The sequence below is a fragment of the Pseudorca crassidens genome, chromosome 13, assembly GCF_039906515.1.
Source record: "Pseudorca crassidens isolate mPseCra1 chromosome 13, mPseCra1.hap1, whole genome shotgun sequence".
Classification (NCBI taxonomy): Eukaryota; Metazoa; Chordata; class Mammalia; order Artiodactyla; family Delphinidae; genus Pseudorca; species Pseudorca crassidens.
The window spans coordinates 67641617-67713705 of record NC_090308.1 but is presented as its reverse complement, the minus strand read 5'-3'; the positions used below and the strand labels follow the sequence as shown (position 1 = coordinate 67713705).

Below are 72089 nucleotides of genomic sequence, written 5' to 3'. Positions count from 1 at the left end.
ACATGTATTTATATATAAAGACTCAGTGCATAATAGGTGTTCAATAAATTTTAGTTCCCTATCCTGCCTTCTAGTTTATTGACCTCTTGGGTTCTAGGTGTGTTATTCAGAAACAGGCTCTTAATCTTTCCTAACTTTAGTTTTCTGAATCTTTATACTTAGGGATTAAAACACTTATCTCACATCTTCGGGAGGATCGAATGAGATAATATAAGTCAACCAAAGACTCCTATAAAATTGTAAATTGCCACCCTCTTACTGTCATTATCAGTTTATGTTAAAGTTGTGGCCAAGTATAAGTCTCATACTCCTTCCAGTGAATGGCCATTTAGTCAAGTCTCTTCCAGCCTATATTTGTTTAACTGATTTTTTGAAACCAAATATAGTATTTTATAGCCTGTTAAATTTAGTCTTGTCTGTCTTGGGCTGGCATCTTGTCTGTCAAGTTTGCTTTGAGTCTGTGTTTGAGAGTTGTTTATTGCTTAAGCTGTTCCTGAAAGCTCTGGGGCTCCTGCTGGCAGGCATATGTTAAAGTAAAATGCCCTGAGCCCTCAGAGTTCAAGTTCTCTACCATCCCCACCTCACCTCTTCTCATCTCCTGACTTTCTTCAATTTCAGAAAGCCATAAAACTTCCCAATGTAATCTCATTTTTGATTGAATATACATAATAGAGCACTAACTGCTCCCACTTCACCAGAATTTGAAGATTTGATGGCTCTATATAAAGGGCTTGAAATTGAAAATAACCCCCCCACCAAATTGAAAATAAACTGTATATATACATATCCAGGGACAAAGCAACCAGAAAATTGTCTTTTCATTTTTCTAGCGGAGGACCAGAAAAGCATTTGTTAGTATCAGATGTCTGGATTTTTAAACACTTCACATACACACACACACAAACACACACACACACACACACACACACACACGTGTGCACAAGCACAACCTTGATCATGTACTTAACATGTCATGGGGTCTATAATGTTTGAAAATTCCTGTATGTTACAACATTTGATATAAATAGTGTTTGAGGACCTCCACATACAGACAGATCATACACATACAGACAGAACATACACACATACATACGCAGAAGCAGAACCCTATTAATGCAGTGTCTTCAGCAAAGATGAATTTATAATTCAGGGATGAACAGCAAAAGCTCCCATCACAGCTTGTCACATTTACACGGCAACAGAAACTATAATGCTTCTCTCTGACCTGGGAGTCTGGAAGCATTACAGTTTATTAGGCAAAGCTTTTACGATACCCTCATTTGCAGAGGTGTTTCTGTCAGAGCAATACCAAAATGTCCTCTGAAAGAAGAAAATGGGAATAGCTGTGAGCTTGTCAATCTTCAGTCTTTTAAATGGAGCATTTCACAATTTTGTTATCTGCTGCAGAACCTTAGAGAGGCAAGAGTCTGATGAATATCTTTCAACTCCTATTAGGATCAAACCCAGCCATGGACTGGAGAACACGGGGAGGGGGAAGGGTAAGCTGGGACGAAGTGAGAGACTGGCATGGACATATATACACTACCAAGTGTAAAACAGATAGCTAGTGGGAAGCAGCCGCGTAGCACAGGGAGATCAGCTCGGTGCTTTGTGACCACCTAGAGGGGTGGGATAGGGAGGGTGGGAGGGAGACGCAAGAGGGAGGAGATATGGGGATATATGTATATGTATAGCTGATTCACTTTGTTATAAAGCAGAAACACACCATTATAAAGCAATTATACTCCAATAAAGATGTTAAAAAATAAATTAATTAAAATAAAATCTAAGCAAAGTGTTTGAATGTAACAAGTGCTCAATAAATTGTATTATTGTTATTACTATTACCTTTGGGCTAAGTATGGTGGTCCATGTTCAGCAAAGAGTGTAAATTAGTATAAGAAACATACAGCAAAGTTAGAATGAGCAGATCAGAGTTCAACCTTGCTCACAGGTATAGATCTTATGACCCTTATAGCTGTCATCTTGCCTATTTAGACCTATTGTACTTACTTGCCCCTTCTTAGCTGACCTCCTTGGAAATGACCCTTTGCTTTCTTAGGGAGTCTAGCAGACCTTTAATTTCCCTGGTTCTCCCTGCCAGAGCTATCTAATTGTAACTATCACCTGGAATTCCACAATGTTCTATATTACATCATCATAGGATCATCAGAGATCTCTAGTCATGAGAATGTTCACATTGTATGACAGTCACTGGATTATCCTGTTTTAAGAATAAAGAATATTTCCTACCAAAAAAAAAAGAAGATCAAACTCAGCAGTCTGTACCTCGTCAACCAGCGCAATAGCTCACCTTTGAAACCGTGGAGATTAAGTAAGATGGTGACTAGATAAGGGTTATTGTGTGGGAGTTGAATATATAATGGACTCTACTGGCAATTTAAAATAATGTGGCATTACAATATGTTCCATTTTTTTCCCCCAGAAATGTAGACTGAGGTTGAGAATATAGTTGCAGAGTTGTAATTACTGCACTTAAAATTGATGTGGATATGAATGCAAATGAAAGGAAAAATGAAAGATTTTTTTTCTCCCCAGAAGAGATCCCTCTTTGCCTATCACTACATATCAGACTGGAGAAACAAGGATACCGCTTCCCCAAACTTAATGCCATACCTTATCCAGCTAGTAACACATTCATTCAAATTAAGTTTTAAAGACTTAAAACTCCAATCAGCAATGCCAGTCAAGGTGTTATTTCAATCAAAAGATTTTTTTGAAGGGCGGATTGATTAAGGAATGGGTTTATAAATGCAAATAAAGAAGTAGGGTAGTAAAGTAAAAAATAATCCCTCTGGGACTTAGAATTGATACTTTTAGGGCTAAGAACAAGGAAGATTTTTAAAGATCAAGTACTCCAAGAGTGCAAAATTCTTAAAGACCTTAACAATTAATATGGCTTTACTAGTTAATTTCCCCTTGGACCGGCCCTGTTCTCCTCCCTAAGAGAATGATTGCTTCTCCTAACTGAAGGCAAACTGATGTGGCTTTTGCGGGTGAGGAAGAGAATAAGCCAAAAGGTATCACCCCCTCCCTAAACAAGATTCCTCAACAGTCCTTGACATTTTAGCCTTTACATTTATGTTTTGAGTCATTTCATCTCACCAAAGTCTCAGTAAAAATGGATCAACCCAGAAATGCTGGCACTCACTGACCAGAAATGCTGGCACTCACTGACCAGAAATGCTGGTACTCACTGACCAGAAATGCTGGTACTCACCAGAAATGCTGGCACTCACTGACCAGAAATGCTGGTACTCACTGACCAGAAATGCTGGTACTCACCAGAAATGCTGGCACTCACTGACCAGAAATGCTGGCACTCACTGACCAGAAATTCTCAGACCAGAAATTCTCAAACTTTATTATGGAGCAGCTTGGTGATGGGGACCTTGATGCTGGTACAGAACCTGGGGCTCAGCCTCAGACATTCAGACTTGGTCTGTCTGGGGCGGGTTCTGGGGTTTTGCCGTTTAAACAAGCTCTTCAGGTGAAGCTGATGCCTGGACCACAGTTTGAGAAACCCCGCCCTTGTCTACTTTAGCAGGCCACAGTCATAGCGTATTTTAGAAAGAGGAAGTAGAGAAGTGGAGAAGCAGGGAGGGGATAGGAAGGAAGAGGGAATAGGAGGCAATGTGGAGGGCCTGGCTGGAGTGGCAGGGATTGATTTAGGGCAAATAAGGAAACACTTGACAGTTTAGAAAATAGACCAATTTTTCAACCAGATTTTTAAATAAAGGCTATACAAATTTTCACCCACAGACAAAAAAGTCCACGGATTTATGAATCAGAAAATTCCATCTGCACTCATAGTGCTTCCCCACCTCTACCTACCACACACACACACACACACACACACACACACACACACACACACACGTCATTCATTGCAGTTGTTTGGCCTACTAGATTTTAATTTTCCTTGTCTGTTGGAGGGTCAACTATGTGTGAGGCTGTTTTCAAATACTGTGTCTACATAATACTTCACATCCAGCTGAAAGTGAGAAAAAAAATCAATAAAACTAGTTACTTGAAATCAGGTGGACAGCTCATCCCATATTCCTGTACCCCTGAAAGTTTACAGATTTCAGCCTTTTTTTGCCACTGATCTTTGTTTAAGGTTCATGGTAGTTAACCTTAGGCAACAAATTACCCCGATATTGACATGCCCAAGGGAGCAATTTTTCCTTCTCCTGGTCAGTGTTCCAGCTGCCTTGTGTTGATGCTCTTGATGTGGGGATGGGGGGGAGAGGCATTTCTTACCCCCGACCTCTATTCAGCAAGAGCATCTTTAATTTTACCTGCTTTATTTGAAATTATGTAATTTTAAGAAGTGAAAATCCTTCCAAATCATAGGGAATGGGAGAACTGCTTATTTTTCTTTCTAAAAAAACTATAATTACCAAAGTAAAATAGCTTTATTGTAGAAAATTCAGAGATGAACAGCAAAGAAAATAAATATCAGACACAATAGAAATAATTCCTGTTAACCTTCATGCATATTTCCTTTTAGGCTTTTTCTTTGTTTCTGTGCATGTATTACCTATAATAGTTAAAAAATCAAAATGGCATCGTACTTCACTTACAGTTTTAAAACTTTATATTGTGAGGATTTCCCTATATTGATATGTGTTCTCCTATGATTTGAAATGGCTACAATTAATTTCCCAGGCTGTTGATGAAATATAATTTATTTAACCATTTTTTTCTTCTAGCCATTTCGGTGGTATTTAGTTGATATAATTTCTCCATATTGGAAATAATGCTCCAGTGAGCAAGGTAGTGTACCTTGTGCAAATCTATGATTACTCCTTAGGGCAAATTCCTAGAAGTGAAATTTCTGGAACAAAGGTTATGCAGTATTTTAATGCTTTGGAAATGTATTGTCAAATTGCCCTCCAGAAATAATGTACTAATTTACACTCACAGCAGCAGTGGGTGAGAGTGACCATTTCCTGTACCCTTGCCACCACTGGAAATTGTTATTTTAAAACATCTTTGCCAATTTCCACTTAACATATAATGATGACAATTAATTCACTGCAAAAAGGTCTTTTTTAGACCAACTAATTGACTTCTAGCACACATTGCCCTCGATAATCAAATACAAAATGAAGTCGATTCTTGGTTTATGCACTAGACTAGTGATTGACAAACTTTTTCTTTTAGCAGACAGTAAATATTTTATACTTGTGGGCCATATAATCTCTGTCACAGCCACTCAATTGTGCCACTGTAGTGCGAAAGCAGCCACAGATAAGACAGAAATCAATGAGCGTGGCTGTGTTCCGACAAAACCTTATTTGCCAAACAGGAGGAGGGTGGGATTTGGCACGGGGGCTAGAGTTTGCTGGCCTCTGCTCTAGATATACTGAAAACTCATTACGGTTAGCAGCTACTGTCCTAGAAATTGTAGGAGAGGCTCTGGTGAGCAGAGATGATAACAGAGTATGACAGTGCGATGACAAACAATGCATAGGTGCTGAGTCAGAGAACAGGACAGAGCAGACTCTTGAAGGCCAGGTCAGTGTTCGTCAAATGAAAGCAGGAAGGTTTGGAAAGTGGGGGTGGAGAGTGGAATGAAGGGCATCCAAGGGAGCGAAAACAGTATGTGCAAAGGCCCGGAGGAATCAGAACAAATTCAAGAAACTATGTGTAGTTTCCTGCAGAAGGTGTGTAGAGCTTGGGTAGCGTATTAGAGTTCTGCAGAGAAATAGAACTGTGGGCGTGTGTGTGCATGAGATGTGGGGAGGAGGAATTTATTATGAGGAACTGTCTCACCTGATTATGGAGACTGAGAAGTCCAACTATCTGTGGTCTGGGAGCTGGAGACTCAGGAAGCCAGTGGTGTAGTTCCAGTCTGAGTCCAAAGGCCTCAGGAGTGCCAATGGTATAAGTCCCAGTCTGAGGGCAGAAGAGCAATGTCACACCTCAAGCAGTTGTGCAGGGAGAGTGAATTCTCCCTTCGTTTGCCTTTTTGTTTGAATCAGGCCCAACAGATTGGATGATGCCCACCCACAGTGGGGAGGGCAGTCTGCTTTACTCAGTCTACAGATTCAAATGGGACTCTCAAACACCCTCACAGACACACCCAGAGCTAGTATTCAACCAAGTAGCTGGGCGTCCCGTGACCCAGCCAAGTCAACATAAAATTAACCATCACAGGTAGAAAAGCAGGGAAGCTGAGCGGATCGGACTGTGAAGGGCAGTGCAGTCACACCAAGGGATTTGCACTATCTTGAAGGTGCTGAGGAACCATGGGAGGATTCTAAGCTAAGAAATGACATGATTAGAGTCTGGTTAAAAAAAATTCTTTGGTAATTGTACTCTGGTCATAGATTAGTATTAAGGGATGCTGGCTGAGTGGTATACAGAAACTCTGTACTGATTTTGCAACTTCTCTGTGAGCCTAAAATTATTTCAGCATCAAAGGTTAAAAATATCCTTCTGGCAGCAGCATGGAGGATTAAGTAGAGAAGTAGGCTAGAGGGGGGGTATGACAGTAATCCAGGATGAAGAGCATCTGAAATAAGCCAGCAGCAGTGGGCACAGAGACAAGGGGGTGATGAGAGAAATTAGGAGCAAGTAAAGGCAGGACTCAGTGACTGGCTGGATGAGTTGGACACAGAGCCATCACAGGGACCAGGCTAGCATTGAGTGACAATGTGCCTTCCGTGGTAGGAGAAAAAAGGCTGATTTTTAGGTGAATGTGGAATAAAACCGAATGTTTGTGAAGGTCCAGAGAAACTGAATGGCTTCTTTCTAGCTGGATAAGATTTTCAAGTGAATGATAAATTGGTCTCTCACCCTTTATCACAAGGAAATACACAGCATTACTACTGCTTTCAAGAGCAGAGATGGCCAGGCTGTTAATGTGCGCACCATGGATTTATGTCTGACTTGGAAAGAGTACGGGGGAGTCACTAGACCCTATAGGAATGCACTATTAGTCAGGCATGTGATGTCTCATACTACTCTGAATGCTTCTTTGAAAACAGTTGAGTTTATAGAGCAGCCTTAAGAAAGATTCATGAAGTGTGTCGTGTTATCCAGTCTCAAGTGTAGTTCTCAGTGGCTCCCAGCCTTGGGTAAAGTCCTGTAATGTTTTTTCCCTTTATCATTTCATCAAATGCAGTGACCCTAAAGATATCAGCTAGATTGAATAGAAGGTTATTCTTCCTCAGGGAAGACATCTAGAAATATGCTTTATAAAGCCATTTCTGGGGGGTTATTTTTCTTCTCCTTTAATTCATGGCTGGCCATACGATAAGATGACTGGCTGAACGTGAAATATTCAGATGTTTGTTCCATATAATATTCCAAACTGGCTCATTTTATAGGCTGCATTTATTGAATCAATCAATTATGTTGCTGTCATCCAATTATCTTGCTGTCACCCACTCTAAAAGTATCAACTTTTCAAATAACACTCCTAATTCCTTTGAAAAGTTCAATGCAGTCATAATAGCTGCGTTAGACTAAGCAGTAGATTTTGATCTTAGCAGACCAAGAGGAGGTTTAGTTGTACACTTTTGACTACTTAACTCAAGGCTTTCAAAAGGAAAACATTCAAAAGAACCCCCAGTGAGTCAGCAAAGACTTTAAAAAGATTGTGTATATTTTCTAAAGCATATTTTAGAAAATCACGTACAGGGGAAAAGTGTATAACATGTACCCACAAGAGCTAAATTTAAAAAATGTGCGTAGCAGTGAACACATGCATAGCATATGGATGTGGCTGACGGAAGAGTTCCTGGCTTCCAATCAAGACACCACTCAGAGCAGATGTACCGTCATAAATTTGAGCTACACAAGCCACATCCTCACTGGTCAGTTTCCAGTCAGTTGTCTTCGAATCCAGTATGACTGATGTACACTGGAACTCCAGTTTCCATTTTGGTTGGAGGGAAGAGAAATGACTCTATGAAAAGGCCAAAGCATACACATGCCATCCCAGACAAATAAATACTCTTTCATTCCTTACCTCTCCCAAGACATTGGCAAGTCAAGACCCTGGCAACTTTTCGTTTCAGCTTTTTTGCCTAACAGATTTTGCCCAGCAATCTGTCATCCGATTCCAATAGTAGGGCAAGGATGAACAGCAGTCCTCGGTAGTAACCTCTGCAATTTTCTAGGATTAAATTATACTTCTCAAGCAGATTAAAAATTTCTGAGTAGAATGTCAGGGTAACCCTTATCGCTCTTCCTTTCATGGCTAAAAAAAAAGGACTGCTTTTATTTATTTGCTGGAGGGGATGCTTGGACGTTCACTTGAAATCTTGACACAATTTTAACATATTTACAAAATATGTAAAAAATGTTACAATTCAATATTTTATGACTCAAATAAAATATTTAAATCACCTCTATATGGACCAATGGGTGCACTAGTTTGTTAGTGTTGACTGATTCACTAACCAAGAATCTTATGATAAAAGGTGCAGGATGTAGCTGGACCAACCAGCAACGGGCAAAATGTCCCTTCTCAACAAATCAAATAGACGGTCATTTTTGGTTCTTTGCTGGATGGGTAGGTAGAGCAGATGTTGGGAAGGAAGAGCCTGCTTTGCAAAATCCTTTTGACAATAATTCGATCGCTCTGGCGGAACTGAATCTGCTAATTTGATTCTTAGATTTCTAGGTGGTGGAACAGTACCAGATGCCTCGCAAAATATTAGCATCCCTGTTTCATGGTTCCTCATCACATCCTGTTCACTCCTCTTCGGGGAGCTTCATATTAAATTAGATGCAGCTGCTGAGTGAAAGATTTCTTTCATGTTCCTATTTAGTATGAAAACAATAGCAAAAAGAAACATTCAATTTCCTAACTTTTAGGAATTCTTCCTTTTGTTCTTTCTTTTTTTTTTTTTTTTTTGGATGGAAGGGTGGCGGTTTGCTCAGGGTGCTGTTTTAGAGACAGACCATCTGACTAAAGGGAGACAAAAATTCCCAGGGAACCTATTCACCACCTTCACCCTCCAGCAAAACTCACTAAATGCGCCTGAGGTGGTACTTCTTGCAAACAATTTGTCTCCTCTCAAAAAATTACATATAAGTATGTTATTTTCTCTAACTCTGACAATTTTGCATCACATGCTTAGTCATCTGATGCATTTTAGTGAACTGGACGTTAAGACTAACGACTTAATTTCCATTGCTCAAGGAATTAAGTTATCATTTGTGGGTTACTAGGTTTCAGAAGAAAAGAGAAGACACTTGGGAAAAAAATGGAAGTTTCATCCCTGGTCTGTATTACAGCTTCTGACATATTTTTAGATGCCAACAAGTAGTGGCAGAGTAACAGCTGTTAAAATGACCCTTATTTAACGCCCATAAAGGAATGAAGCTTTCCACAGAGAGCTTTGTGTGCACACTTGGTTGATAATCAGATCATCTGATTCCCTTTTCTCCTCTTCCCTGAGTTTTCTTTTCTTTTATCGCAGCCTGGCAAGTGGCAAAGAACTGCTGTTTTTCAGCTCACTGCAGTGGAATAATGGGCAAGAGGAACGTACCCTATCAACAGATCAAACAGACAGTCATCTTTGGTCCTTCACTGGATGGGTAGAGCAGATGTTGCAAAGGAGACCCTGCTCTCTTTGTGTCATCAAGCCTGTGCTCAGATGGCCCAGACTCTGGGATAACTTAATTTGGAGTCTGTTTCCCGAGTTATAGTTGCCTGTAGGTACAAAGTTCTCTAAAGGGCAAACCTGGAAGGTGAAGCCTGGAATAAGGTCTTTGTTTTGGGGCTTTTAAATCTCTAAGTCATTAATACTTCATTGACTACCTGTGGAATAAGAAATGTTTGGGTAGGCTGGTTCTAGCAAAAAGTATCTTTTCCCTTCAGATTGGTCTCAGTGGCGTTGCCATTTCCTGCTGACTCCGAGAGACAAGACAGAGTGCCAGACTGTCATTTAGTTTAACTCCATGGAAATGAGGCGAGGGAATCTGACCATGACTAAACCTTTGTATCCAGCAAAAGAACACAGGGCAATCAAGGCAGCCTGCTGCTGTCCTAGGAGGACGGACTGTTGCTGGGTTCGCAAGGTGTGCTAGGCAGGCAGAGAGGGAGTATACAGACACACGGAGGTGACCAAAACTCTTATAATTCATTCATTTAGGCCTTTCCTTATGCCAGCATTGAAGCACTTCCTTGAAGGAGGCTGCCCTAAAGACAGCTGTGGCTAGCTTTCATCACCAAGAAAAGGTAAACAGAAAAACTGACCCACCAGCCAGTGGACAAATGACTACAACTCTCCAGGGAGGACTAGCTCAATTGACTATTCCAGCTGCTTTCCTTTCCCAGTTTCTGTGTGGGTGTTGTCCACACACATACACACACCTTCGTCCCCATAGGTATTGCAATTCTTCTGCTAAGTTGCCCTATACAGGACTTAGAGGAAAAACACAAACTAGCGTCCAAATAAACTGAGCACTCTCGCTCTCTTTCCCCACCCGCCCCTCCCTCCCTCTAGTTAATTCTTAAATTGCCTAGTTTAAATGAACTTATTTAAAAAGGTATCAATAAATTTATTTCGAGTAATAATGGTAACACTTTTTATTTTCATTTCTAAAACAGATTCTCAAGTCCATTATAAAGGCACATTTCATATGTCAGTCTTGCAGATAGATGGTAGAATTTCCTGGGCTAACAAAAAACATTTTTGTTAGTCTTCTCACATTTACTATAGTATGAGTAACATGTGTCACAATGTGGACCAGTCATCACGTGCATGCAGCCCTGAAGGTGTAGAATATGGCTCTGGTTTCATGGGCTAGATTTGAAATTCCCAGAAATCTCCTTGCTCACAGTCCAATTTGTATCAAGCACCAATTTAATTTCTTTCAGGTCTCAGGCCTGTGGCTTCACGCTAATTTGCCAGGCTGCTGGTGTTGTATTGATCAAGTAGTTATATTCTTAAGGACTTTTCAACTAATAGCAAATTTATACTTATTAGTTAGCTCCATGGGGTAAGAATACTCAGCGTGTTGCTCAAGTTTCAGTTTAGCACTTCATTTTGCAAACTCTTTTACGGTGCTATCTTTAGAAATTACTTCTCACAACAGTCCTGGGAGATGGGCTAATGCTGTTGGCCGGCAGCTATTTAGGTTTTAGAAAGGGTCCATGATGTGTCCCGAGACAGCGTCAGCGCCAAGGTTAGAACTCGCAGTTCCTGGGGCTCAGGCAGCCAGGCCTTGTCACCCGTCGGACATATACACCCCCTTCCTTTTTTTTTTTTTTTTAACATCTTTATTGTAGTATAATTGCTTTACAATGGTGTGTTAGTTTCTGCTTTATAACAAAGTGAATCAGTTATACATATACACATGTTCCCATATCTCTTCCTTCTTGCGTCTCCCTCCCTCCCACCCTCCCTATCCCACCCCTCTAGGTGGTCACAAAGCACAGAGCTGATCTCCCTGTGCTACGGCTGCTTCTCATTAGCTATTCACTTTACGCTTAGTAGTGTATATATGTCCATGCCACTCTCTCACCTTGTCACAGCCTCCCCCTCCCCCTCCCCATATCCTCAAGTCCATGCTCTAGTAGGTCTGTATTCCCATCTTACCCCTATGTTCTTCATGACCTTTTTTTTTTTCTTAGATTACATATATATGTGTTAGCATACGGTATTTGTTTTTCTCTTTCTGACTTACTTCGCTCTGTGTGACAGACTCTAGGTCCATCCACCTCACTACAAATAACTCAATTTCATTTCTTTTTATGGCTGAGTAATATTCCATTGTATATATGTGCCACATCTTCTTTATCCATTCATCTGTTGATGGACACTTAGGTTGCTTCCATGTCCTGGCTATTGTAAATAGATGCAGAGAAAGCTCTCGACAAAATTCAACACCCATTTATGATAAAAACCCTCCAGAAAGTAGGCATAGAGGGAACTTTCCTCAACATAATAAAGGCCATATATGACAAACCCACAGCCAACATCGTCCTCAATGGTGAAAAACTGAAACCATTTTCACTAAGATCAGGAACAAGACAAGGTACCCCACTCTCACCACTCTTATTCAACATAGTTTTGGAAGTTTTAGCCACAGCAGTCAGAGAAGAAAAAGAAATAAAAGGAATCCAAATCGGAAAAGAAGAAGTAAAGCTGTCACTGTTTGCAGATGACATGATACTCTACATAGAGAATCCTAAAGATACTACCAGAAAACTACTAGAGCTAATCAATGAATTTGGTGAAGTAGCAGGAAACAAAATTAATGCACAGAAATCTCTGGCATTCTTATACACTAATGATGAAAATTCTGAAAGTGAAATCAAGAAAACACTCCCATTTACCACTGCAACAGAAAGAATAAAATATCTAGGAATAAACCTACCTAAGGAGACAAAAGACCTGTATGAAGAAAATTATAAGACACTGATGAAAGAAATTAAAGATGATACAAACAGATGGAGAGATATACCATGTTCTTGGATTGGAAGAATCAACATTGTGAAAATGACTCTACTACCCAAAGCAATCTACAGATTCAATACAATCCCTATCAAACTACCACTGGCATTTTTCACAGAACCCTTCCTTTAATTATGTTAAGTTCTGGTGCCATTGCAGAGTCACAGATTAAGATAAAATCACACTGTCTAAATGGAAATGGAGTCCAGTCCATAAAGGCAGCCTGGCATTCAGAGGCCTGAGTGGCACCTCATTGGGGTGGATGCTCCCATCCCTTCAGGGTCTCTGAGACAAATGGCTCTCCCAGAAGCTATTTCTAGTCGTCTTCTGAGTCTGGCTGTTTGAACTGCAAGATCATTTAGTTCAAACCCTTGTTTTGCAGAGAAGGAAAGTCAGGTCTGGAGAGGCTGACTCGTCCGGGCCTCAGGACAAAATCGGGTATCCTGATGCTGGCTTCAGCACTCCACCCCCTAGACACCCCGGTTTCTCAAGACTGGCTCCCAAGCCACTGTCCATGGAGTTAGAAAGTGAAGAGCGGTATCAGTCAAGGTCCATACAACATGAGTTTGGGATGTTTCCTGGTTCAGGTGAAACCCAGAGGTTGACATAGCTTGTTGGTGAGATTAAAGTAAATAAACTGGGGAGTAATGGTCTCTATTTCACCAAGTAATGCTACTTGTTGTGTAACTAGAACTAAGTCTACAAAACTCAAAATGAGATGGACACTTCAAATTGTTACTGTAGATAGCCAAGCCAAACCAATTATCCAGGCCTCCAGTGGAACTTTGTGGTCTGAATGCCAGGGATAATAATTTGTTTTCTAAGCAAATTCTGCTTTTTCGTATCGTTCATATGTAAAAATGTTGAGTGAGACGACCCAAGTTAGAAAAAATAAGCCTATGCAATATACACTTTTGAAAACATATTCTGGGAACCAGGATTTCCCACACTTCAGTCATTCACATACAGCCATCACCATTTTTGTGTGTTTCCATTAAACTGATTTTTAAAAATATAAATAAATGTATGAAAAGAGGAAACTTTATAAAATTATAAAAAATGGTAAGCCAGTATCATTTGCCATAAAAATTTTAAATAAATTTGGAGTTACAAAATTTTTTAACGTTTACCTGTGCTCCCATTAGAACCATCTCATGTATGATCAACAGTGTGTCTTAGGAAACACTGAACTACATCAGCAGTTAACAATATTTGGGAGGATGGAAAGACATGACTCAGGAGCCATTTATACTCTTTAAAACAATTTAGAACTCTTAAAGAGATCTTATTTATATGAGTTATGCCTATAAATATTTGCTATATTAGAAGTTAAAACTGAGATGTTTAAAATATATATGTATTAATTCATTAAAAAAATAATAACCCATCATGTGGTAACATAAATATCATATATATTAAGAATCATAGCATTGGGACTTCCCTGGTGGTCCAGTGGTTAAGACTCCGCCTTTCAGTGCAGGGGCCGCGGGTTGGATCCCTGGTCAGGGAACTAAGATCCCACATGCCTCAGGGTGAGGCCAAAAAATTAAAAATAAATAGATAAATAAAACTAAATTGCACATCTCAAAAGAAAAAAGAATCATGGCATTGTTTTACATTTTTGTAAATTAATGTCTTGCTTAATAGACACCTGTATCTGCAATCACTGTTGTGATACGTTGTTTTGGTTGAAGTATATGACAAATATCTGACTTTACACAGATATGTAGCTGGAAAAGAGAAGTGTATTTTAATAGTGTTTTCACATAATTGTAGATATTCTTCTTTGATACCGCACCAAAGCTCAACAAGATACAGAATCTGAAATCAAATCAATAAATTCTTACTTTAAAATCTATTGGTTTACCTTCTATCTTGAATGAATTTTTTACCCATGCATGGTTTTGAAAGCATACTTTGGTCATTTGGAAAATATTATTTCACTAAGTTATGCAGATCTTCCAAATCTTGGCACATTTCCTCATATAATACTTTAAAAATTGCATTTTAAAATATCATCTCCAGTCACATCAGGAAAATCTCTCAGCCCTGAAAAGCTGTTAAGCTCATGATGGCAGATACGAGTTTTCCAAAATTCCAGTTTTTCCCTGATAGTTCCAATTTTATTATTGGCAACAAATACTGAAAAACATAGTTTTTTTCCTCTTGAGTTGAGAGGTCTACTAGTTGATTTTCAAGAAAATGTCATGAAATACCAATGTCCCAATAACCATTGTTTGTCTGTAAGTCAAACTTCAAATCAAAGTTGGCAAGTGTGTAAGCTGGTGTTCCATGAAAATGGCCACCAGGTCAGCTCACACCTTAGCCATACAAGACAACTGTCGTACTTTAGTACGAGGCATACATACTTTATGTGTGCATATCCCATTTCATCACACAAAATATTAAAAATGCATATATTCAAGATTTAACAAAATTAATAACTCTGACTTCTTCATCCAGGACATTCTTCTGAAGGTGGCAATTGTTTTTACCATGAATGCATGAAAAATACAATGACTACAAGCAAAGTTTGGTGCCACTGCCTTGACTGGTACTAATGGGCTGATGGTTTTACCTACCATTGCTTTAATACCATCAGTGCAAAAGTCAACACTGAAAAAAAGGCAAATAATGTCTCCAGTCTTAGTATTACTATGAAAATAGTTTTGATCTCACAAATGCCCTTGAAAGAACCTTGTAAACTTCAGGATCCATGGCCACACTTTGAGATCTGCTGATCTAGAACAACTCCTAATTTGTGAAGGGTAAGGGGACGGAATCTGATATTTATTAAGTACCTTATAGACACTGTGTTATGGACTGAGTTGTGTCCCCCCAAATTCATCAGTCGAAGTCCCAACTCCCAGAATGTAACTGTATTTAGAGATAAGGTCTTTAAAAAAGTGATTAAGTTAAAATGAGGCCATTAGGTTGGGGCCCTAATCCAGTATGGCTAGTGTCCTTATAAGAAGAGAAAGAGACACTGGTTGGTGATCCACATGTGCCCAGGGGAATGACCATGTCAAGAGGCAGCAAGAGGATGGCCACCTGCAAACCAAAAAGAGAGGCCTCAGAGGAATCCAGCCCTATTAGCACCATGACCTTAGACTTCCAGCCTCCAGAACTGTGAGAGGCTTCTCTTGTTTAAGCCACCCAGTCTGTGGTATTTTGTTATGGAAGCCCTAGCAAACTAATATGCGTTGCTATTTAGTTATCATAAAATCTTTGATGTACATATTGTCATCCTCATCTTATGGAAGAGACAGCAGAAGCTCAGAAAAGATGGGTAATTTCCCAAAGCTCATGCAATTAAGAGAGAAAAGAGCCAAAATTTGAATCCAGGTGTGACCAGGAAGTCAGTGGCCACAGAGCCAGTGCATGAGTGAGCATATAGGACCCATGGTCCAGGGCTCTGTCTATGACAGAGGGCTGCCCTGTAAAAGTGAGGATGTTATTTCCTACTAATGATCCTAATAAACAAGAAACCTGAATTGTAATGAACAATTTCTACTACTAGCTCAATATAAATACTGCCCTAATTAATGAGTTTGCAAAAATTTTCTCTGCTCTATGGACGCTGTAGATTTTTAAAAAATTATTATTAAAAATAGATAGAGACTAACGTGACACAAACACAGGATCTTACTACAACTAAGAACTACAAAATCAACCAAACCCTACTTCCTCTAATAAACATGTCTGTAGGAGCTAACACCGACAACCCAAAGAAATAAATAAATGATCTAACACCTCCTCCTTGAACCTGTGGCCTCTTTCTGCCTGTTCCTGTAATGTGTTATCGATTGGTGAGTTGGAAGGGAGGCTGGTTCAGCAGCCTGCTGTCTACGGGAGGATGACTTCTTTCCCCACTTGGTGTCTCTGTTGACCCCTCAGGAGGTGTGGCTGAAAGTTCAGCATCAAATGGCTTTTAACACCTAGGTTTCATCCTGCAATCTCCCTCATGTCTAGCAGTAATGAAGCAATTGGGTGTCCTGCCATAATAAATCTGAGTCAAAGTAAAGCTGATGCTCCCTTCCTTCCCGTGAGCACAGAGTGCACTGGGGTTTAGATGAGGAGGAGGTTTTTGTGCCGTGCCCTGATCGGAGGACCGGAAGCTCCATCCTCTGGCAGAGAGCATCTCTAAGTGCTTTCCCTGTGCTTCTTTCCATTTGCATTAGAATTCTGACTGCCAAGGATTTTAAGTTTTGTCCGTGAATTTCTAATCCCTTCTTTCAAAATTCCTGCTTCAGTTAATGTCTTATTTTTGATGCATTTTGAATTAATTCGACAACGGTTAAAGGGGGAAGAAATGTGCACACCTACCAAGTACCAAGCACAGCATTAGACTCCAGGGGTCTTAGGATAAACAGGACACGGACTTTTGCTCTCAAAGAAATTTTACTGGGGTTTTTTTGTTTTTTCTTCACACACACACACACTGTATTTTATTTTTACAAGATAAATAAACTGACACCAAGCATTGTAAATGGATGACCACAACAAAAGCAACAATGATTGCAATTACCAAACACGAAACACACTCATACTATGTCATAATATTGACATTCAGTCCTTTACTGGTTTTTTTTTTAAGGTTCTTTTAATTCAGAATGCCACTGCATTGCTGTACTCTATTTTATTTATAGTATTTATGAGTATCAAATAGTATTTATTTATTTATTTATATGCTTGCTGTCCATTTCCCCAGCCAGCGTGAAGCTCCACGAAGGCATGGATCTAGTCTGCTTTGCTCACCACTGTGTTACCCGACCTGAAATAGTGCCTGACACATTGTAGACATCCATAAAGACTGAGTAATCTATAGCTAACAAGCATTGGTACAGTGTACTGAATAGGTCTGAGAACATTACATCTTTTTCCTCTAAGAATACTAGTCTAATGACTGAATTCAAAAGAATGGACAAAAGGTCACCTTGTACACTTAGATTTTCTTTTCTTTTCTTTTTTTTTTTTTGGCTGCATTGGGTCTCCATTGCTGAGTGCGGGCTTTCTCTAGTTGTGGGGGCTACTCTTTGTTGTGGTACGCGGGCTTCTCATTGCGGTGGCTTCTCTTGTTGTGGAGCATAGGCTCTAGGCACACCGGCTTCAGTAGTTGCAGCATGTGGGCTCAGCAGTTGTGGCTCGTGGGCTCTAGAGCGCAGGCTCAGTAGTTGTGGCGCATGGGCTTAGCTGCTCTGCCGCATGTGGGATCTTCCCGGACCAGGGATCGAACCCACGTCCCCTGCATTGGCAGGTGTATTCTTAACCACTGTGCCACCAGGGAAGTCCTGCACTTTGATTTCTCTTAAAAGAGATTTTGGAATATCTGTTGAAACCCATCTGAAGCTGCAATGGTTTAATGGTTGGAGTGATTTCCACAAATTCTCAGTGGAGTAAAATGCTTTCCCAAGAATCCTTCTGACTTAGTTCATTTGGGCTGCTATCACAGAATACCACAGACGGGGTGGCTTAAACAACAAACATTTATTTCTCACAGTTCTGGAGGTTTAGAAGTCCAAGATTAAGATGTCTGCAGATTCTTTGTCTGCTGAGAGCCCACTTCCTGGTTCACAGGTTCTTTTCACTGTGTCCTCACATGGTGGAAGGAGCAAAAGAGCTCTCTGGGGCCTCTCTTATAAGGGCACTAATCCCAACCATGAGGGCTCCACCCTTATGACCTAGTCACCTCCCAAAGGCCCCATCTCCCATCATCCCAAATCACATTGGGGTTTAGGTTTCAACATATAAAATTTGGAGAGACACATTCGATTGCACCCTTTGTACCACCTCCTTGAGTTGAAAAAGTAGAAAATGTTTTCTTGTGGGTTCCATACCAACTCTTTATAACCTGGTATCCAAAAACATCTGCTATGACACTCTTACCCTGAATGACACAGAATTTAAACAATTTGTCAAGTGGTTCTTGAGGAAAACCTCTGTGGAGATTATCTTTACCATTTTGAGAAATCCTACAATCAGAATTGGCTTCCACCTTGCCCATGACTTCTGTGGTAAAAATTCTGTCTCCTGAGGCACCTCCTCTTCCCTCTGAGGAAGATTCATCTCCCCATGATTTATGGTCTTGGACTAAGAAAAACATCTGTGTCGAGTGGCTTGATTCTACACTCCTGGACCTTTGATGTATAGCCTTGAACGCACACAGAACAGGCACGTGCACGTTTGTGTGCGTGTGCACGTTGTGCAGGTCAGTGGAGGAGTGGGGGCTGGCCCTTTGCAGAATTTGAATCTGCACTGTAGTTTTCCTGTGTTTGGCTGACCCAGGTGGCAAGAATACTTTGCATTCATGATGGCTTTGATTGCTGAGAATGTTACTGTTGAGTTTTATTAACTATGCCCTTTTCTTAGACTGTTATGTGTGTCAAATTTGGTGTAGTTAAGAGGCACTCATAGAAATTTTTTTAAGGTCTCTTCATAGAAGATGCTTCCATAGCATGTCATATAAAGATTTCCCCAAGTTTCAGTGTTGACAGATGGTGCTGCTCTGCAGTATAAGCAGCAATGTCCTCACGAGACTATTGATTTTTGTTTGTGAAATATAAATCCCTAAACAGTGACGGATGGGCTGGCGAGAAGTGCTTCTTTAATAATTCAATAATTTCATTAAAAGATCTGGTCCTAAGTGAAACAGGAGTGGTGACAGGCCTGACTGTGGACTGCATTTTAGTCTTGTATAAAAAACAAGACGATGGTTTCCTTTGTTCATGCTTAGCTATGTTGTTTGCTTGAAGATAAAGTCGTTCAGTATATGAATTCCAAGAAACAGCGCAAATAACATCAGTTCTTCAGTGTGTCTCAGGGCAGCCATTTTAAGCTCCATCTGCCCCAGTTCAAGGCAGTGGCTTGGTTCATTTGCTTACTAGGTAGACTTGAACATTGATCTATTTTGCCTGCTGCTCTTTAGTCTTCTTTTTTCTTAGCAGGCTCTCACTTCAATAGAGAATGGATTGTTTGTAGGGAGTAGAAGCCAAGATGATTCCAACACAGAGCTTCGTTACAGCCAAGAAAGACATATTAACCAACGTTGTCTTCCTCTAATGTGCCAGAAGCAAAGACCAACAGAAACTCTAAGAAACAAGTAAAGAACCTGTAACTAAATCATGGAAACTCCTAGAAACACAATTAACCCTAGAGTATCTTCCTGCATTTTTATATTTATTATCTAAGCAAGACAAAGTCCTACAAAATCAAATTGATTTATTTTACCTTTATTTACTTCAGAAGAGATTTAAACCATCAGCAAATTCATGTATTATGCTTATATTTACAAAGGAGTTACACACCTAATGTTTTGTACACGTTGTTATCTTATTAGGGACTCCCTACATCATCGTCAAACGGATGTAATGCCTCTTAAAGTAATACAATTAAGAGTCACAGAGTAAACACATGTACAATTTATTCTTTTTGTTAAGTCTCAGAAAAAACAATTTTGATATGTTAATGGATTCTCATGGGCAAGTAGCTATTAATTAAATAACCCATGAGACTGAGCAGTGAAATGTCAATGCAAGGACAGTCTACTAACATTGTTGAAGAATGGTAATTAGCTTACAGTCTTTAGCAGTGGCATAGATATTTGTATTTCATTTTGTAGATATCTGTGTCAGCTATACCAAATTAGTTAAATTAAATCAGCAATTATTTAGTAAATCTCTACAGTTTGCACAGTGCTGGGCTAAAAATTTGGGCTAAAACAAAAAAGTGGAAGACATGCTCTAGATTCTCAGAGAAAATACAGTGTAGTTTGGAGAGGTGAGATATAAGTAAATTTAAAATATAACTGTTGTATGTGTCAACATATCAGGAGTGTTTTAAGGCATTACATCCTCAATTATTTACTATTTTTCTCATGATCCATCATGACTTATGATCATTTGTTAAGAAATATTAGGTAGGGAAAAACAGTGCTGGGGTAGGGCCTAGGGATATGAAGGTGTAAATCCTGGCTTCTACACAGGAAACCAATGATTTAATTTGGTGGATTGATTGTTAAATGAAATCTCTGCCAAAGCAGAAAGTCCCACGAATGGGAAAGGGAGGGAGAGAGCGCTGAGGCCTAGGATGTTCTGACAAGTTTTGTGGAGGAGGAGAACTTGAAGTACAGGTAGCATATGACTACACAAAGGAGGGGGAGGTGATGGCTCAGGTGGTGACGAGGCTGGAGCCAGCATCATCCCGTGGTGTGGAGGGCGAGGCTGGAGAAGAGGTTATGTAACTGGGACCACATCACGTAGATTCTAACAGCTGAAGAATCTGGACTCAGCTGTCCTGTGGAGCATAAGAACAGGATCAGAGTAGTCTTAGGAAGACTGATCAGGTGGAAGCGCACCAGGTGGATCTATGGTAGGGAGCAGAGGCTCGAGGAGGCAAGTCTGGCTGGGAGGCCCTTATGAGGGGATAAGACACCCACATGCCTTCCCAAACCAGATCACAGACTTCATCAGGGACAGGACAGCACCTTGCTTTCGTTTGTTTGTTTTCTTGTTTGCTTTTCCTGATACATGCAGTCCATAAAGTATAATGCAATGTAATAACCCCTTGTAGGGTCATTAACTTATGAGCCATCTAAAGACAGGTGCTGTCTTTCGCCACTGAAAACTGTATTTGGCCTCCTGGAACAAGAGTGCCTCGGGCTTCCCTGGTGGTACAGTGGTTCAGAATCCGCCTGCCAATGCAGGGGACACGGGTTCGAGCCCTGGTCTGGGAAGATCCCACATGCCGCGGAGCAACTGGGCCCGTGAGCCACAACTACTGAGCCTGTGCGTCTGGAGCCTGTGCTTCGCAACAAGAGAGGCCGCGATGAAGAGTGGCCCCCCCTCGCTGCAACTAGAGAAAGCCCTTACCCAGAAACGAAGACCCAACACAGCCAAAAATAAACAAATAAAGAAAGAAAGAAAGAAAGAAAAAGAGTGCCTCGTGAATAAGGCAAGTCAGAGAAGCCTAAGGAAATTGAGCAGAGGTCACTCACTAGTGAGGCGATAAATTCTGTGACTATCAGGGCCTAGTCACAAGCAATCATTATTGAATTACCTGGTAATTACAACCCGGGGAGAACAAAATACACAGTCTAAGCACAATGCAAATGCAAATTACTAGCTTCCTGGAGAGCAGATCAAAGAAAACAGGTTTTAATTAAACTGTGACCAAGTTAATTGAAAGTTACTGCATTGTGTGATAGATAAAATTATCAACTAGAACGGTATTTATTTTGCTGCAGTATTCTGACTTCTTTATCTCCTTTTCCTTTTCAGAAAATGTACAAGTCCTTTTAACCTTTTAGTTACAGTCAGGCCAAAAAATTATGTTAGCAGAATGTATTAAACATTCATTTAATTAAAGCACAATTGGGGAAGGCTGAATTCTTTTTTCTCTAACTATATTTCGAATTCTCAAGATAAGTTTTACTGTGGCACATCTACTTTTTGTTTTCCACATTTTGTAAAATGTGATAATAATAGTAACTAATGATGGTAACAATAGTAACGATAGCTGTCATTTCTCTCCATCGTCTCAGGATCATTTTGTGCTGAGTGTTCACAACTGAGTCATAACTGTCTATGCGAAAGGATTGTTCCTAGGTTTTATTTATCTTGTTCAGCAAATAAAGAAACCTTTTAATTCAGTTGGGTTCTTGGCTGATCTGTCTCTCAGTGTGACTAATCAATGGGAACTAGGGGCCCGATTTGCATTTTCATTTAAGTCGATAGAAATGTTGAGCACAACTGTGGTTGTTTAGAAGGGGTTAAAATGGGGTCACTGACTTAAAGATTATTTCTTCTTGTTTTTGTCCCTTAACTTTATTTTCCCCAGCAGGCTTTCTGGTAACTGATTCTCCTGGTTATGAAAGCGTACAGGGAGCAGAGAGGTAGGTAGCAATTTCTCGTCAGTGGACAGTTTCCATTAGTTTTGTTATTTCTCATCAACTACTGATGTACACCCAAAGGTGATCTGAGTGAAGGTAAACGATTAGCAATTTGTTTCACTTCATGTCTAATACTTTCTCTTGTGACCAGTATCTAATAGAAGTTTAATAGACGTCTAAAGTGGGAAGAAAATGTGGGGGCTACGCCGCTTACCTCTCAGTCCTTCCCTCCAACGCCCATCTAGCATTAGACATGATGGTACCACTTCTCTCCTTCAAGGTGTCCAAGCAGGAAGATCCTGCAACAGCCTCTAGGAAATTCATTTCAAGATTAATATCCCTCCTGGCCAAGAGAAGCCATTTGGTTCATATATAATCTGGTTCCTCCTCCTTGTGTTGAAAGCCCTTAAGGACCACACATCTTCCTTCAGCAGGACTGACAGTATTCTGGCAAGATGCCATGATGGATGATACACTTGGTGACCTTCTGGGACTTTTCGCAAGGCAGAGAAAGTAGAATGAACGGATGGCAAGGAGGCACGGAATACCTCTATTTGCCACGCCTGTGGTGGGAAGAAGGCTCAGGGAGGAGATGCTGAGTGATGCTCCCCCCTCCTGCTTCCCCATCCCCACCCCCAGGGCCCCTTCCTCCGGGGAAGCAGCAGCCAGCTGACACTGAACTTGGGGCAGTGCTGGTAGCGGGGGACTGTATCCTCCACTTTGAAATCTTCACAGAAGGAGAAATCATTTAGGGAAAGAAGGAAAATCTCTCTCCTCTGTGCTTAGGAGTCTTTTCAGGACTCTGACCTCATTCTTGCCCATTGCCTGAGGTACCTCCTCTGACACAGACATGATACAAATTAGGGTACACTTCGTGTTAAATACTTGTGGGCATTTTTCTCATTTGTGTGTTTCCCAAAAAAGTTAAAAAAAAAAAAAAGAACTCACTACATTTAAAGGGATGTAGTAAGAAGCTGTGACAGGTGAGTCGGGTGCTGGCTCACCTGGAAACTGCTCAGGTGACGGGCAGTTTCTCTTCACTGTAAAGGAGCCTTGCTTACCAAAGCCACCCCCGTAACAAAGGCCACTTTCAGTTTGTGCAGAAGTGACCTGAGAATCACAGGCAGGGGAGGGCTGCAAGCAACACTCTGTAGCCAGAGCCCAGTCAGCATTTGTAACACATGTATCTGCAAGACACAGCGCCGCCGTCAAATCAACGAAACAGCATAATTTAAATCATTATAAAACTTTTAAGCTTCCATGTTTGTGCCATCCTACACTGATGTTCCTATCTGTGAGGCGCCCTAACTACAGTGTACTGTGCGTCCTATCTTCCCTTCTAGGCTGAAAGCCAGATCACGCCACTCCTCAGAACCCCCAGCCCCCGACAGGGTGTGTGGAAATGACAAGGCACTGGTTAAACAACTGAAGAAGGAATAACAGAGAAACTGCCTCTTTCCAGTAGGTTTACCTAGAAAGACTAGTTGATCCTTCTTTGTAAGAGTTTTTACTCCAGTGGTTTCTTGGAGAAAAAAAATGAAGAAAAAAAATATAGGTTTTATTGAAGACTATTTCTAATGAAAGCTATAGCAATTTTTGGACTGAGAAAGGCAAGAAGGCGGGATGAGAAATATCTCATAAGGGAAAGAACATAATGAACCTCTCTGGGGTTTCGGGGGCTTTTATACAGATTGGTTTCTGTTGGGCGCTTATGAGCCAGTGTTTGGGTGGGTTGCTGAAAGAGTCTAGAAAGAAGCTCATTTCACTGCTTAGTGTGCAGGAGATTAGGGGTGTGAGTTACAAAGTCAAACCAAGGGGAAAATGCAAATGAAAATCACGTTTCCTTGAACACATTCTATAGCCCTTCATTTTTCTGGCCGGCTTACACTTACGGCAGTTTTCTCTCTGGACCAATATGTCATTTATTTTGGTTCTACTAAGTCACACGCCACTGGAATGCGAGTGGTATTCTTACCAACTGAGAAGCATCTGCTCTCTTCTAGACAACAGCTATTCTGTTCTGTCTCTCTCCACCTCCTGCTTCTTTCAGTTTTCTCCTATATTTTCAATCGTATGCATTCTTTTCTCTGTGAATAAGAGACAGTAAACGCCTGAGGAATTATCTCTTTGGATACATTTTTTTTCTCAGGCATTGGAATTTTTTTTTAACAACTTTATTGAAGTATAATTGCTTTACATTGTTGTGTTAGTTTCTGCTGTATAACAAAGTGAATCAGCTATATGCATACGTATATCCTCATATGCCCTCCCTCTTGCATATCCCACCCACCCTCCCTATCCCACCCCTCTAGGTGGTCACAAAGCACCGAGCTGATCTCCCTGTGCTATGCAGCTGCTTCCCACTAGCTATCTATTTTACATTTGGTAGTGTATATACGTCCATGCCACTCTCTCACTTCGTCCCAGCTTACCCTTCCCCCTCCCTGTGTCCTCAAGTCCATCTCTAGTAGGTCTGCGTCTTTATTCCTGTCCTGCCCCTAGGTTCTTCATGACCACTTTTTTTTTTTTTAGATTCCATATATATGTGTTAGCATATGGTATTTGTTTTTCTCTTTCTGACTTACTTCACTCTGTATGACAGACTGTAGGTCCATTCACCTCACTACAAATAACTCAATTTCGTTTCTTTTTATGGTTGAGTAATATTTCAGGCATTGGAATTTTAAATTGTTATTTGCTCCCTTTCAGTTTTGATCTTCTATATGTAAAATCAAATGTTTATCTGTATGCCGGCAAAGGCAAATGTAGTCTTCTGGAAAGTCTCTCCATATTCCTTAGATAAACCATGAGTCACTTTTTAACTGCTGATCATTTCCTGTCATATTCCCTTTAGTTCTCAAAAAAATCAGGTAAAAAGTGGTAAATAGTTTCCAGAGAAAGTGACAGGTAACACAGGAGAAAAACAAAGCAGTTTTAATGTAAACTTACTGTCTCACCTCTGCTCTGAGAGCCCAAGGATAGACTCCTCAGCAAAATTCAAGGCATTTTCAGTTACAGCTTTGGAGGCGCAAATTCATTCCTGGGCTGCTGGTGTTTACTTGGAGTTTGTGGCTTTGACACCCACGTTCAAGTTTCGTTTCTCATTTATTTGTCCATATGTTTTAGAGGAAACTGTGCGGGACTTAAAGTAACAGGGTGTGGGTTCAAGTGCAACTCCATGGCAAGTTATAAACCTCCGTGAACTTGAGTCTCCTCATCTGTATGATGCAATTGATACCTATACTACAAAGGTGTTAGGAAGATTAGCTGAGACAGCATATGGGATACCTTGGAATCAGCTGCTGTTCAATAAATGTCAGGTGAATTTTAACCTGCGATTACTAAAGCAAAGTCCAGAAATGAGACCCTAACCAGGATAATTCATCCTCGCACATCAATTTTTTGGATTCCTTGCATAAAGAGAAAGTTTCAGGATTCAATTATCTGCATAACAATTCAATTTGGCTCTGTATCTTCTAAACAAGCTTAAAATTTAACAGGCAATCACATTCTTTCTGTAGGTAATTACTCGTAGGGAAAAAGGGGTTAAGGAACTGCTTTTCCCATTTTATCCAAAGATGTTTTTTTTAATGATGCCATTAGAAGAGACAGGATCTAAAGTAACATGTCAGCCCCACATCAGAATAAACCTGCTATTATTCCAAAATTCTCTGGGTTTATTAAGATGTTATGAATTTAATTAGCAAAATTCCATCACCTCTCACTCTATTTGTAGACACCAAAGCATAAAACCGTTGTTAAAACCATCTATTAATCGATATGCTCTTCTACTTTTTGGTAATTGAGTTTCCCAGATGAAAAGAAACAGTATATCAACTTTAGCCGTTTTCTATTCAATCAAAGCCTTTATTTTACTAGCTGGGACCATTTATGCCATTTTGTATTAAGACTGTTCATGCTTATAATGTTAATCATTAAAATAATTTTACAAATTTTGAATAGCATCCTTTAGTTTCCAGACTCTTTAAAGTCTGCATGCCCTAATAATTCTTGGAGTCATCTAAGGTCTTCTGTAATCTTATAATCGAGCATTTTAATTCTGATATATATATTTGCTATTAACTTATTAGTGACATAAAGGTGAATTATAAAAATGCCCCCCTCCCCTGCCAGCATCCATCATCCCTAACACATCACCAATCTTCCCGGCCTTCAGACAAGTTCCCCTTTGGCCTAATTTCATTACTTCATCAATTTTAGGTACCATGATCCATTGAAATTAAATCCGTTTGGTTGAAATCAATAAAATGCTATATAGCTGCTGTCAAATTTTCTTTTAAAATGGCATCTTTTATATTTAAAAAATTTAAGTGGTATATTTCATATCTTTGCTTTTTCCCATGTTTATTGTAAAGTCTCTTGAGGTCCAATATTGTAGTCTTTTGGAAACCCAGTAGAAAAAAATAATAACACTCAAATAAGGTAACTGAAAGAGTTTCAGTAAATGAACTCATAAAAAGGTGCAGGCAGCGTTGAGGGAGAAAAAAGATTTAGGAATGCATTCCAGGGCTAGCCACAGTGGGAGCCATCACCATCACAGGCAGGAGGACGCAAGGCAAGGAAACAACTACTGAAGCCTGAAGAGCGTAACTGTGACTAGGAGACAGGACTGACTGACGAGAGCTTGGTCTTTGTTGGGGACACATTCAATCCAAGGTGACCTTGCAGGGAGGGATTTGGGGGAGTATATACCACATTCTCCTCCTGCCCTTCCAACTCCTACCGGGAGTGGCCCCCGACCAAGCCCAGCTAGAGGCTAGAGGCAAGAATGCCTTTTGGTGCAGCTCATACAAGTCAGCCTCTGGGGCACAAACTGAAACACAGTGGCGGAGCATGACTCTGAAGGGGCCAAGGGGCAATACCAGATACAGGTGCTAAACACATAGGTCTCAAACACTTTTTGTTTGTGATCCTTTAAATTCTATTCATTTTAATGGAAAAAAACATTGGTGATCTACTAGATGAGAGCCACCCTAGCGGGTTCTGAGGATATAAAGATAAATAAACAGGGCTGGATGAGGGTGAGGCAAGCAAGGCACCTGGGACGCCTGCATGAACATGAGAGTGAGTGCCTCCTTAAATTTTGCACCCGAGGTGCTTCAATTGCTTCAACCTAGCCTAAGCCCTATAAATAAGACTCCATCCCTGCCTTCAGAAATTTTTCAGACTAGTCAAACATGAACAAAAAGAATTATAACACAAAAGGTTCAACTCCAAGAGCCATGCTTAAAGGATAAGTATTATGAAAGCCCAGATGCCTAAACACTAGATCTCAATTCCAGGGATCTGGTATGGCTCCTCTGAAGGCTGGGTAAGCTGGATCTTGAAGGACAAGTAAGATTGTGAGAGATTTATTTGCTCAACTTGTACTTACTGAACTTCAATTATCTGCTAAGTGCTGTTTTAGACAGTAGGGGAAAGAGCAGAGACCGAGCAGAGAAGGTCCCTGTTCTCAAGGAGCTCATGTTCTGGTGGGAGCAAAAGACAATAAAAAAGTAAACAAATAAGAGAATACTGAGAAGAGAGAGGTACTGGATGTTGGGAGGCAACTCTCCATGGGTGTTTTTCATGTTCTGCATTTCTTGTGAGCAGAAGCATATCTGCCCTCCTGTTCTGAACTGTCTTTTCAAGCAGGTGTGTATAGCAAACAGCCTCGGAAGAGAGTGCCCTCTTCTGGAGCAGAGGGGATTTGCTTACTGTCCAATACAAATGCTCAGGGTTCTTCAGTTCTAACACCACCCAGCGTGTGTGCAGCATTCACTGGGGCCCCTCCGCGATGTTCTCACTGGATGTGAGAGGCAGGGAGAAGTGACACCAACATGGAGCTCATGCCATTTGCTGCGCTGTGAGTATAGTAGTCCCCCCTTATCCGAGGTTTCACTTTCCCTGGTTTCAGCTAGCTGCAGTCAACTGCAGTCTGAAAATATTAAATGGAAAATTCCAGAAATAAAAAATTCATAAGTTTTAAGTTGCATGCCATTCTGAGTAGACTGATGAAATATCGCTCCATCAGCCTGGGACATGAATAATCCCTTTGTCCAGCGTATCTTGCCCTTTAGTTACTTAGTAGCTGTCTGGATTATCAGCACTTTTTAAATTGTTTTCGATTTCAAAAGAGGTCCTCTAATAAATTATGTTTTGCTTAGTTCCAGACTACTGCTGTTCTTTCAAGGTTAATGTCACATTCTTTTGCGTGGCTTAAAAGTGTATTTTAGCTACATTCATTTCTATTTAATGCACTCATGTTTACTAATGTCCATCTACCAAAATACTTTGGCCAGTCACATACTTGAGGCTCTGAATACTTCTTAAATTTCCTGTGGTATCAGATCCCTGGCTTGGGTGAAAAATATTCGCTCACCACAATGAGGTGACAGTCACATTAGCTATGTGTGGCAAGGGCCATCTTAGCCTACCCCAACCTCAATGTCCCTTTGCTCCTGATCCATCAGAGAAGGCAATGTGCTTAGCTATTTCCCAGCCTCCTTGCAGCCGGGTGTCGCCATGTAACCAGTCCTGGAGGATAAGTGTCACCTCCTTGTGGGAAGTAAATGAAGAAAAACAGGTAATATTTTGTTGTTGTTGTCAGCATCTTCAGGCCTGAGACAAATGCCAATGGTCACCTTACATGTATTTAAAGGTTTACTAGATGGTATGTTTTTGTTCTTCCCTTTGTCCCTTCACCCTTCTCTCTTCTCCTTTCCTTTCCCTTCCTACCTTTCCCCTCTCTCTCTCTCCTTCTTTCTCATCTTTCTTCCCCCTTTCTCCAAAAAAAGAGCTTTATATTTTAGATGTAAGCTTTTAACGGATGGTTGGACTAGAGGTAGTCAGCCGGTCTTGAGACTGGGGGGTGACGCAGCGGAGTAGTTTCATGTTCATGGAGAAGCCTCCTTCAATTTCCATTCTAGGTTCTTTTTTATATCCTCTCTGGCACTTCACTTCACTTGCTTTTAATAATCCACTCTTCTGTGGTTTTGACTTTCCATTGCCTCCTACACATCTGTTTGGATTGATATTCTGCTCTTCATCACGCAAGCATGATTTCACTTTGAAAATGATTTCCTTTTCATGGATGCTCTGGTTGTTCAGGCAAGCGTGGTCTCATGTTCTTAACATTCGCTGTTAGCTGGTCTCAGCACTACAACCGTCGTCCCTCCGGGTCTTGGGCATTCACTCATGCTCGCTCCGGACTTCCTTGTAATTGAATGCCAAAAATGTTGTATTCCTTGGATTAATCTATATCAGGGCTTGGCAAGCTACAGCTGGTGGGCCAAATCTTAGGCCTGCGAGCTAAGACTGATTTTAACCTTGTTTAAGTATTGTAAAAGCAAAAAAACAAAGAAGAAAATGTGAGAAACCGTATGTAGCCCACAGAGCCTAAGATATATATATATCCTATTTGGCTCTCCATTGAAAAAGCTTGCCTGTGTCTGACCTATATTAATCAAATAGTTTCTATGTGACACCCACCCCATCATGTGAAACAAGTCATATGTCCTTCCAAGGCTCTTTTAGGTATGATTTGACTTTAAGTATAAGCCATGTAGACTATATAAAATACACCCTAGGGAGATCCCAGGGAAGATATCAGGAGATAGATAGTGATCTCCCAAGGCAGCCAAAGCTGAGATTCAGTGAGAGATTGTGCATGATCGAACAAGACATACCAAACAATGGTTGTAAATGTGAGCCCCAAACTGAAAATAACAAGAACCAATGCCCCAAATTATATGAAGACTGAGCTTCTTCTCATCTGGCCTTCTCTACAGCGAGCTGCATGGGGAGTTGTAGCACCAAGGGCTTGTTTACCTGATGACAGGCAATAATTTGCCCAAAAAAACTCAGAGGGAGGTCAGCCAGTATTAAACAACCCTGTCCCTCATTCACACCATTCACAAGTCACACTGCTCATTATACAGCAGAAAGGAACAAGCCTTGGTTACTTGCCTTTTGTACTATGACATTTGCAATAAACCTGAACACAATACTAGTTATTTTTACATCGAAAAACTTTGACCCTATGGTCTCCCTAATCTACACATTTCAGCAGTTTTTCTCACTCCACCCACTTCACAAACTCCTTGCCTTATGCCACGTGCTCCCTCCTGTGCCTCTGTCCAGGTAGGTCTCCACCTGGACTGGCCCTCCCCTAATTCTGCCTATTGAAATTCCGTTTATCCTTCAAGCCCCGACTCAAACACCTTACTAGGAAACCTTCCCAGATCCCCTCAGTTGGAACTCCTTCCTCTGGGCCCTAGGATTCCAATGGCCCTGGGCCAATTATAAGCTTGTTTCTTGGCCTGAGACTTCCCCATCATGCAGTTAGTATAAATCCAAGTTGTACACCCAAATGCATCACAGAACTTGGGTTTTGATTTCTGGTGACTGTTTTCCAACCCAAAGCCCAAGGAGGACAGCGACCTTCATCAAGGTTTATTCAGACTAGTGGGGAGTTTTCCGGGCCCCTTTTCCCTAGAGCAGGCAGTGCTTCAGGGCTCTGACCTTCATGCCCAAGGTCCGGTTAGGTTCCCAGCCTCATGGGGCCCAGGCTGAACTTCCTGTCCATGAGTCAGCAGTGCCTAAGGCCTCCATCCCGTCCAGTCTCTTTGGGCTACTGCTAGAGCACACTATCCATTGCACGCTGCTCTGGTTTTGGCTTCTTTCTTTGGATATGCTTCCTATATTTTTAACCCTTCTTTTGTGCTGGGCTTGTATTGTGGTGTTGTCCTATGTTATCCAGCATTTCTGTTTGGGGAGCTGTAAGTGAGGACAGTGATGCACGTTGGAACCCTGCTCACGTCAGCTCATTCTGCATGCTGCCTGATGGTCACGGAGCAGTGTAAAGTTCTGTTTAATTATGGAAGCTGTCGTGATTATTCATTCCACTTAATTTGAGCAAACAGAAAGATCCTGAATACGCTTCTTATGTAATATCACTACTTCTCTAACATCTAGCTATCTAGGAGTCCCACACAATATTGTTTCTGACTTTTTCCAACTAAAGGAATAGCTCCTGCTGAGGAAAGGTTAAGTGGCCAGAGATGGCTGGGAGAAAAGGAGCAGGCCAAGAGAAATTTCAGACTAATGAAAATACGGGGGCTTCCCTGGTGGCGCAGTGGTTTAGAGTCTGCCTGCCAGTGCAGGGGACACGGGTTTGAGCCCTGGTCTGGGAAGATCCCACAGGCCGCGGAGCAACTGGGCCCATGAGCCACAATTACTGAGCCTGCGCGTCTGAAGCCTGTGCTCCGCAACAAGAGAGGCCACGATAGTGAAAGGCTCGTGCACGGGGAAGAAGAGTGGCCCCCACTTGCCACAACTAGAGAAAGCCCTCGCACAGAAACGAAGACCCAACACAGCCATAAATAAATAAACAAATAAATAATTAAAAAAAAGAAAATACAGTCAATTTTCAATTACCTGGGCAGATGGCACTTTGCCACATGCAGATAACCAAGGATTCACCTAGCAGCACAGTCAACTCTATGCCAAATAATGTTTAAATTATAATTTAGCATTCTGAGCCCAAACTTCGAGCACTTTTCATATAACTAAAGTGACCGTCACAACCAGTCAAACAAAGAATGGTTTATACTGAAAATAGTTTGCATTTTAAAGGCTGCATCTTATTTTACAGGTCAATGGACTAACTTCATGCCATTTCTATCAAGTCCACAATGGGGGAATCATATAGGACTGATGGCTAGAAGCCATATATAGCTGGACTTGATTTTATTTCTAAGTTTAGATCTATAGAAAATTAAGGCAACTTGATCAATTACTTGACAGTGCTCACTTGATAATGTTATATATATAACATATATGTATATATACATACATATACACTTAACGATTGAAAACACAAGTGTCCTCTCTGAAGTTATAGCTCCCAAAGTGAATTCTTGAATTTATTCCTATAATATGTATGACTGGGAAAACACTGAATTAAATCTTTTTTAAAAAAATTAATTTATTTTTGGCTGTGTTGGGTCTTCGTTGCTATGCGTGGGCTTTTCTCTAGTTGCGGCGAGCGGGGGCTACTCTTCATTGTGTTGCGAGGCTTCTCATTGCGGTGGAGCACGGTCTCTAGGCGCGCGGGCTTCAGTAGTTGTGGCTCTCAGGCTCTAGAGCGCAGGCTCAGTAGTTGTGGTGCACGGGCTTAGTTGCTTCACGGCATGTGGGATCTTCTCAGACCAGGGCTTGAACCCATGTCCCCTGCATTGGCAGGTGGATTCTTAACCACTGCACCACCAGGGAAGCCCGAGCCATAGAGTTTTATAGTCAGATGGGAACTCAGAGATCGTGAAACGCAGCTTCATCTTTTTCACACATGGGAAGCCAGGCTCAGGAAAGGTGAAATGACTTGCTCAGGGTCACACGGCTGGAAGCAGGGCTACAGCTGGAACCCAGGCCTCTTGTTCCCCAGCTCCTCAGAAGCACATTCACTACTGGGTTAATGTGAGGAGCTCTGTGCAACAGCACTTGAAGATGATGGGCTCTTTTGGAATAAGTATCTACATCTTGACATAATAAGCACTGCCCATGTATGTGCAGCTTTGTTACAAAAGGAAGCAGACACATAATTGGTATATTTTTTTCTTCTAGCTCTTGATTCTGAACTATCTGAATGTTTCTAAACATTCTGTAATATAAGGAATTGCAACTCATTTCTCATATTTTGTGCAGGGGGCATGTGGTACTTATGTGGTATTTATGTGGACAGGTTGGCAATTGTGATGGGAAGCTAAAGATGAATAGGACAACGAAAAAAGAAAGATATTTATTTTCCCTATGTGAACTAACAACCATAATATGGCACATATCAGAGTGTGCATTTAAGGGACAGCAGGGATCCTGGCTCCTGGTACAGTCGGCACTGCATTTTTCTAGATTGGCAGAGCCAAAGGCTCTGCATTTGACATGTTGTATTTTAGTGCCTTGCACAGTCAGTCCTCTGCTTGGGAAGCATTCACAGGACACTTGTTGGTTGACTGACTCATTCTTCACATCACAGAACTGGCCAGTAGTGAGGAGTGGCTCAAATCCTTTTTTTTTTTTTTTTGTGGCACGCAGGCCTCTCACTGTTGTGGCCTCTCCCGTTGCGGGGCACAGACTCCGGACGCGCAGGCTCAGCGGCCATGGCTCATGGGCCCAGCGGCTCCACAGCATGTGGGATCCTCCTGGACCGGGGTACGAACCCGTGTCCCCTGCATCGGCAGGCGGACTCTCAACCACTGCGCCACCAGAGAAGCCCAGTGGCTCAAATCTTTATTCCACAGTTGAGCAAATAAACAAGAGTGAGGGTATAGCTTTAGACTCAAATTGCATAGCATATTTAAGATACTTTCTGCTGTTCTGATATTGACCTAGGAGTGTTTTTAAAGCATTACTATGGCAACAATTCCTATTCAGTAGGGGAAAGCAATGCATTATCTATGCAAAGGAAGAAGCGAGAAGAGTATTTCAGACGCTGCCTCTTTACACCCTGCAGATGGGCCCTGACCTCTCAGCATTATATTTGCTGAGGACAGTGTCTGGAAAATAAAATTTGTTGATAGTAACTCACTGACTCTGGAAGATATTATCAATTCAAGCACTATGTCATAGAAAACAGAATTTCACTGATTTAAGATTTTCTACAAAATGAATACTTTCATCAGAGTTGATGTCGATCAGGTTATCATGTGAGAACACCGTGAAGAAAAAAAAAGATAATGTTTTCAGCCAGTAGCTGAAAATTACTGCATGGGATACATTACAAAGACATAGCTGTAGGTATTCATGCATTTGTTCATGTGGCATTCACTGAACAAATATTTATTGGGCATAGTCTATGAGAAAGAAAAGCGCTAAATGTCAATTTCATCAGCAAGCGTTACAAAAGTCTACTGATGCTTTTTGAACATTTACAACCAGATTTTGCTTTTATCACTGAACGAGTCAAGCCTCTGCCAACAATGATCTAACTCCACAACACTCCTTTCTTTCTTCCACAGAATTCAGGAATGGTAGGTAACCCACTTTTTATTATTTTTGTTTCAAAAATGAGAAAACTAAGGATACTAGGCTGTCTATATAGCATATATTACAGTGTAAATTGGGCAGTTTCCAAAATTTGCTTGATGTTGATGGCCAAACCTGACAGAACGCTTTGAATATGTGTCTGTGTGTATGCCTATGTGTGCACATATATGCATATGCATGCATAGGTATACACACATATATAAGTACATGAATTATCGGGATTCACTAGATAAATAAATTACTCAAATGCTATATGATTGTTTACTCAAGTATGGTTGTTGGACCAGCAGCGTAGGCATCACCTGGGAGCTTGTTAGAAATGAAGAAGCTCAGGCCCCACCCACCCTAAGCCTACCAAATCAAAGCCTGCCTTTTACTAACATCCCCAGGCGATTCCTATGCAATTAAACTTTGAGAAGCATTGCTGTAACAGATTGTAACCAGCAGCAAAGTGAGTTGAGAGTTGAGACAGTTTTATCTAAAGGAAAAAAAACCTGTTTTAATTTTCTGTATGATTTTTAAAAAGTGATAATTTTGGGGGTGGGGTGTAGAGAAGGGGGTCGGTCAGGATGTTGAATTATGTGGATAAGTACCTAAATTCTCAAATTTTTCTGCCAGTGTAGGTACTGCCATGATGACTGTTCAAGGGTGATCATTCTTAAATCCCTACTGAATTAAAAGAAGCGTAGCACTGCTAGTCATTAAAAAATCAATTATTTATTATACAAACAATGGTAGGAATTTAAAATTTAAAAAAAGGAAATCCTAAATCTCACCATGTGGCTTTTACATTTCAGTGCCTTGCCAGAATCTCTGTATTCGCATATGATGTTTACGTAGGTGTATCTGTACACTGATCCATTTATTCCAAGTTAAGGAGCGAGCATGGACAAAACTGTGGAGGTCAAAAGGAAAGAATGTAATGTTTGAAGCTTTTGTATTCCGTCGTTTTCACAGAGTGCTATGTTGAGCTAATTGTAATCACGATTATTAACAGCAATTCAAACTATAACAAAACTTCCTAATCATGATTTGTAATGGCTGCATCACATCCCATTGAGTTGATGAACAAAGATTATTCAATCATTCTCCTATTATATGGATATTCAGAGTTTTCATGTTTTGTTATTATAAATAATGTAGTAATAAACATCTTTGTACAATAATTTAATTCATTGAGTTCATTTCCATAGTGTAAATTACCAATAATAAATTATTGTATTCAAGTATATGTAATACTATAGGGTTTTGAAAACTTATGGCTATGTTGTTTTAGAAAAACTCTGTAACAATTTATTTTGAAACCCACATTGTTAGAGCATTCCAATTTCACCACATCAGGCCAGCAATAGAAATAACTATTTCCAACTTGCTAATTAGTCGGTATACAGCTCATGATTTTTCACAATGACAATAATTAAAACTACCATTAAAATTCACTTTTTCTCTCTTGTTTTCTTAGAGCAAAATCTCCCAACAGGTGTTCTGTAGCCTAACCTGTCAATGGGCTGCAGATATGTTGCTATATTGTGCTCTGTAATCTTCCGAGTAAGTCTGGAGGTAGCTAAAGCCTGGATGGTCACTTCCCACCACGAAATAGGTTGAAAAAAGTTTGGGAAGTGTACCCTTCTGCTCACTGTTTTCCCTGCTTCAGCTCTCTTTCTTGCTCTTTTTTTTCTTTTAATTAAAAAAATTAATATACTTTATTTTTTGAGCAGTTTTAGGTTTACAGAAAAACTGAGCAGAAAGGAGAGATTTCCTGTACGGTAAATGGAAACCTCCACTCTTTCCCCTGCCTCCCTTCCCCAGTTTACCCTATTATTAACATCTTGCATTAGTGTAGTACATTTGTTAAAACAATTGATGACCCAATATTGATACATTATTATGAACCAAAGTCCATAGTTTACATCAGAATTCACTCTTTGTGTTGTACATTCTGTGGGTTTTGACAAACTATGACAAAATCTACTATTACAACAACATACAGAACAGTTTCCCTCCCTAAAAATCACCTGTGCTCCACGTATTCATCTCTCCCTTCCCCAGACTTCTATCACCATTAATCTTTTTATTGTATACATAGTTTTGCCTTTTCCAGAATGTTATATAGTTGGAATCATACAGTATGTAGACTTTTCAGATTGGCTTCTTTCACAAAGCCATATACATTTAAGGATCCTCAATGTCTTTTCATGCCTTGATATCTCATTTCTCTAAAACTGCTGAATAATACTCTGTTGTATGGATGTACCACAATTTGCTTATCCATTCACCTCTTTGTTGCTTTCAAGTATTAGCAATCATGAATAATGCTGCTGTAAATATATGTGTGCACGTTTTTGTGTGGTCTTAGGTTTTCAACTCATTTTGAGTAAATATCAAGGAGCTCAACTGCTCCTTGTTTGACAATATGATAAGATACTGTATGATAATATGTTTAGTTTTAGAAATACTGCCAAATGGTCTTCTTTGCATTTCTACCAGCAATGAATGAATTTTAGGTATGTAGTGATATATCGTTGTTTAATTCACAGTTCTCTAATGATATTTACTGTTGAACAGGTTTTTTTTTTTTTTTTGCGGTACGTGGGCCTCTCACTGTTGTGGCCTCTCCTGTTGCGGAGCACAGGCTCTGGATGCGCAGGCTCAGCGGCCACGGCTCACGGGCCCAGCCGCTCTGGGTATGTGGGATCTTCCTGGACCGGGGCACGAACCCGTGTCCCCTGCATCAGCAGGCGGACTCTCAACCACTGCGCCACCAGGGAAGCCCTGAACAGGTTTTTGTATGCTTATTTGCCACCTGTATATCTTCTTTGATGAGGTATCTAGTCAAATCTTTGGCCCATTTTAAAACAGCTTGTCTTATTACTGAGTTTTAAGAGTTCTTTGTATATTTTGGATACCAGTCCTTTATCATATATGTGTTTTGCAAGTATTTTCTCCCAGCTTGTGGCTTGTCTTTTCATTCTCTTAACATGTCTTTGACAGCAGAAGTTTTTTATTTTAATGAAGTCCAACTTATCTATTTTTTCTTTTGTGGATCAGGCTTTTGGTGTTGTATCTAAGAACTTATTGCCAATCCCAAGGTCCCCTAGATTTTCTCCTATGTTATCTTCTATTAGTTTTATAGTTTGTATTTTACATTTAAATATAATTCCACTTTGAATAAAGTTGTTATTTTTGTTGTTTTTATTTTTGCATATGATGACCTGTTATTACAGCACCATTTGTTGAAAACATTATCCTTTCTCCACTGCATTGATTATGCTCCTCTGTCAAAGCTCTGTCGACTGTATTTGTTTGGGTCTATTTCTGGGCTCTCTGCTGTTCCACTGAACTACTTATCATTTTTCTTGGCAGGAGGAGGGGCAATATCACATTATCTTGATTATGTAGCTTTATATTAAATCTCAAAGTCAGGTAGTGTCCTCTGACTTGTTCTTCTCCTTTAAATATTGTGTTGGCTACTCTGATTCTTTTATCTTTCCATGTAAACATTAGACTCAGGTCGTTAATATCCACAAACTAGGATTTTTATTGGGACTGTGTTAAATTTACAATCAAGTTGGAAAGCACTGACAAATTGAAAATATTGAGTCTTCCTATTCATGTACATGGAATATCTCTCCATATATTTAGATATTCCTTGATTTCTTTCATCAGAGTTTTGCAATTTATCACATATTTTGTTAGATTTATACTTAAGCGGGTTTTTTGGTGCTAATGTATATGATATTGTGTTTTTATTTCAAATTTCAATGTTTCATAGCTAGTATGTAAGAAAGCAACTGACTTCTATATATTAACTTGTCTCTTGCAACCTTGTTATAATTGCTTATTAGTTCCAAAAGATTTTTTGTTGTTTAGTCTTTCACATTTTTTATATAGGCAATCATGTCATCTGCAAACAAAGATAGTTTTATTTCTTCTTTTCCAATCTATATACTTTTTATTTGCTTTTCTTGTTTTATTGCATTAGCTAGGATTTCCAATACAATGTTGACTAGGAGTGGTGAGAGCAGACATTCTTGCCTTCTTCTTGATCTTAGGGAGAAAGCATCTAGTTTTTCACCATTAAGTAATGTGTTAGCTGTAGAGTTTTTGTAGATGTTCTATATCAAGTTGAGAAAGTTCTCTATTCCTAAGTTTTCTCAGAGTTTTGTTTTTCTTTTTTTAATCACAAATGGGTGTTAGATTTTGTCAAATGATTTTTCTGCATCTATTGATGTGATCATGTGATTTTTTTTTTAGCCTGTTGATAAAATGGATTATACTGATTGATTTTTGAAAGCTGAAGTAGGCTTGCATACCTGGAATAAATCCCACTTGGTCACAGTGTATAATTCTTTTCATACTTTATTAGATCTGATTTACTAATACTTTGTTGAAAATTTTTACATCTATCTTTATGAGCGCTATTGGTCTATAGGTTTTCCTTTCTTGTAATGTCTCTGTCTAATTTTAGTATTAGAGCAATTGTGGTCTCACAGAATGAGTTAGGAAGTATTGTCTCTGCTTCTATTTTCTGGAAGAGATTGTAGAGAATTGGTATAATTTATTCCTTAAATGTTTGGTAGAATTCACCAATGAACTCACCTAGGCCTGGTACTTTTGGGTTTGGCAGCTTATTAATTATTATTAATTTTCTTAATAGATATAGGCCTGTTCAGATTGTCTGTTTCTCCTTGTGTAAATTTTGGCAGATTGTGTCTTTCTAGGAGTTGGTCCATTTCATCTAGGTTGTCAAATTTGCAGGCATAGAGTTGTTCATAATATTCCTTTACTATCCTTCTAATGCCCATGGGATCAGTAGTGATGCCCCCTCTTTCCTTTCTGATATTAGTTGTATCTTCTCTCCTTTTTTCTTAATTAGCCTAGCTAAAGGTATGGATTTTATCGATCTTTTCAAAGCTTTTGGTTTTGTTGATCTTCTCCACTGATGTCCTGTTTTCAATTTCATTGATTTCTGTTCTCGTTTTTATTATTTATTTCTTCTGCTTTCTTTGGGTTTAATTGTTTTCTTTTTCTAGTTCCCTAAGGTGGATGCCTAGATTACTGACTTTTTAGATCTATTTTATCTTCTAATACATACATTCAATACTGTAAAATTCCCTCTAAGCACTGCTTTTGTTATATTTCACAAAATCTTGATAAGTAGTGTTTTAATCTTCACTTAGTTCAAAATATTTCTAAGTTTCCCTTGAGATTTATTGCTTGATTCATGTGTTATTTGGAAGTGTGTTGGTCAATGTCCAAATATCTGAGTGATTTTCCAACAATATTTTACTGATTTCTAGTTTAATTTGATTGTGGTCTGAGAACATACTTTGTATGAATTCTGTTTTTAAATATCTCTTAATGTGTGGCTTATGGCTCATTATATGATGTCTTGATGAATGTTCCAGGTTAGCTTGAGAAGAATGTGTATTCTGTTGCTGTCTGATGGAACATTTTATAAATGTCAGTTAGATCCCATTGATTGATAGTGCTACTCAGGTCAACTGTATCTTTAAATTTTAAATTCTGCTTACTTGAACTCTCAGTTACTTCAAAGAAGGGTATTGAAGTCTCCCACTATAACAGTGGATTTGTCTATTTATCCTTTCATTTCCAAAAATTTTTTCCTTTTATATTTTGACACCAAGTTGTTAGGTGCATACAGGTTTTGGATGGTTATGACTTCTTGGATACAAATATATTCTAATTAGTAAGTCAAGAGTAACTGTGTAAGACTGATTCAAGATTTAACAAATCAAATATAAGATGACCTTTCATCTATAACCTCAAAATAATATTCACAATTCCATCGACTGTATACTATGGATAGTAAAACAGGAGATGTGCCACTATTTGAATCAACTGGTCCTAAATTTGGAGTGAAGACTTTCTTATGAAACACTTGGAAAGAAGGGATAATGATTCTATCATGATACACAATGCTCTGACAGGTTGCACTGATAGGGTAGCAGCTGGTGCTATTTACAAATAAAAGCATTTTTATTAAATCAACTATTAATTTAAAACTCAGGTTGTAAGTGTAAATGATTCATTTATTTTAAAGGTACTTAGAATTAGTTATCACACAGTAATTGCATGAAAGCCTGTACAACCCAGATATACTGGGGGAAAAGCCATCTTAAACTTGGAAAGCTATCTAATGTCTAGAAATGATGACTAATAGTGATGTCTATTGGATACTTCCCCCTAAATACTTGGCTCTTATAAGGAAATTATGCTACCTACTAGTCAATTAATGATAAACATTCACAGAAGAAGCTCTAGAAGAGTTGTCTGAGGTGTAGAAAATGTGGACTCAGAGGAGCTACAAAACTTGGCTCTCAAGAGAAAGTCCCAGAGATCTAACCATATCATTGCACTGTAATGTAAAGTTAGACAACACCTTATTCATAATTAATTGGAGCTTTCTGAAGGTCTGAATTTCCTAGATAGTCATTTAGAGAACAGAAGCACAGAGAACGAGTCACTAAATCCAATACTAATAAAACTCATATTGAGACTTTGGCTTACACCAAAGATAGAATAAGAGGGACCAGTTTTACCCTGCCATCTCTAGCAATTCTTCCCCCCACCCCCCGCAAAAAAAAGAAACAAATATATGAAACAACAGTTTTCAAGACACGGACAATCAGGCAATGAAGTGCAGTCATTCCTGAATGATGAAAAACAAATGAAGTGAACCTACAGTAGCCCCAGTATATTGCCTTGAGAGAGTTTCCAGTCTGTGGCACAGGGAAGGTAAAGCCAGGCAGAGCGTGATGGACTCTCTGAGTTGAGGAGATGGAGCTGACATTACATAATGATAAACAGGTCAATCCACCAAGAAGACACTACAATTCTAAATGGGTAGGCAGCAAACAAGATTTACAAAATGTGTGAAGCAAAAACTGATAGGACTGAAAGGAGAAACAGATGATCCAAAATTATAGCTGGAGACACCCACAACACCCTTTTAGCAACAGATATAACAACTAGGTAGAAAAATCAGCAAGCATATAGAAGAACTCAACAGCACCATCAACCAACAGGAAACAATTGACATTTATAGAATGTTCCACTCAACAACAGCTGAATATAGATTATTACCAAGTGCCAGTGGAACATACCAAAAGAAACCATATCCTGGGCCACAGAACAAACCTCAACAAATTTAAAAGAACTGAAATCATACACTATGTTCTCTGACCACAATGGACTTAAATTAGGACTCAATAACAGGGAGATAACAGGAAAATCTCCAAACATGTGGAAACTAAACAATATGCTATTAAATAATCCATGGGTCAAAGAGAAAACCTCAAAGGAAATAAAAAATAATTTAAACTAAATAAAAATACAATATACCAAAATTTCTGGGGCACACCTACAGCTAAGATGAATATTTATAGCACTAAATGCTTACAGTAGAAAAGAGAAAAAGTCTCAAATCAATAATTCAAGCTTGCACCTCAAGAACCTAGAAAAAGAAATGGAAAATAAACCCAAAGCAAGCAGAAGAAAAGAAATAACATATGAATAAAACTCAATGAAATTAAAGACAGAATATAGAGAAATTAATGAAACAAAAAGCTCACTCTTTGAAAAGATCAATAAAATTGATAAACCTCTAGCAAGGCTGACGAAGAAAAAAAAAAGAGAAGACACAAATTATCAATATTAAGAATAAAACAAGGGATGTCATTACAGACACTTCAGACAACAGAAAGATAAGGGGATACTACAAAGAACTCCACACCCATAAATCTGACAACGTAGACAATATGGACCAATTCCTCAAAAAGCACAAACTACTAAAACTCACCCAACATGGAACAGATCATTTGCATAGCCCTACAACTATAAAGAAAATTGATTTGTAATTTAAAAATTCCCTCAAAAGAAATATTGAGGCCCAAATGGTTTCACTAGAGAATTCTACCAAGTGTTTAAAGAATTAACACCAATTCTATACAATCTCTTCCAGAAAATAGAAGGGTAACACTTCGCAATTCATTCAGTGAGGCCAGCTTTACCCTGATACCCGCTCCCCAAAAAAGAAACAGTACAGAAAAAGAAAACTACAGACCAATATCCCTCAAGAATTTAGATTTTTAAATCCTTAACAAAATACTAGCAAATAAGATTTAGCAGCATATAAAAAAGAATTACACACTGTGATCAAGTGGGTTTATTCCAGGGATGCAAAGCTGGTTCGATATTCAAAAATCAATCAACGTAATCCATCACACAAACAGGCTATCAAGAAGAAAAATCACACATGATCATATCAACTGATGCAGAAAAAGCACTTGACAAAATTAAACATCCATTCATGACAAAACTACCAGAAAAATAGCAATAAGGAGGACTTCCTCAACTTGTTTAAAGAACATCTGCAAAAACCAATAGCTAACATTATACTTAACAGTGAAAGACTCCACGCTTTCCTCCTGAAGTTGGGAAAAAGGCAAAGATGTCTGCTCTCATCACTTTTATTCAACCTAGTACTGGAAGTTCTGGCCAGTGCAGGAAGGCAAGAAAAGGCAATAAAAGGCATTCAGATTGGAAAGGAAGAAATAAAACTGTCCTTATTTACATATGACATGACTGTCTGTGTGGAAAATTCCAAGAAAGCTGCACAAAGTCTAGAACTAATAAGTGAGTTTAGCAAGTTCATAGGATACAAGATAAACATACAAAAATCAATTATATTTCAATGAACACACAGAAACAATTTAAAATACAACACCATTTAAAATCACCAAAAAAAGAGAAAAATACTAAGGAATAAATCTAATGAAATGTGTACAACACATACAGTAAAAGCTACCAAATATATAAATAATAATTGGAAAGAATACCATGTTCATGATTGGAAAATTCACAGAGTAAAATCGTCAATTCTCCTCAAGTTGATATACAAGTTTAACATAATTCCTATCAAAATTTCTTGTAGATACAGGCAGATTATTCTAGAATTTATATGAAAAGGTAAAGGAACTAGAATAGCTATCAATTTTTTTGAATAAGAAAAAGAGTGGAAGAAAACAATCTACCCCATTTCAAGATTATGTGGCTACAATATCAAGACTCTGTAGTGTTGGCAAAGGGATAGACACATAGATCAGTGGAACAGAACAGGGAACCCAGAAATAGACCTACACAAATATGACCAACTAATCATTGACAAGGGTGCCAATGCCATTCAAAGGAGGAAGAACAGCCTTTTCAACACACTATGCTGGAATAACTAGATATCCATAGGCAAACCCTGCCCCCTCCAAAACCAAAACAAAACCAAAACTCTAAGTCTCACACCTTACACAAAAATTAACTCAAAATAGATCATAAACTTAAGTATAAAATATAAAACTGTAAAACTTTCAGAAAAAAGCATAGGACAAAATCTTCAGGATAGGGCCAGGCAAAGAGTTCTTAGACTTGACATCAACAACCTGATCAATCAAATGAAAACTGTTAAATTGGGCTTCCTTAAAATTAAAAGTTTTGCCCCATGTAAGACTTTGTTAAGAGGCTGAAAAGACAAGCTACGCACTGGGAGAAAATATTTTCAAACCACATATCTGACAGAGAACTAGTAGTTAGAACATAGAATACACCATCAAAATGGCTAAAATTTTTTTTTTAAGTGACAATACCTAATGTTGGTGAGGATGCGAAGAAACTGGATCACTCATACGTTGCTGGCAGGAACATAAAATGGTACAGTTACTCTGGAAAACAGTTTGGCAGTTTCTTTAAAAACTAAATGTGCACTTAGCATACAGCCCAGCAACTGTACTCTTGGCATTTATTCCAGAGAAGTAAAATTTATGTTAACACAAATATCTACATACAGGTGTTTGTATCAACTTCATTTGTAATAGCCAAAAACTAGAAACAACCCAGGTATCCTTCAATGGGTGAGGTTAAACAAACTGTGTTACATTCATACCATGGAATACTAAACCATAAAAAGGGGCAAACTCTTGATATACACATCATACTGAATAAAAAACGGTAATCCCAAGAGATTACATACTGAATGATTCCATTTATACAGCATTCTTGAATTGACAAAATCATAAAAATGGACAACAGATTAGTGGTTGCAAGGGGTTAAGGAGGAATTTGAGTAGCAGAGAGTGGGTGTAGCTATAATAAAAGGGCAACATGAGGAGTCTTTGAGATGAAGCAAATGTTCTGTATCTTGACTGTGTAAATGTTAAATCCTGGTTGATATTTTACTACAGTTTTGCAAACTATTGGGGAAAACTGGGTAAAGGGCACATGGGTCTTCTCTACATTACTTCTTACAATTGCATGTGAATCTACAATTGTCTCAAAATAAAGTTTTATTTAACAAAGAGCAACTATATGTTTCCTACCAAAGCCACAATTTAAATATAAAGCCACAATTAGGTTAAAAGTGAAAGGACAGAAAAAGATATACCATTCTAACATCAGTCAAAAGATAGCTATTTTTTCCACTCTATCTTGGATTAGCTATTTTACTGTAAGAAAAAGTAGATTTCAGAGAAAAGGATATTACCAGGGATGAAGATGGTTATTTCAGAAGATAAATGGGTCATTAATCATGAGGACATAAAAATCTTAAATATGTATGCCCATAATAATGGAACTTCAAAATACACAAAGCAAAATTTGATAAAGTTGCAAGGAACAATAAACAAATCCACAATTATGGTTAAAGATTTTAATACCTCTCTTTTAATAACTGATAGAGTAAGTATACATAAAATTAGCAAAGATATAGCTGACTTGACATATATGATCAATCAACTTGACCTAACTGACATTTATAGAACAAGCACCAAACAAGAGAAGAAGGGACTTCCCTGGTGGTGCAGTGGTTAAGAATCTGCCTGCCAATGCAGGGGACATGGGTTTGAGCCCTGGTCCGGGAAGATCCCACATGCCGCTGAGCAACTAAGCCCGTGTGCAACAACTACTGAGCCTGTGCTCCAGAGCCCGTGAGCCACAACTACGGAGCCCACATGCCACAACTACTGAAGCCTGTGTGCCTAGAGCACGTGCTCCGCAACAAGAGAAGCCACTGCAATGAGAAGCCCGCGCACCACAATGAAGAGTAGCCCCCACTCGCCACAACTAGAGAAAGCCCGTGTGCAGCAACAAAGACCCAACGCAGCCAAAAATAAAAAAAAACGAGAAGAATACATATTCTTTTCACATGCACATGCAACATTTACCAATACAGATCATATTCTAGACCATAAAACTAATCTTAATAAAAGGTTTCGAGTCATAATACAAAATATCAATATGTCCCCAACTGTAATCAACTAACTAGAAACCAATAGAAAAATATTTGGGAAGTTCCCAAATATGTGAAAACTAAATGTCACACTTCTAAACAATCCACGAGTCAAAGAAGAAATCAAAATGAAAATTAGAATATATTTTTAATTGAATAAAAATGAAACAACAGCAAATTAGAAACTGAGCTAATGCTAAAGCAGTACTTAGGAAGAAATTTATAGCACTGAATGCCTATATTAAAAAGTAAGAAAAGTCTCGAAACAATGACCTCATCTTTCATCTTAAGGAACTAGAAAAAAAAGAGCAAATTAAATCCAAACTAGACACAAGAAGCAAATAAAGATCAAAGCAGAAATCAATGAAATAGAAAGTATAAAAACAACTGAGAAAGTCATTGGAATCAAAAGCTGGTTCTTTGAGAGTATATCAATAAAATTGATAAGCTTTTAGCCTGACTGAGAGAGAAGATATAAATTATCAATATCAGAAATGAGAGAGGTATCACTGTGGATTCCACAGATGATAAATGGATAATAAGGAAATTTTATAAACACTGTTATTATAAACACTGTTGTTATCCCTCTGAATTTGACAACTAAGGTGAAATTCCTTAGAAGACACAAACTACTAAAGCTCACTCCAAAAGAAGCAGATAACCTGAACAAACCTGTATCTATTAAAGAGATGGAATTTGTAGTTAAAAATCTTCCCATGAAGAAATATTCAGGATGATAATTTACAGGTGAATTGAACCAAATATTAAAAAGGCAATAATGACAATTTAAACAAACTTTTCCAGAACACTGAAGAGGAAAGAATATTTCCCAACTCATACTATGAGGCCAGCATTGCACTGATACCCAAACAAGACAGAGACATTACAAGAAAACTACAGACTAATATCCTTCATGAATAGAGATGTAAAAATTATAAACAAAATATAAGCCAAATGAATGCAACAATATATAAAAAAGATAAAATAAATCATCAGGACGAAGTAGATTTCATCCCAGGAATGCAGGGTTGGGTTAACATTAATCAACCAATATAATTCATCATATTAATAAACTAAAAAAATCATCTCAATAGACACAGAAAAAACATCTGAAATAATCCAACATCCATTCCTGATTAAAAACCAAAACAAAATGAAACTAAGAATAAAACCGGAGCTGGAGTTGGAGATGCTTACTGCCAGGCAGGGTGAGGAGAGCTGAGTGAACTGAGGCAAGGAGGTCAGAGGTACAAATCAGGGATTGAGGTTGTAATTCCTGGTACTTGGTACCTGTACGGTCAGAGTAGGGTCAACCTCTCTTGATACTATGCCCTTAATGTTTGTTTCACTTATTTATGCTTCAACTAGAAGTACTGTAAGTTTGTTGAGTGCAGATACTTTTCTTATAACTTACGTGAGGAACACAATATTTTATAAGGGACTAGTATTGCTGCTATTACAGATATTATTTGAATATTCTTTATTTAAGAGTAAAATCTTTCAGCTCCTCTTTGAGCCCTTAATTTCCATCCGGATTCTCTTTGGAGCTGTTTATTTAGTCATTAATGGTTCTTTGAATTAAATCACATGTCTTAGAGTTCACAGGACTTCCTCTTCAGGAAAGAGGATACCAAAAGATACCATCTTCAGGAAAAAGATGTGTCCTAAATATGAAGAATTCAACAATGTTGCCATGAAATACTACAGATGTTCTTTTTCAAGTTTGTGCTTGAAAGCATAATGGGTGACTTACTTTTCTTAGCATTTAAAAAAGAAAAAAATTGGACTCATTTGGCCATGAAACAAACATCTTTGTGCCTCAAGATTATCTCTTAATTTCTCATTTTAATTTCCCTCACAATCTTTTGAGTTGCTCTAATATTTTATGGTATTTTAGTTGATATAAAATATTATTATGGCTTCCTTACCAATACCAATTTGAACTTTAATACTGACCATTCTTAGCAGTTCTTGTCTCACTATTTTCAAAACTAAAAGCATTTTTGAAAGAAAAATTCAAATAAAAATTTCATTTTTGTTTCAAGTAATCTACTTTTGCTACAAATAAGTGGCTCTGAAGACCCTCCTAATAGGTTTCTCAGTTACTTGCTTTGCTGTTAGTCTGCTGAGGCTGGTGGTACATATGTTCCAAAAGCCAGTTTATCGTAAGGTAGATAGCTAGTAGGAAGCAGCCGCATAGCACAGGGATATCAGCTCGGTGCTTTGTGACCGCCTGGAGGGGTGGGATAGGGAGGGTGGGAGGGAGGGAGATGCAAGAGGGAAGAGATACGGGAACATACGTATATGTATAACTGATTCACTTTGTTATAAAGCAGAAACTAACACACCATTGTAAAGCAATTATACTCCAATAAAGATGTAAAAAAAAGCCAGTTTATGCCTGAAGTTCACTCTGTAGTAGATTACTCTTCAGCCCATGTGTCATATGGATTTAGACATTAAACCTCAAGGTAGGGGATAATATTATATAGAAACATAGCCAAATGAGCTTTGTTTCAAACCCGAAACAGAAATCCATCAAACCATCTATTCATCAATATTTTCTTAATACCACATTATAGCTATTAGATCAAGTCAAATGTGGAATAACAAGATAAAAAAACTTTAACCCTAATTTGTTTTCAGTCCTTGAACTCTTGACTACCCACTGACTGCTTCTTCATTGTTAATTTTAAATCATATGAAACACTAAGCATTGAATGAGCATTCAGGAAATGTGGTTGTGAGGCCCTGCACTACAGATAATTTTCTGGATGATCTTGGGTGAGTCATTTAATCTCTCCAGTTCTTTTTATTTTTTTATACAGCAGGTTCTTATTCATCATCAATTTTATACACATCAGTGTATACATGTCAATCCCAATCACACAATTCATCACCCCCCCCACCCCTGTCTCTCCAGTTCTTAATCTCTTCACCTAAAAATAAGGAACTTGGAGTGTTAGATTATTTCTAAGCTTTCTTTGACTCAAAAAGCCTATGAGTCTATTCTTCAAGAAATTTTAATTAATTAGAGCTGACCTCTTGAAATTAACACCATTAACTGAAGGAACCTAACTGAATTTCATTTCTTTCTATGACAAAATTGGACACAGTGATACTACTAAGTACCATCAAGAGGACAGTGGGGAGTTACACTTACCTCTAATATTTTCTACTGATTCAAGTGGGAATGACAAGGTATTCTAGCTTCCAGTCTGATTCAACCTTAGTAAAAGACAGAACTCTTTTTTAGTAAAAGAATTGATTCTTGGGTTAAATCAACGTGTGGATTAGTGGATCATTGTCAGAGACTGACTTTTTAGTGCTCTATTCTTGGCTTGTTGCCCTTTTAAACATTTTGTTAGTGATCTGAAGGAAACTTTTTCCAAATCAAACTTGGGAGAAATATTTAATATATTATTAAGGCAACAGAATCAGATTTCAGAAGAATCTCAATGAGACCTTAAAAAGTAGGCCAAAAGCACGAAGACAGACATTCACAAGAGACAAAGGTTAAGTCCGACATTTGGTTCCCAAAACATCAGCTATCCAAGTAGAGAAAGGAGAAGAACTAGTTTGACAGTAGTTGCATCTTCCCCTCTCCTTTCCTTTACCCCCACCTTGCAACGAAGCCCCACGCGGAGCTGATGGCACTGCACAAATTCTTAAAACGTGAGTACATGCCTGAGCTGCAACAGCAATAGTGTTCAGATCAAAGAGAGAAAGTGCACCCCTATATCCTCTACAAATCAAGCCTCACCTGCAGATACGGATCAAGTTTGGGGCAACCTACTTAACAAGGCCATGGTGAATCATTCTTGATACATGCCGAGTTGGCTATTGTGCATAAGTAATTTGAAGCCAAGTCATATAGAGAGTGCTTGGGCTCTAGGGAGTCTGGTTTGTTGAGGCGTAAATGCAGGAAGGACGAGCACCTTTTAGCACAAAGCAGGGTGAGGGAAAACGGCCACCCCCAGCAGTTGGCTGGCAGCTCGCCTAATGAGGAAGTGCGAAGGCATGGACCCGCCCAGCGTGCCGGGTTGGCCTAGAACGCCGGAAGGGGCGGGGTGTACCCGAGCGCCGTCGGAAGTGGCCCTTGGGACTCCTGTGGTCAGGCCAACGCGCGTTCAGTGGGCCCAGCGCGATGGTGACGTTCCGTGACGTCTCAGTGGTTACCGGGGCACGGTGTGGGCGTTCGGAGTCGGGCTTCTCCTCTCTTCGAAGCACCTCTCATCTGGAGCGGGCGGCTGCGACTGCACCTTGGGCGGCCGTCCGGGCCGAGAACCATGGGCCCCGGGGGCGCAGGCTGCTCAGACAGGCTGCTGCTGACAGTCGGCTGGCTGCTCCTGGCGGGCCTCCAGTCAACGTTCGGGATCAACGTCACCGCGGTCCAGGATCCCAGCTTGGCCAACGAGGGCGAGGGCGAGGGCGAGGTCGAGGGCGAGGGCAAGGGCGAGGGCGAGGGCGAGGGCGAGGGCGAGGGCGAGGGCGAGAACGAGGCCGAGGAGGAGGCTGAAAACGACAGCGAGGCCGAGAACGAGCCCCCGGCTGAGGCCAGGACGGATGGTAAGTGTGGGAGGCTCCTTGGCGGGGACCCGCAGGCACCCTTTGAGGGTCAAGCCTTCCCTGCTCTTTGAGGACGATGAGAATTATCCAAGTTAACATCTGTAGAGCTCTCTCTCAAAAACAACCCCGAATTTATACATTATTGCACACCTCATGGCCTTAAAAAAAAGATGTGCTAATTCTCCAAGACCAGAGCAAGATAAACGAGCACACGTATAGAAATTGCTACAGAAATACTGCAAAATATTGCTCTGGACAAGGGAATAGGTGATTATTTTTTTAAACATCAGAGAGTAGCTTCCCACCACGGGGACCGATTTTGACTCCCCTTGCAGTTATGTTTTTTCCTTTCCATTGCAGATTTTTTTTTTTTTCCTTGAAGTTCCAAAGTGCCTGAGGTCTTCCTCCGTTTTTCACATTTGCACTTTGGGTTAGAACTCAAGGGAGTTCCCAATTCCCCTCACGGTGACACATCTAAATAAAACAAGATGCTGACAAAATTCCCCGGAAGCCCCGTGTCAGCTTCATGCAGCCTCCACCCTTGAGCACCTCTGCAGTGTGATAGTGTTTTATTTGTAAGTTCAACTTTGAGTCACAAAGGAACGGTGGCAGTAGAAAACACCAATAAAGGGATCCAACTAGAGGCTTTGTTAGAGGATACAATACATGTTAACCAACAAAGACTGAGCCTGTGTTTGATACATAAATTTGCCTTATTCTCCTGGCTCACTAAGCAATAAAACTTGACAAGCTGTGGTACATGTTATATTGATTAGTAGCTCACGTGCTTGTAGGTAAAAGGTCAGTTGCAGGTTTTCAGCCATCTAAAGGAGAATACTTCTCTTCCCTCCATAAATTGACCCATCTGAGATTCTTTTAAATATCCTTGGCAGTCTTATGTCTCCTATAAGTACAAAGTAAGTGCTGTATTTATCAGCCATTCTTTTGCTTCCTGATGACGGATAGTGACCCTCAGCGACATAAAGAAATTGACTATCTGATGTTAATGGTGGAATTGAGGTTTGTACTGCCTTGATAACATTACATTTCAGAGAGCTTGGAGAAGTCCTTGACTTTGGAAATATGAAAAAGAGGACTAGGGTAGAAAAGAGCATGTTCTAAAGCGTAGTGGCTATTGCTTCCCTCTAGTTTTAAAAGTAATTAACAATTTAAACTGGTCAAGGGATAGTTCTATCTGTAAATGCTAGAGTTCAGGCTAAACCCAAGTGATGGAGTTATAATGCCTTAGATTCAAATTTATGTTTCATAATGTACCAGCAGAAGGTATCCAAGCGTTTCAAGCAAAAATGTCAATTCATAATTGATCAGAGTCATAGTCCAAATTATTTTACGAAGTCAATATTGATTTACTTATATATACATCAAGTGTATATTTGCTTGCTGTATATTCAAGGCACTGTATTTGGTGCTTATAAGTATAGAAGTGTTTATGAAAAATTACAATAATCAAAATAGGAAAAATTCTTAGAATTATATGAAATTAATAAGTGCAAAATGAATGAAGTGTGAATGAGGTTATGCTATCTTAAGAATGCTGGTAGGGCTAAACAAGTTACAGAATGCTTGCATGTACTTTATCATGTTTAATTCTTATGATAATCAGATAGGTTCTCCTTTCCAAATTTTGCAGAGGGGTTAAATAGGCCTGACACAGTTGAAGGAATTTGCCCAAACTCAGAAAAGCTAATTAGTGGTAGAGTAGCAATTTGGACTCCAATTTTGATGCATAGTCCCATGTAATATTGTTGCTTCAGGACATAATGCCTTTTAAAAATTACCTTCTAGCACCTCATTTAATATTTATTTTTATTGAGCTTTTAGTCCTAATCTGAGTTATGAAGAATTGATTATATGCTACAGCTAGTGGAATTCATGTCAGATTTCAGAACAATTAGAAAAAGAGAAACTTGAGATTTAAAACCAACAATATTTAGCTACTCGAATACTTATATATTCCTAAATTATCCTGCTAAATAAAGTGTCGAAATAAATTCTTAGGAATAATTTACCATCTTAACCTGAGAATGAGTAGAACCAATCTATAACATAATTTTAATGAACACTTTGCATAACTACTTCTTTTTGGGTAGAAATAACACACTCAAATTTTTTTGGAAAACGGAGAATAGAAAAAATTGGGCCCTATAATTGGCAGGCTTTTTTGTGTTTTTCTGACCTCCTATATAACTTTAACTCACCATGTATTACACTGATGAAAAACATTATTTTTAAATTATGTACAAGGTTTAAACATAAATCTTTGTAAGTTATTTCCTAATTTAATTCTTCAAAGGTTTAGTTTTCTTTTGATTTAAACAGTAATAGAAGATGTACTAGGAATGGCATTGCTTTTCTGATTTAATAAAACTTTAAAAATGTCTGCTTCCCATATGATAAGTGCTTGTATCCTCCATCCCCAAGTAAGAGTTCTTCACTTAGAAAAGTTTTCCTATGATTAAATAATGTATTTTTGCATTTATGTTTAGTTTCAAATAGGACAACAGTCAAAGAAGTAGAATTTGGGATGTGCACCGTTACATGCGGTAAGTAGCATAGAGCAGATAAATAACATTGTATTGGGACGGGGCGGGGGGGTAAAAACAATGTGTACTCTCATTCATCTCTCACTGATTTCTATTTCTAATATCTATGATTTACACACAAAACTCAAACTGATTGCTTTACAAGGTAGGGTATTTTCAGTTCATAACCTGTAGGTCTTACTTTAAGCCAACTCCCTATATGTATATATTTTGGGAGGAGGGGCACATAAACTGCTTTCACCAAAGTAAAACTTTATCTCACAGATGTTCAGAAGATGAAAGATCTTCTGATGCATCTCACAGATGTCTTCCACATACTGTGCTGGCAAATCTATCAAGAAATTTACTTTATTTATAATAGTCTATTCTTAATGATACATTTTCCCAATTTATATGTCATGTTTTAGAGAAAAGAGGTATTGGCTTTGTGGGGAAAATAATATTCAAAAACTATAACTTATTTTGATCATTCCTTGAATAGAAATTGGACATAAAAATCTCTTACGTGGGGGTGGGATTAAGACTACACATGCTATAATAGACCAGTGTTTCTCAAACTTAAGTGTTCACCCTAGGTGCCTGCAGGGCTTGTTAAAACATGGATTGCTAGGCCTGCTTCAAAATTTCTAACTCACTAGGCCTTTGAAGGGGTCTAAGAATTTGTATTTCTAAACAAGTTCATAAATGAAGCTGATGCTGTTTTTTAAAAGACCATCTTTTGAGAACCACTATAGACTAGTGTGCTAAGAAGACAGTAGATAATTCACAATGAAATTAAGTTTATTCTAAATAGAATCTGCCTTGGAAAAAAGACAGTGACAGGAGGGAAGGACAAAAACCAGAGGATAAGAAGACAGAAAGTCCATGCAGGTATGGATCAGAACAATATGTACGTTTTTTATTTTTTGGTCAAAAATTGTGCCTGAATTGTTTTTGAGATAGCATTTTTTAAATGATGTTAAAATAGACTTAACAAAAAATTTACTACTTTAACAATTTTTTGAAGGTACAATTTAGTGAAATTAAGCACATTCACATTGCCATGCAGTCATTACCACGATCCACCCCAGAACTTTTTCATCATCCCAAACTGAAACCTCTGCACCAATTCAACAGTAATTCCCCACTCCCCCCAGCCCCTTGCAACCATTATTGTACTTTCTGTCTCTTGAGATAGTTTGAAACCTGTTTTTTACTTTAACTTCTTAGTGTGTCAGAGTCAGAAAATTAGAGGAATTCTGTGTAATAAACCTGTGTTTATTCATTTGCAAATTACATCTTCTGGCTGCTTACTTGAGAAATTTTCACAGGTAGAGAATTATTTTTATGACAATTCTAGTAATTGATACTGTCCTACTCTATTATTTAAAGATGTGCTTCAGGGACTTCCCTGGTGGCGCAGTGGTTAAGAATCCGCCTGCCAATGCAGGGGACACGAGTTCGAGCCCTGGTCCGGGAGGATCCCACGTGCCGCGGAGCAACTAAGCCCGTGCGCCACAACTGCTGAGCCCACGTGCCACAATTACTGAAGCCCGTGTGCCTGGAGCCCGTGCTCCGCAATGGGAGAGGGCCCCGCTCGCCACAACTGGAGAGGGCCCACGTGCAGTAACAAAGACCCAAAGCAGCCAAAAATAAGTAAATAAATTTTTTTAAAAAAAGGTGTACTTCAGAAATTATATATTATATTTGTTTATTCAGCAATTTTTTTTTGTTTTCTGTTTTTTTATTCTTGCCTACTCTGTGTCAGGTATTGTTATAGGTGCTAGGAATAAAGCAGTGAACAAAGAAGTGGAAACTCTCTGCCTTCAAAGAACATATTTTTTGGTAGGGGCAAAGAGATTAAAAGTGCCTTCGGTTTTTTACGTAAAAATAAAAGGCACATTTTTCATTTTCACCACGAACTTTATTGAACAACATATTCAACCTTTTGCTCCAATACCTTCTGCCATTTTTCAGGCAACTTCATAATTCCATCTTCCCAAAACTTTTTATCTTTTTGAGCAAAGAACTGTTCCAGGTGCCTTTTACAGTCTTCCAGGGAATTGAAATTTTTTCCATTAAGAGAATTTTGTAAAGACCGAAATAAATGGAAATCTGAAGGTGCAACGTCTGGTGAATATGATGGATGAATCAGAACTTCCCAGCCAAGCTGTAACAGTTTTCGCCTGGTCATCAAAGAAACTCACAGTCTTGTATTATCCTGCTGGAAGATTATGCATTTTCTGTTGACTCATTCTGGACACTTCGTCGAGTGCCGCTTTCAGATGGTCTGACTGGGAGCAGTACTTGTTGGAATTAATCGTTTGGTTTTCCCGAAGGAGCTCATAGTAGAGGACTCCCTTCCAATCCCACCGAATACACAACATCACCTTCTTTGGATGAAGACCAGCCTTTGGTGTGTTTGGTGGTGGTTCATTTCACTTGCCCCATAATCTCTTCCGTTCCACATGGTTACAACGTCCACTTTTCATTGCCTGTCACAATTTGTTTTAAAAATGGAACGTTTTCATTAAACGAATGTTTTCATTACTTTTCAGTAGAGAATCGCATGCAGAAATATGGTCAAGAAGGTTTTTTTTGCTTAACTTACCTGGAACCCAAACATCAAAGCGATTCACATAACCAAGCTGGTGCCAATGATTTTCAACGCTTGATTTGGATATTTTTGAGTATGTCGGCTATCTCCTGCATAGTATGACATTGATTGTTCTCAATTACTGTTTCGATTTGATTGCTGTCAACTTCAACTGGTCTACCTGACTGTGGAGCATCGTCCAGTGAGAAATCTCCAGCACAAAACTTCACAAACCACTTTTGACATGTTCAGTCCATCACAGTACCATCTCCATACACTGCACAAATCTTTTTGTACGTTTCAGTTGCATTTTTACCTTTCTTGAAATAATAAAGCATTATATGCCAAAAAATGTTGCTTTTTTTCTTCCATCTTCAACATTAAAATGGCTACACAAAAATTCACCGATTTTGATAAGTCTTTTTTTAAATGCACGCTGATATGATAGCTGTCACGTACTATCTAACAAAATTGTTTCGAATGAAGTTAAAGACAACTAAGTGCTACTAGAACCATCTTACGGAAAAAATCGAATGAGCCTTTTGGCCCACCCAATAATATGTAAAACATGTAATATGTCAGATGGTGATAAGTTCTAAAAAGAAAATAAACCATAAAAGGCAATATTTCACATCTATAATTTTAAGTATTAAGAAATCTTTTCAATTTATAACAACTATTTAAAGGAAAAAATGCCTTAGTGAAAATTCTGTTGAACCCCAAAACAGTATTTTAGCAGTCAAAAAGTTTTCTTTTCTTGGAATACACAGGCAGATTTTTAAGTATGGACTTACAGAAAATCTCACATCTACACACATCCTTGCGATAAACTGTATCTGGCTAAGTAAATGCATAAAATACCTGCTTGGAAAATATGCATTTCAGAATAAGGCTATGCCTCTAGAGAAGTGCCATTCATAAATTCAAGGGGAGCCATTCTGCAGCCATTCTTAAGCATCTCTTTTAATCAAGAGACCTTTCCCCCTCCAACCTTCCTTCTCTTTATCTTATATGGAGTACTCTCCTTTGTGCCTCAAAGTTTGGTCCACAGACTTGCTATATCAGCATCGACTGAGACCTTGTTAGAAATGCAGAACCTTAGGACCTACTGCAGACCTACTTACTGAATCAGAATTCACATGTTAGTATGTCTCCAGGTGTTTTGCAATCACTCTGAAGTTTGAGGAGCGCTGTTATAAGCCATCTCTAGACTTCAACTTTCCCTTGCCTTAAGAATGGGTTTTATGATTAACATCTTGCAGGGACTGAAAGAGGGAATCTGGTAGAAAGGATATCAAGATGGGCTATTCCTTAGCCTGTGACAACAGAGTCTTAATCACAGGTCATTTATCACAGGACATGTTCAACACGTCACTGAACCAGCTTTTATCATTTCCTTCAATTTTGGTGATGGTAGGGCAAACTCAGTGGAGATCAGTCAGTAAAGACGTGATTTCTTGCTCTGAAATGTATTGCAATTCTAATGAGAGTATCTTTTTGGAAATGGAGATTTGGTCATTAATAGTCTATCCTGATGTATTTAAGACAGGGATTTTTACCAATTTAGATATTAAAAAGCATCATTTATGTTAAAATCTAATCTTTGTAATTTCCTCTGCAAGCTCAACCCACCCCACCCCCCAACAAAAAAGTTCCATGGTCAAATAAATTTAGAAGATCCTGTGTACTACTGTATTTCATCAAATCTAAGACTTTCTTGGCTGTGATAATCACATTTTATGCAACTCTAAAAAAGGAAAAATGCTGCCATTCTTGACACACTGTCAATTCTAAGATGCATTCTGATTTCAAAGATGTTAAAATGTAAAAATTTTACATCTTAGATCAATGAAAGTTTCCACATAAAAGCACATTAATTTACTAGCATATTAAAAGTTCCCCTAAAATTCTGAGGAAAGAGGTTCCTTTCATTTTAATGTAATGTATAATTTCCAAATGTATATAATCATGGAATCCTTTTTCTTATGGTAACAACCAGAGGAAATAGTGTTTCATGTAACTCGCTTTGGAAAATGCTGTTTTATGAAATAATTCAAAATGAGGGACCTAAAAATATCTAAATGTTATTACCCTGAATTTAGGAATTTAATTTCTGAAATTAGGAGAAAAGTCTCAAAAAGACCTAGGTGCAAAAGTAAAGGAACTCTGGAATTATTATTATTATTTTTAACATTTGCTGATTTCTTTTACCAAAGGTGTTGGTATAAGAGAAGTTATATTAACAAATGGATGTCCTGGGAGTGAATCCAAATGTATCCTACGGGTGGAAGAATGTCGTGGACCAGTAGATTGTGGCTGTGAGTTGGCCTATGTATTGGAGGGAGACTGAGGAAGCATTTACTCTGGGGAAATACCCTTAACCTCAGGTTGCCGTGAGTGGAAGGAGGTGATCAAATGATATACTGAAAGGAATTCATAAGAAAACTTAAGCTTCCGCTTCTCTAGACAGTTACAACTCTTTCTACTTTTGCTTCACATTTTTTCAGTGATGTGTAAATTTAACATACATTCTCTAGTACACTGGAACCATATTGCACTCAGGGTCTGTGGTTGAGGCTGTCCTCAAGTGAAATGCTTTTGAGACTTTGGTCGTGACAGCTTATCAGTAGATTGGTAAACCCTACATTGGGAACTTCGAGAGCCACTCTATACCACCTTTCACTAGTCAGATTCCATTATCTTTAAACATGGAAGGGGCGGAGTGTATGGGGCGGGAGGGGGGTTCTGACCCTAACCAGTAAATTGGAAGCCACTAGTAGATCTCAAAGTTTAATAGATCACTAAGTAGTTTGCCCTTGCTATCTCTTCTTCACGATTTATTCTGCTGAAGGAACAGACAGGTATGGTGTTTTCTACCTGCCTCTTTTGGCGACTTAATCTTTGACGCCTCTCTGCTCCTCTACAGTCAGACTTTCAGTAATACATTTGCTAACTTCCAGCATGTAATTGGTTTTAAAGTTGGAAGTGACTTTTAAAAGTAGTATTGTGTATGAAGCAGTTTACAGTGCCCATTGGTATATATGTATTTAATTTTTCTTTATTTCAGGGGGTAAACCAATTTCAGAAAGTCTTGAAAGTGTTAGGCTAGCATGTGTTCATACATCTCCTGTAAACCGTTTCAAATATATTTGGAGACTTCTAAGGCCAGACCAAGTGAGTAATGAATGTATGTAATTTGGTGCTTTCTAGTGAGGGATAAAATTTGTTTCCCAGTGCTTGATGACTCTCAGAAAACTTTCTCTTTAAAAGCAGTTTGCAAAAATGAAGTTAAAATCATGCAACTTTATTATTATTGGGATTTAAATTTTTTCATTGCTTAGGGAGGCTAAGACTTTACATATGCCTTAGGGCCAGCTACTATCAGAACTTAAAAACACCTATTTTATGTAAAGTGTTCTATTTTGGAAGCAATAGTTTCATTTGTATATATAGTACAAACAGTACTGATAACAGTAGCTAACATTAATAGAGGACTTATTCAGTGCCAGACATACACAAAGTGCTAGAGTTTCTTTTACTCACATAAAAATCTATGAGGTAATTCCTGTCATTATTCCCATTTACAGATAAATACAGCTGTTGCTCACTATGCTCAGGGGATTGATTCCAGGACCCCTTCAGATACCAAAACTGGGGATGCCCAGTTCCATATGTAAAATGGCGTAGTATTTGCATATAACATAAGTACATCCTCCCATATACTTTAAATCATCTCTAGATTATTTATAATACAATGTAAATGCTATATAAATAGTTGTAAATAAAATGTAAATGCCAAGTCAATACTACTGTGCAACCAATTCAAGTTTTGCTTTTTGGAACTTTCTGGAATTTTTTTTCTGAATATTTTTAATCTCCGGTTGGTTGAGTCCACTGACATGGAACCCAAGGATATGTAGGACGAGCTGCAGCTGAGATGCAGAGAGTAACTTGCCCTGCTTCACACAGGCAGGAAGTTGGTACTTGTTATCTGGATTATCTGACTTTAAAATACATGTGCATAATTAATTACTGTACTAGAATGAGAGAAAGTGACTCTTATTTTGTTACAAGAAATAAATTGTTTCCTGATCTTAAGTTTTCATGAAGAATGTTGATACCTTTTTTTTTCTTTTAAAATAGCAAGCCATTATACTTGCAAATGATTCAGCAATCCTGGAGGTTCACAGGGATACTCACCCCAAGGCGTTTGAGTGTGAAACGTTGGATAATAATGAAATAGTAGCATCTATTAAATTCACAATCTATACAACAACTGGTAAGTACCCGGCAATGTTTTGGTTTGCTTATATCTCAAACTTCAAAGCACATCAAAATCACCTGGAGGTCTTGTTGAACCACAGATCATTAGCCCAACCCCTATAATTTCTGATTCTGTAGATCTTTAGTGGAGCTGGCACAAGAATTTCCATTTCAAACAAGTTCCTAGGTGCTGTTGGTCCAGAGATCACATTTTGGGAACCACTAGTTTTATACCATTTAGACTTTTCTACAAGGTAATACTTAATTCTAATTTTTTTCCACAAAGAGAGTCAGATGTACCTCACTTTGGGAAACTGGTGTATTCCTGAATTATCTCCAAAGAACAGTCCTTTAACTTGAATTATATTCTTACTTTTACTTCTATCGCAGAGGTGAAAATGGATACATAGAATTCTAATGGATGCTTAACAAAAGTTTTGATACAGTAAAATAAATAAAATTAAGAAACGTTATGTCAAAGCACATCTTTTTAAAAATTATTCATTCGAAGACATTTTTTTATGAAACAATACAGTCCTCAATATATGTCACAAAACACAAATCTTGACCCGAACATAATTTTACATGTTAGAAACTGTGCTTCCCTTGCAAAAAGGATCCATGTGCATGTCTTTTCAATTTAAACTATGATGTCTTCTATATCCAAATAATTATTTCCTTTTGTTGAGTTGCTCTTAACCATTTTTATTGTTGTCATCTGTGTTTTTGGGTGTGTGAGGGGTTTGGTCACAAGTTCTTTTGAGAATCCAATCAAGGTTCAGGAGGCTTTTCCCAGAAAAATACCCACATATACTAACATGCTAAAAGTTACCCATAATTTTAAGAGAGTTCATGGATTTCTTGAAGCTATTTCTCAATCCCAAGTAAAGAACTCAAGATGCAGTCTAGAGATACCATGAAACATAACACCCTTTATTGAACTGGAAACAAGATAAGGTGTTTTGGGGGTGATTTTAAAAAATAAACTATAACTTTCTTTGATGTGTTGTTCAGTGTCCTTAAAAAACCATCTTTATGGTGAAAGCTAATAACCTTACTCCTATGTTGGGATAACAGGTGTTATTAAAAGGATAATTTCAATCAAGTGCTATAAAAGGCAAAAAAGGACCAAACATCATCAACTAAAAAGTATCTCAGTGAGTCATAGTTCAGGATATTAAAGGATTCAAAGGCCATTCTCAGTTATATTCCCCACAGCTTGGTCCCTGTTAGGACAGCTTAGTAGTGGTTAGCTCTTCCTATGTTAGAAGGCAACATGTGTAAGCTAAGGGCTGGAGCACAGACCCCGGTGTCAGCAAGTGAGACAAAGTTGATTTTTCTCTCTTGTAGCTGTCCAAGGCTGGTGGGGTAGCTCTGCCATCTCAGCACATGCACTGGTTAAATGACAAAATGTTTTCAGAAAACTTTGGTATTTATTAGTTTCTTTTAAAAAGGACAATTGGGCATACCACTGTGACAGACCCTTTTGGCTCTTTAGACATCAAACAAGTATTTTGGCTATAAATGTTCACACAATATGGTACTGGCTTGAAACGAATGCATGATTGAAATATTTTCAGGGTAAATATGGTTTAATTAATGAAAATGTCCCATCCATTCTCTCATATAACAGGTTTTTCACTTCCACAATAATTGTCTTTCATAGTTAGGCATGGTTTTGATTGAATTATGTCCCCCTGAAAAGATACTTCAAGTCCAAACTCCTAGAACTTCAGGAATGTGACTGTGTCTGGAAATAGGGTGGTTGCAGATGTAATTAATTCAGTTAAGACAAAATCATACACACTAGAGGAGAGTGGGCCTTTAATCCAATATGACTAGTGTCCTTATAAGAAGAAGGAAATTTAGACACAGCCACACAGAGAGACAGGAGAATGTATGTGAAGACTCAAAGACACGCGGGGAGAAGACAGCCATGTGAAGACACACGGAGATTGGAGTTGTGCTATCACAAGCCAAGGAACATCTGGGGCTACCAGAAGCTGGAAGAGGAAAGGAAGGATCCTTCCCCAGAGCCACTGGAGAGAGCATGGCCTTACCATCACCTTATGTTCAGACGTTTATCTTCCAAAACTGTGAGACAATATATTTTTGTTGTTTTTAAGCCACCTAGTTAGTGGTACTTTGTTATGGTGGCCCTAAGAAACTAATATAAACATAAACTTAGTTTTTCTAAAAAGTGAGAGCATCGAAATTCAGCCTGTTTTTTATCAGAAAATTTCAGTAGAAATGCAGACTATCTTTTTATTAGATACAAAAGTAATCTAAGGGACCCTTGCAAGAAGACTACCATTGAAATGAACCAAAATCTTTATACCTCTCATTCTCCATCTTCTCTTGGCTAGTATTGCAGGGTAGTAGATAAATGGAAAGAAATTTTGCATTTCTTCTCAAGTTTTAATCCTAAAACGTTTTTTTAAATTTGAGCTTAAAAAATCCCACTGCTTCTATAAATCTAAAATTATCAAAAATAAAAAGATTTTTAAAATCCAACAATGTTGGAATATAAATATGATATAAATTGTCTACCATACTTGGAACTATTTAGCGAGATTACTAAATTGAGTTTATAGCTCTAGAATTACCAAGGAAAATGGAAGATTATACTGCATGGTGTTTAAAGAACAGGAAGAAAATCCAGATGAATAAGCAGTTGGGATTTCCCATATATGAGACTAATTCTGTTAGAGTGGTACTTACCAAAATACTAAAATACATAAAACATAGCTTGCACAAATCATTATGTCTCCCTGGATGTTGGTTTGCTTATCTGTATAAAAGTTGTATAAGATGACCTTTCTGGCCCTTCCCCACATGAATCTTTTATGAGTCTACGATTAAGGGGCCAGGAATAGCCAAAAGAAAGCTACATAATTCACTAAGTAAGTAATGCTTGATATAAATTGAATTTTTATCAGTTTACAATGTAGCAGTGTTATAATGCATATGGTAAACTGGTCATGTCTCCATAATAGCATTATTTTCAGGAAGAACAGAAAGATATGGGAGAGAATGCTGATTTAAAAGTGGTGTTTGGCTATTCGTATGAAGAAGAATGAGCTTCAATTCCTACTTTACAATGTATACAAAAATTAGAGATGTATTATAGTCCTAAATGTAAAAGCTAAAACCATCAAGCTTAAAAAAGGAAACATAAGAGAGTATCTGTATGATTCAGGAGTAGGCAAGTTTCTTTTTAGACATGACAAAAAACAATCACCATAAAGGAAAGATTGCTAAATTAGGCTTCATCAGAATTAAAAACTTCATCTTCAAAAAATGTTGTTGAGAAAACTGGACAGCCACATACAAAAGAATGAAAGAAGGTCACTATCTTACCTCATACACAGAAATTAACTCAAAATGGATTAAAGACTTGAATGTAAGACCTAAAACCATAAAATTCCTAGAAAAAACATAGGCAGTAACCTTATTGATATAGGTCTTAGTGATATTTTTGTAGATCTGACTCAAAGACAAGGGAAACAAAAGCAAAAATAAACAAATGGGACTACGTCAAACTAAAAAGCTTCTGCACAGCAAAGGAAACCATCATCAAAACGAAAAGACAACTTATGGAATGGGAGAAGACATTTGTAATGATATCTCTGATGAGGGGTTCATAGCCAAAATATATAAAAACTCACACTAATCAACAACAACAAAAAACAAACAACCTGATTGAAAATTGGGCAGAAGATCTGAATAGACATTTTTTCCAAAGAAGACATACAGATGGGCAACAGGCACATAAAAATATGCTTGACATCACTAATCAGGGAATTTCAAATCAAAACCACAAAGAGATATTACCTTACACCTGTTAGAATGGCTATTATCAAAAAGGACAAGAAATAACAAATGTTGGAGAGGATGTGGAGAAAAGGGAGCCCCTGTGCATTGTTGGTGCAGCTACTATGGAAATCAGTATGGAGATTCCTCAAAAAATTAAGAATAGAACTACCATAAGACAGCTATTTCACTTCTGGGTATTTATCCAAAGAACATAAAAACACTAATTCAAAAAGATAGATGCAACGCTATGTTCACTGCAGCATTATTTACAATAGCCAAGATATAGAAACCACCTAAGTGTCCATTGGTGGATGAATGAATAAAGATGTGGTATATATACATACAATAGAATACTATTCAGCCATAAAAAAAGAATGAAATCCTGCCATTTGCAACAGCGTGGATGGACCTTGAAGGTATTAATCCTAAGTGAAGTAAGTCAGTTGGAGAAAGACAAATACAAAGATTTCACTCATATGTGGAATCTAAAAAAACAAACAAAATAAAACAAAAACACACTCATAGGTACAGAGAACAGATTACTGGTTGCCAGAGGGGAAGGGAATTCAGGGGTGGGTGAAATGGATGAAGGGGGGAGTGCAACTGTATGGTGATGGATGGTAACTAGACTTGTGGTGGGGATCACTTTGCAGTGGATACAGATGTCAAATTATAATGCTGTACACCTGAAACTTATGTTAGAAAGTTTAAAACTTCAGCTCTTTAAAAGGAATCATTAGAGGGCTTTCCTGGTGGCGCAGTGGTTGAGAGTACGCCTGCCGATGCAGGGGACACGGGTTCGTGCCCCGGTCCGGGAAGATCCCACATGCCGCGGAGTGGCTGGGCCCATGAGCCATGGCCGCTGAGCCTGCGCGTCCGGAGCCTGTGCTCCGCGGTGGGAGAGGCCACAACAGTGAGAGGCCCGCGTACCGCAAAGAAAAAAAAAAAAAAAGAAAGAAAAGGAATCATTAGAAAAATGAATAGGCAAGCCAAAATCTGGGGAAAAAAAAAATTATAAAACAAGTACAGCAAGTACAATCAGTTTGGGAAAAGATCTTGCAGTTTCTTGGAAAACTAAGCATACCTCTACCCTATGACCCAACAGTTCCACTCATATGTATTTACCCAAGAGAAATGGAAATGTATGTTCACAAAATGACTGGTGTGAGAATGTTCATAGCAGTTTATTTATAATAACCCCAAACTGAGACAGCATACGTGTCCATCAGTAGGAGATAGAATAAACTAATTGAGGCATAGTACCCAGTAATAAAAAAGAAAAAAACTATTGATACATTCAACAATATGGTTGAATCTCCAAAACATTACACTGAGTAAAAAAGCCTTACACAAAAGAATGCTTAATATATGTTTCCCTTCCTATGAAGTTCTAGAACAGGCAGAACTAATCTATGGTGGAAAAGAAAATCAGGACAGTAGTTGTCCTTAGAGGTTGGGGCAGGGATTAACTGGGGGGCCTCGAGGAAACTTTTGGGGTATAGTAATATTCTGTGTATATTCAGGGGTTTGAATTATATATGTCTGTTTGCATTTGCCAAAACTAAATAAATGCACATTTAAGATCATTGTGCAATTTTGTGTTCATAAATTTTACCTCAAAAGAAAAAATATAAACGAATGTTGAACTCTAGTTAATGATATGCCTGTTGAAGAATTTTGTAGGAAGTGTGCAGACACCAGCAAATTATCTTGAAATGCATCAAAAAATAAGATGAATCAATGGATTGAGAAGAGTATGGATAGAGGGATAGTTAAAATGTTGATGGTAGTGTCTAGGTGGTGGGATGTTTATTGTCAAATGCTTTCAACTTTTCTGTGTGTTTGAAAAGGACACTTTTCAAACACGCAGAGCAAGTTCATTAATAACTTTGCTTCCATTAATTCTTTCTGTATTTTTCTAGAGTTTTTCAAATATAAAGTTTCCATTTAGATATCCATTTTCTTTTATTTTCCAGTAGTAATAATCATCAGGTGTTTTTTTCTCTAGAATTGCAGATGAAAAGATCAAGCCGACCAGACATTGATGCAGTGCTAGTTTTGGTTCTGACCATGGGAGTTATTATGTGTATATTCGTGGTCTTTGTACTGATCTTCATAATTATAAACTGGTAGGTGAAGGACTGAAACTAAGCCATCACCCTTGGTTGATGTCCTCCTTGTCTGCCCCTCCCTGTCTGTTGAATCCAAGGCCCTGTCCATGATGCTTCTCACATGGGTTTTGAAACTGTCCAACTCTCTTCATCCCTCCTGAGACTCTCCTAGTTCAAGCTACCTAATCTCATGACTTGATCCCCAACCATGAGAAAGCTTTTCAATGCAATTTTTACAATTTTACGTAGTAGTTGCTAAAGAAAAACGTTTATTGAATTAATATTTGTGTTGTCTAGTTGTAGTTATCACAACTTTAAAAGTTGGTTATTGTAACCTACTAATTCATTTATATGAGAATATTTCTGATACCTACATAAGTATCACCCCCTGGTACATCTGAGGGCTCATCTACTATCACAATGCAGCTGGTGCACCACACAGTAAAAATAAATCATGACTAAGGAGGCACTTCTATATGTAGAAAACTAAATATAAATCTATTTAGTTTTCATTTCATAAAAGATTTAAAAAATGTTTTTCTTCCAGGGCGGCAGTCAAAGATTTCTGGGGGGCAAAAGCCTCGACACCTGAGATACAGTCTGAGCTGAGTTCAGTGAGATATAAAGATTTATCCAGTCTTGACCAATCACCAACTTCAGAAATACCTGGACATGAAGATGATGCTTTAAGTGAATGGAATGAATGATGTATGGATGATGTATAGCAAACCAAAGGAGATTAGAGCATATCAGATTCATTATTATAAAAATAAAATATATAGTGAAATACTTTAACAATATTGTAAGTGATTTATTATAGTCTGAAGGTAATGTAATATGAGAAGGGGCTGTTTTAATCAGTGCATCTTTGTGGTGGAGTTATCAAAAAGTTTTAAATTTGTTCTCAACATTTACCATTTCAAGTAATCACTTGGTAGCTTTTATCTAGAGGCACACACACAAAATCTTTTAAACACATTTTTGATCACTTTGATCACTTCTAAGGTGATTTGCCTGTTCTGTCACAAACAAGAAAATAATATATAGAAGATGCCTTGCATATTAGACTTTCTCCCTGCTGGGAGCACTGGATTGAACTTGCTTAAAGCAAACCATACTTTAGAATCTCTGCAGGGCATGTGACATACAAAGCATCACTTTTAGCACATGAAATAATAATAATGATAGCAACCGACACTTAGTAGCTACTATGTGCCAAGCATTGCTCAAAGCATTTTACATGTATTAAGTGATTTAATTATGATCGCATATAGGAAGTATATAAGGAGGAACTGAGGAGGAACTTGGGGATGGCTGAGTAAATGATGTGAATTTAACATGCCCTGCAATTCTCACAGAAACAGTGAATTAAGGAGTTTTGCGTGACCACTGGTAAGTACCTTCATTGTGTTTGGTATGCGGGCGATAACATCTCAAAACTTATATCTGGATATCATCACTGGCTTTTTGTGCTGTGTCATTATGTGATACAGTTGTGGTCAACTATCAGACAAGATAACAAGACATTAGATAATTTGATTTGGTAGACTTCTTCAGAACTTAATTTTCAGAGTCTATGATAGTAGCACAAAATACACTTAATTTTTTGTTTAGATGAACTGTATGCCAACTTTATTGCTATCACTATGGGATTTATCTGATGAAAGCGTTAACTCTGCACATCTGTGAAAAAGTCATTGTAGATGGGCATTTATGGTATACCTCCCTATCGTAGCCTAGACAGAGGCTGTGTTGTGGAATTATCCATGCTTTTTGTTATACAGCATTTGTATTTGAGAGAAGCAATGAAGAATTGGGTGGAAAATTATTTTGTTATCTGTTGTAGGAATTCCACTAGGGATTTTAAGTGAAAAGAAATTGTTTTCATAAAATCTTTCAAAAGAATTTGTGTGTGTGTGTGTGACACCCCTTCTTCCCCCCATATAAGTGTGGGGGAAAAAATAAGCCTTCTTATTCCTGATTAAGTATGGTCATGTAACTTCGGCATAGATGCTAGACATTCTTGAATAGTAATTACTATCAATTCTTATTTTTAAAACCATGAACAGCGGTCGTTTCCAACTATACTTCAATGACCACTAATGTTCAGTCAGGTTAACAGGTTTAGTTGTCAGTGCTGTTCACTGGATGTTCCTGGCTGTCTGCTTACCAGCCATGTGCTAGGGCAGTACCTCCTCCGCCCCTTGTGATTGGGTGGGGTCATGTGACTACTTCTGGCCAATGAGTTATGAGCCCAGATTTCAAATGTCACTTTCAGTCTAGAACATTTCACTGTGAAAACATCCAGAGCTCACCCTTCTCTCTGCTAGAACAACCAGAAATGTTTAGATAGTGGCTTCTTTGACACCTTGGATCCCAGAGGGAAGGCCACATGGCACAGGATCTCCAGTCAATAAACAGTGGATATGTAGTGTGAGAGAGAAATAAACTGTGTTATTTTAAGCACTGAGGGTTAGAGACTGTTTGATACAGCAGCCTTAGTAAGACTATCCTGAGTGACACGTGTTTTCTGAAAAATAAGTTTTCATGGTCAAATGAGTCAAAAACCTCTTCAGTACAGGACTTCCCATCAAGGTGTTATATACATTGTGACTCTCCAACAAGGGGATATAGGTGCAGTATTTTCCTAACTTATTGGTGGTCTGTGGAACAAAATTGAAAGCCTGCCATCCCAACTCAGAAACACACTTTTGAGCAGGACTCTCTGGCAGGTCTGTCTACGAGGAGTCAAGGCTCAGTGAGGTAGTCTTTCATAATGTATAACACACAACAAGTCAGCAATGCAGCTTGACAACAGTAGCACCTTCCCTCTTAGATCTTTCAGTGTTACTTAGACCTTTCACTCATCCAGACCCACCTTGATGGACTTTCTTGAAATCATCCTCCTAAGACCACAGCTCCTCTCTCAAGTCCTATGACCACACTGCATTAAGTTCAAATAATCGACAAATCTTATATTGAAGTGGATTATAATATGTTCCAGGTCTCCATGAACTCACTCCAGGTCTTATGAAAACCCTCTGTCTTTTGCCACTTGGTCATAGTCTGTGTGTAAGGGGATCTCTCGCTGCCATGGGCCGTGGGGTCTCTGTTGCACATCACTAAAGATTAATGGGGCCAGTCACTTTCCTCTCCAGGCAGACCAGGCCAGAGGCATCTTCTAGTTCCCATCTACTCCTAAATTCCAGACATCTGTTACTTTTCCTGGTCACCAAAATATCCACAAAAAAAGCCTTGAACTTTGCATCTGGATCCAGGAGGTAAAAAAAATGTAAGCAATTATATACCAAAAAGAGACCTTCCTTTTGGACCCCAGGACATTGGTCTCTGCATATGCAGCAGCTGGATTTTGTGAAGCATTCGAATAACACCATACTCACCAAGAGAATCTTTCGTTTGTCCTTCCAATCAACTAACATTCATTGGGCTACCCCATGGGCCAGATACTGTACTAGGCACTAGGAATACAGTCTGTGCAAAAAAAGCAGAAAAGATCCTTCTTCTCTTGGAGTTGGTCGATTACCCAAGACAGCCATTAAAATTAACTAAAACTGGGATGAATAAATTGAAAGAAAACTGCACATTTCTATGAAGCTGTAGTAGGGGAAATGACATTTAAAGGAGCTGTAAATGTACACACTGCTATATTTAAAATAGATAATCAACAAGAACCTACTGTATAGCACAGGGAACTCTACTCAATACTCTGTAATAACCTAAATGGGAAAAGAATTTGAAAAAGAATAGATAACATGTATATGTATAACAGAATTATTTTGCTGTGTACCTGAAACTAACACAACATTGTTAATCAACTATACTCCAATATAAAATAGAAATTTAAAAAATAAAGGAGATGTAAGGCCCCCATAGGAGTTACTCTAGTTAATGGGGAAGAGGGCCTAGGCAGAGGGAACAGTAGTTGTGAATGCTCTGAGTCAGGAAGGAACATGACACATCCTGAAGAAGGGTTAGCTGAGCTGGAGTGTAAAGAAAGAGGAAAAGAGTGGTGGGAGATGAGGCTGGAGATGTATGCAGGAACTGGTGATAGTGTGTGTGTGTGTGTGTGTGTGTGTGTGTGTGTTTACAACACACATGAAAAAATATAGCTAAGTGACCTGAGAATACAAATCAAGGGAGTCATTGTTGAAATTGGCACTCCTGATTTTTTTTTGCTATACTGCATTTGCCTATGCCTTTCTGGAATTCATTTATTATCGGCCTTTTGACAAACAATGACTATTGATGCTCACCTAGATAGGGTAGTCTATACTTTAATTTGGGTTCCTTTGAGTCCTACTGAAATGCAAGATCTCATTAATCAGACCTTAATTCTTATCCATAACAGTTCCTAATTCACTCTCATATTATGAAGCTAAGAGCTAGATAGAGAAGATTAAGAGTTCACAACAATGACCAGGGCTGGTGGGTATGCCTCGGGGCCAGCAGCAAGCGATAAAGTGGTTGATAGACATAGTAGGCTGCGGTTTTCTGCAGTCTTGAACATGACCTGTAATGACTCATCCTGTAGAAACACATTTGAATTTTCTTTAGTTAACATACGCATAATGTTTCAATTCAAAATGGTTTTCTTCCCAGAGTGTTTCTAGTATAATCCATATATTCTCTGTTTCTGTCTCTTGATCTCTTGAAAATTGACGTGCTTTTTTGTTGTTGTTGTTCCACTTTACATTTTAAATCTACTTCCCCAGTCATTTTTGGTTATATTCTGGAGGACAATCTTTTTGGAATTCATAACCCATCACTGTTGTGATCCACCATCTGTCTCAAAAAACATATAACCCATTCACATGGTTATTTAGGCTTTGAGGTCTGTGCAATTTTATTATCTGTGATCAAGTCATTTGTGTGATGGAAAACAATTTGCCTTTGACAGTTTTCTGTTCTTGTTGAAAATGAAACTAGGATGTTGAATATCAAGGGCTTTTTCCTTCACCATTTAAAGGAAATAAATTGCAAAAGGGAACGCATCTTTCTTTGATGTTCAACTTCTACATTTTGTGAAAATACCCAGTGTATTTAAGTACATGATAGGTATTCAAGTTTTTATCTTATTAAGAGGAAAATTTAGGATTAAGCAACAATTATTTAAATCGTGTTCTTAGAGACATGTGTACTAGTTGGTTATTTTTTGTACCTGTCCATGTATTTATAAATATAGACCTTACTTGAAATAACAAGAGCCTCTAGGCTCTGTAGTGAGTACTTTCACTACATGAAAGTACATGACTATCTCTGCTAAGTGAAATTTGCATGAGAAAAGGTCCAAAGGTGGCAATGTAAATGGTTGCTTTATGTGATGATAGTAGGATATGTCCTTGAGGAATGTTTCCATCACTGTAGAGAATTTATCCTGAGCTACCTACAATGCCCACTGAGTTTCTTCTTCACTCAGATATATTTTGTGGGGGGTGTGCATTATTTGTTGAGGACAATAGGAACATCACAGCTTCCTTTCTGTACATTAATCTTCATCCCTTTTCTGACAGATATGGTTTTAGGTATTCCTGAGATAAAGCTCAAGGTGATTTTGGACAAACTGGTTGGGTTTAAGCCCTCTCATTAGAAAGGCATGTGAGATTTGTATCTTTTACGCAGTACCCCAAGGTAACACCAATAAAGTGATTTACAAGGAACAGAAATCATCTGACAGTAATGAAATCATGTTCTTCCAGAGCAAACAATATAAAACCCTAGAGGTAATAGGGACAGGAAAGAGTACAGTACAAGCAATACTCTTTTGTATGCTCTGGGGTAAAGCAGCACACAGCATACAGTTATTAGCGTGAGCAAGCTTCATAAAGGAAGTGGATGTGCTGGGTTGCTTTGCAGCAGGAATAGGAGTTGTGTTGATGTGCACGAGTTGGGAGCTCTGTGGGGGAGGATGACGTAGAGTGTTGGCCTGAAGTTATGAGTGCCTGAATCTGATGGCTAAAGATGCCAGAGGAGCTAACAGGGTCAGAGGAAGGAGTGCGGGTAGGGTGCGGCCTGGGGGCTGCAGGAAGGATGAGAACGAGTTCTAAGCAGGTGCAGAGTCGTGGGGAGGCTGGAAGGTGAAGAGAAGCCAAAGCAGAGTGGGAGAAACAGAGTCTGAACAGCAGGAAAGGAAAGTGGACTTGGCAGTCACAGTTGGCAAAGACTGGAGTAGGGAACCAATGAGAAAGAGGCCAATGAGAAGGAGTTTGTGTAAATCAAGGCAGGATGTGATGAGTGTCTTGGCAGCAGAGAGAAATAAAAAAGAACATTTTAGGGAAAAAAAGATTTTAAGTAAAGCTAGATATGAGGATATACAGAAAGAACATGAACACAGAAGCCAACTTTAATCTCTCTATCGTTACCTTCCCTCTCACCTACTCCTTGTTAATTAGTCCCTATTTTATCAAAAATCTCCTTTGACCTTCAGTAACAGTGCTTTCCATCTACCTCCCTGTCATCCCCTTTCTTATGGCTTAATATCTTAGTCTTCCTTATCTCTCTTT

At 38.6% G+C, this 72089-nt stretch overlaps 1 protein-coding gene across 2 annotated transcripts; it reads left to right on the top strand.

Annotated features, from left to right (window-relative positions):
- Nucleotides 1-49959: 49959 nt before the first annotated feature.
- On the top strand, nucleotides 49960-66297 carry SPACA1 (sperm acrosome associated 1). 2 transcript variants are annotated; one of them, XM_067702964.1, is made up of 8 exons: nucleotides 49960-50106; nucleotides 50179-50239; nucleotides 52747-52803; nucleotides 57595-57696; nucleotides 58446-58552; nucleotides 59522-59657; nucleotides 65466-65586; nucleotides 66116-66297. In XM_067702964.1, exons 1-8 carry the CDS (start codon nucleotides 49960-49962, stop codon nucleotides 66273-66275), a joined length of 891 nt encoding a protein of 296 aa, XP_067559065.1. In that variant the 3' UTR covers nucleotides 66276-66297. The 2 variants fall into 2 exon arrangements, with proteins under 2 accessions (XP_067559065.1, XP_067559064.1); XM_067702963.1 differs by having other exon boundaries at nucleotides 50137-50239.
- Nucleotides 66298-72089: the final 5792 nt, after the last annotated feature.

Excerpts from the sequence above, each read along its gene's own strand:
- SPACA1 (XM_067702963.1), top strand. The coding sequence starts at position 49,960 with ATGGGCCCCGGGGGCGCAGGCTGCTCAGACAGGCTGCTGCTGACAGTC. Across the intron at positions 50,240-52,746 it reads GGCTGAGGCCAGGACGGATG|TTTCAAATAGGACAACAGTC; the intron begins GTAAGTGTGGGA and ends ATTTATGTTTAG. Across the intron at positions 65,587-66,115 it reads ATCTTCATAATTATAAACTG|GGCGGCAGTCAAAGATTTCT; the intron begins GTAGGTGAAGGA and ends TTTTTCTTCCAG.